Genomic DNA, 72,089 nt, shown 5'->3' with positions numbered 1-72,089 from the left:
AACATGAATGAAGATAGGTCAACAATCGACAAATAACCAAACTCAAATATAAATTTCATAACAACTTTCAAAGAATTAGATACATAGGATTATTTCGATTATATTCAAATATAAAAAAAATACAAGAAGAAGAAATTAAAGAAAACAAAATGCAGCTTGCGATACTTATCTTCTCGAATGTAGGTGGATTTGAGGTATGAAGGCTAGGGTGAGGGCGGTGCCATGATGTCTTAACTGAATCTCGTTGGTGTTGATGAATGGAAGGAGAAAAATGATTTTTAAGATTCATTTTAATTTGTGAAAATCGGTTGTAAAACGTGATGATTTATAATTCAAAGTTAATTTTTTTTTATGATAAATGAAAGTCCTGAATTAGTGCTAAAGCTTGCGAAACTTTATGAAATTTTTTATGTAAAATAAAAGTTTCCCTTTTGGCAGAGCGCTATGAAAAACTTTAGAGATTATTGTCAAATAAATGACTCATTTTTATAGAAATAATATAATAGTCTAATGGGCTTGGAACTTGTTTGAAACAAAAGATTTTTTTAACATTGGAAAAATATTATATAAAATAATAATAATAATGGTAATGGTAATAATAATTAGAGTGACGATAATAATAATAGCATTAATAATAGTGATGATGATGATAGTAAACCATTTGATTTGACTTAGAGTTTTTTTGAAGAAAATCAACTTGATTAAATACTTGTTAATTAGCTATTTAAAATAATCAAGGATTTAAAATTATAAATGTAAGGTGTTCAAGAAAAAAAATAATAAATTCGGAGAAACATGCATGGTTTTAAAAAAATAGGTATGTTTGACGACTATGAAGCAACTAAGTATTGATGCAAGGCTACGAGTGAGCTTCAAATGGCAAGGGAATGTGGTTTAGGGTATTACATGGTAGAAACAAGTTAGGCCTTCCTAAGAATAGTTCGTGTGTTTGGGTCACTACAATGATAATAGGCTCGTAACATGAGCATATGGTAGAACATAAGGTATGGTAAATGGTTGAGTAATGGGTCGTGAGAAGCATTTCGATATTGTGAGGCGATTGAGTGGTGACGCATAAACGAGCCAAATAAAGGTTGTGTTTCTATGTGAGGTTTTTTTTTTTAATGGTTAGGTTGGCTGTGGGGTATCTTGGTTTGTGTTGGGTTTTAGATTAGTTAGCGCATAGATTTGGTGTTTGTGATTGTTGTTATGGTTGGTGTTGATGAGTGTTGATGCATTTGGGTCAGCATGCTCGGGATCACGATGACCTATTGTTTGAAAATCTGAGTTGTCACTTTGCGGGTTGAGTTTTGAGGGCGACGTCGAGGAAAACGAGAAGACATGCTGTGAAGCAAAAATGATTTGCGTGGCATGGGACGTAAATATGAAAATTCGAATTAGCAAGCAATAGAAACACTACGTGAAACATTCCTAAAAGCAGAATTACTCTATATAAATAATTAAATAAAATCACACTAAGCAAAATTTTAATTCGAGATTCAAGTGTCCATGACCCACCATGGGTTTTCGGATTTCAATAATAATTTCATAACTAATCAAATGAAAACTATATCAAATTTGAAATCAGAATATCCATGAACCACCATGGATTTTCGTATCCCAATACAAACTTAATATAAACAGTGAAATCAAATTGAAAATCGAGTGCTCATGTATCACCATGACTTTTTGAATTTTCAAAACCAAAATAATAATCAAATATCTGAATAAGGAAAACGAACTGAAACTTGACTATTCATGTATTACCATGAATTTTCGAATTTCTAATTAAATCCATAATAATAAATGAATATAAAACTAAAGAAAATGAATTGAAAACTCGACTATTCATGTATCACCATGATTTTTCGAATTTTCAATTAAAACCATAATAATAAATAAATATATAACTATAGAAAACGAACTGAAAACTCGACTATGCATGTATCACCATGACCTTTCGAATTTTCAATTAAAACCATAATAATAAATGAATATATAACTAAAGAAAATGAATTGAAAACTCGACTATTCATGTATTACCATGACTATTCGAATTTTCAATTAAAACCATAATAATAAATGAATACATAACTAAATAAAACGAACTGAAAACTCGACTATGCATGTATCACCATGACCTTTCGAATTTTCAGTTAAAACCATAATAATAAATGAATACATAACTAAAGAAAACGGATTGAAAACTCGACTATACATGTATCACCATGACTTTTCGAATTTTCAATTAAAACCATAATAGTAAGTGACTATATAACTAAAAAAACGAATTGAAAGCTCGACTATTCATTTATCACTATGACTTTTGAAATTTTCAATTAAAATCATAATAATAAATGAATATATAACTAAAAAGAAAACGAATTGAAAACTTCACTATTCATGTATCACAATGACTTTTCGAATTTTCAATTAAAACCATAGTATAAACAATTGATTCTTTGGAATCACACGTTGTGTGAATTATCATAACTTGTATGCTCCAACAAAAATAAAAATGCGTAATCAAAACGAGCCAAAAGTTGGGTATTCGTGTATCATCACGACTTGACAGACTTTCAGTTAAAACACACAAATCAAAATCAAATCGAACCAAAAGCTGGTTATTTGTGTATCACCACGACTTGTCAGATTTTTAATTAAAACACATTGTAAAGCATTAAGGGTCGGAGTCACACGTCACATGAACCACCATGACTTGTGTGACATCCTTATGAGTGTAACCATATTCTTTTCACAAAGAGAACATGGTCACGTTTGAAAGCATATAGGTGTGATTCGTATGGCGTTTGGTGTGGTATGCTTTGGCTCAATAGGTTTCATGCCCTTTCTGAATTCTCCAGGTAAGCAACCAGGTCCTGCATTTGATTAGGATTTATACGCATTGCTTATCCTTAGATTTCAATAATCTTGGTGTCAAGAGTTCGAAAAACAAGCACATCCTACATACCCGCCACGTAGAACCATCTTTAAGAAGAGGAAATATCAAAACCGAATAATATCAATTGAAAATGATTGAAAATATTCGTTTTAGGCATAAGCCTTGGAGTTGGTGTGTAAGTATGTGCGCATGGATGCTATAAAATATTATAAATATATTTGAAGCATACGAACAATCTTAAAAGATGCGAGCACATAGCACATAGAGTATACATGCAGCCGGGGCCCTAAAAATAAACTATAACTATACTAGGTCGTTACGTCTAACCACCTATCTTATAGTCATGGCTCTAATACCAATCTGTAACACCCTGCTTTAAGTGGAATACGCCCGGGTGCAACATACAGATCACTCATAAGCTCGTAACACTATTAATATTGACAATATATTTATTTTATTCCATAATTTCGAAAGTACACAAATAGTTTGATAATGAGACAAACAGCATTACATCTAAATGAAACAAATATTATTCATTGAAATAATCCTAAGGTATAACTAGTTTTCTTGTCCTGGCACTTCATCGTATCAACCTGCAACACGTTTAAAATAATATATTTTGTCAACAACACATGTAGGTGAGTATTCATAAGTTTTTGCGTATATAAATATATATAAAAGGTGTGATTCAACGATCGTTATGCAATAAATATTCAAACATAATGTAAATGAAATCAAATAGTGTCGTCCTCCCGTTCATTTAGCCGAAGCCATAGAAGTCGGGGAAATGAGAACCACCTTACGTAAACAATCGAAGTCGTAATGTTAGACGGCGCAGGTACGTCCCGTCGGACCCTCCCACTATGTGTATGTGTTTGCGTTTGCGTAACTTCCACCATAAAAACAGTAAACACGTTGCACATAATTCACGTATAATCATAAACAATATGCAAGAATAATATTAACATTACGATAAATGTGAATCGGTTTGTAAACAAGCACATAACTAACGAAATAAAAACTTGTGACATGCTACACCCCAAAAATATTAAAAGCGTTAAAAAGGGGTTATGAAAAACTCACTTGTTAAGTTAAGCGAGTAAAGCGAACTAACCGGACGAATTTGGTTTGACGAGTGACCCTAGAAAACATTTCTAGGTTCAAAATAGGATTTAAGAAAAACAAAATAAAACACAAGATTTAGACAAATTTGGTTGTCGGTTTAATATTTATGCTTTTGAAAGAAATATATATATATATATATATTACCTTTATAATTGCTTATTTTTAGTCTTTTCGTCGAAAATATATAAGTGAGTTTATTTTAAATTATTTATAAAAAATTGGGTTATATTAATTATTAGTCGAGTTATTAAGCCGGGCTCGTTTAAAAAAAATCCTAAAAGGGTCCAAAATGAGTTTAAGCAAGTATTTGGTTTTCGTTCGGACCCTAGCTCAACTTTTTGGTTGGGTTCGTGTCTAACATGACTAAAAAATATTATTTTCAAATTATGTGAAGAATAGCATTTTGTTTTAAACGTTTAAGTAAAATATATAACTAAAACGAACCAAATAAGTGCAAACACGAGTTGTGTTTGTTTTTTATGAACAACCACTTATGACAAGTTGTATTCAACAAAGTATTTTATTTTAAACAAGCCAAACACGTTGGAAAGCAACGTATGACATACCCGGATTAGATGACAAAAAGAAAGAAAGGAAAAGAAAACTTGGGTTCTTCACGGTTTAACTTTCAAAGTCAAACTTGAGAATAAAAACAATTCTTCATAATGAATTTGGAAGATTGAGAATGGCAAGTGAAAGTAAAAGAATGAGTGATTATTTATAGGAGAACAAAGACAAGAAAGATGTAAAATAATTTGAATTTGGTCACCATTGACTCAATTAATAGAATTGAAAACAAGGTTTGAATGTTTGAATATGTTTATTACATTATTAAAAGTTTTTGATCAAAATTTAAATTGTGTAGGATGATATTTTTCATCTTTTAATAAAAACTAACTTTAGGTAAAAAAAGATATGATATAACTAAATTAAAAGGATGTACTTTGGTTATGCATTAATAAGGTTATTTATGTGATATTTGAATAAAGAAAAATCAAGAGTGTTATAATTTATATTTATATATATATATATATATATATATGTTATTAACGATTAATATTATTAAATAATTTTAGGAAAGAAAACTATTACATACGAAATGTGTAACATATAGTTATATGTATAACTAAACGAATTACATCGAGTAATAAAATGGGTCAGTTTCGGGTTTTAAAAAACATAAAACTTAACGAATGTTACAATGGAGATTTTGTCGTATACTTTAGCTCCACCGCCTACCGATCGTGAAGGGCCCACAATAGAAACTCAAGCTTGGTCCACGTGGAAAAATCTAATCTACTCAACAACAAAAATAAAATTTAGCATATGCTCAATGTATCCTTGTCATTGTAAGTAACTAAGTGTGTTTGGTTCTATTCCCAAGACTTGTATCATCTTTCAACAGTTTGAATTCATGCGTTGTTGGGAATTTACTTACCTTAAGAGAATTAATCTTTAAACTTTGTGAAGATGGATTTTGTGTAGGAGCATCTGCATGCTGTACATCTTCTATACACAACAAAACTTTATGTGCTAAACTTTCTAACATTCTAGCTTGAATGCCCATCAAGAATGGTGTGTCCAACATCCTAAAAAATCAAGAAAATAACAAAAATATTAACTTTAAGAATCTTTTATGATTCCCAGCTTCGGTTTGTTTAAAACTGAAACCGATTTGGGTTTTCGTTTTACATGATTTGGAATTCAGTTTCGTTTTGATTTTTAGCAAACTAATTGCTAAATTAAGTGTTCTAACCTTTGTAATCGATAACGAAATCCGATATGATTGCAAGTATGATTCCGCAAGCCATTCCTTCTCTGATGAGGTTGGTATTTCTACCCATAGTGTTATCTGAACTTCCTTATATCTGTAGAAAATTGTGATTGTTAGAAATTAACTTTTTGCATAGACCGTGCTGAAAGTAATATATGAATTAACCTATCACCCCTTTTGTCTATCTTCTTTAGCCTTTTGACTGTTTTGGTGGACGTTTGTGAGAGACCTTTAACTCAACCAATGTAATATGCGAATGCTAATAGAAATTTTAAGATACATTATTATCAGTTCTTACGGTGTGCGCATACCTCTAATTTTTGTCCCTTCATTAAGCATTCAAGTTCATCATAAGAGGCAAAGAAGAGGTATTAGGTCAGTATGTTAGTCTTGGGAAGTGATACAAATGTAGCTATTTGTCCAATCTTGAGGGCTGCATCAAGTCACAATAATGGGCAGAAACTTCTTGATGCATTACATATGTAACATATATAGATTAGATGGAGACTGTGTGACATGAACGTGTCTCAATGATGGAGTCTAACTTATATTATCAATTTCGTATGCAGACATAGAAAGGTTTTTCATTGTCGTCATTCACACAACCCAAAAGATAAAATGTAAGAACATCATAATAGTGTTACAATTTAAGTTATATTATCAATTTCGTATTAAAACGTAAGAACATCATAAGATTGAGTTTAATATCATAAAATTTAATAATACTATGTTGATCATTTCTTCATGTTAGTAATAGAAAAACATGAAAATATAACAAATCTATAATTATATGCATACACGTTACAGCAGGGAGAGTAATAACCGCAACAGAGTATGACGTAGTCGACATGTTTGTCATCTTGATCGAGTTCCCCTTTAGGATGTATAGTTAAGGATGGTGTTAGGGTTTTTGAGAGGAACCCAGTTTAGGAGAAAGGGAGGCACACAAAATTGTTATGTGTGTGTGGTTAGGTTTTGATGTTAATTTATTCTCTCTATATATACACCCAAGGAGAAACCCTTTATTAACTAGTAAAGGTAATATGGCCCATCAACAATTACCAAACTAATATATATATATATAATAAGGCATAATTAACTATTTTGATCTATTATAATATAAATGATAATGATGGTCATATATATATATATATTACATTCTCACACTTGGTCGAGTAATCATTTATTATGAGTATTAAAGCCTGATCAGGAGTTAACACTTATTTTAGCTTTAAACTCATTAATCATGCTACAGTCCTTATTTAAAACCTAAGTAGTTATAATCAAAATTTTCAAGTAAGCCCTTTAGAACGTTCGATTTGTATTATAATTTGTCTATATGTCATTATGCATGCAGAACAGATTAAGAGACATACAAAATCAAAACTGAGGAAAATTAATAATTAGTCATTCATAGTACGATAGGCAATTATACATTATCATTAGTAATCTCGTCTTAGTTATTAAGCGCTTAGAGCATTCTCTTCCCACCCCCTATCTCCAAACCCAAAATTACACTAAAACTCACTTTATTTTTCTCTCCTCATTTCAATTAAATAATACTTTTTATACATTTTCTCTTTCCTTCACTCACAACCACTTTCAAAATATATTAAAAAATTATAGGGGATGAACAGTAACTTTTCAAATATACAGAAAAATCACTACTTTTTCTAAAATATAAAAACGCTTCACTCACAACACCCTGAATCATTCTCTAAATTATAAAAACACCCCTCACATAATATAAGGGGTTGGATGAGAATGCTCTTACATAAAACTTATGGGTGATAGACTTTTAGTTATCGGATCCTTAAGCATATCATGAATGTATTCGATACGAAAATTTAGTTTCCTCATTTCGTTCATAAACGAATAATTGATTCATATCAAAATTTTAATGCAGCACTTCTCGAACTATTACTGTTTGTGAAAACATAGTAGCTAACTTATCACAGTAAGTCTTCAATATACAATTTATATGGAGCTAATAAACTTATAAGTCCGCTGATAAATATTCAACAGCATTTATTGATTAGGTTGTTGTTATCAGTTCATTATGACTCCTTCATGAGATAGATTTATCTGGTGACATAAGCATACATCCCAAAAATTACATTTTGTTATATTTGAGTATAACAAAATTTAGAGTAATCAACCGGTTTGAATTCTCACATCTTCTTCTTAATTATAGTCTTTCGTTTTCTTTAAAGATATTTTAATACTCTTTTAGATGTTTCACATCAATCTAGACATATCTAGTGTGTTGCAATTTTGAGTAATATCTGAACGAGTATATACTTGAACATGCATAAGGTTCTACTTAATGAAGCATAAGTAAATAATCTCATTGGTCCTATCATCCTCTAAAGGAGATCAATATTGATTGTTACATGCGTAAGGACCCATTTAAGGTAAACTTATGGAACAAAACTAACGTCCCTTTGAGGCTATCTCAGAATGCTATGATATCTGTCATGTAAGGGATATCTCTGAGATCTATCATATCAAAGTATGTGTAAACAATGCTTTGGCTTATGTAACATACTTTTCAAAAGAATGTCATCTGTATAAGGACAAGTTTGTTTTAGTTGCTCCCACTCGTCTTGAGGTATGTACATTAATCCACTTTGTTCTTGATGAAAATAATTGTATTAAGATTTCATCACAATATGATGTTTGCATTAACCCATGTATGGATTTTATTAACTTACAAACTGAATGCTCTTTGACCTTCAGTTTATAACTTTTAGGTTGTTTTATGAACATATAAATAGGTAAGTCGGTTGTTAGGGAAAGTTGTTTTAATGTTCATCTAATGATCATTAAAGAAATCTTTTGTATCATAGGTAAGAAGATTCTTTGATAATTAGTTTCTCCTTGGATATAACCTTTAACAATTAATCGTGCTTTTTATTGTCTTAACGTTTCGTATTGGAATTTAGTTTAGTTATGAACACTCTTAGGTGATTCTTCCTCCAAAACTACATCAAGATCTCTATGAATCTTCCGTTTAGGCCTTTTTGTTTTCGCATTTTTGATTAGTGATAGCAGGCATTTGTACCAGTCATTAGCATCCGGACCATTCTGGCAAGCAGGGCAATACCACTGCCTTGCTGACTCATTGATCTGTTCCAAATTCAAAGTATCCAAAGTCTCAAAAAAGGCAGCATACCACTGGTTTTTCTTTCGTTCCTTGTGCGTTTTAGGGATTTCATCTAAGTCATACTCATCATTCAGAATATCATCATCGATTTCCTCATTTTGATCGTCGTTATCAACAAAAGGTTGAGGGTTTGGAATAAAATTATTGTTGTTATTATTATTATTATTATTATTATTATTATTATTATTATTATTATTTCCCAACTGCCTCGAGTTCCAGTTCCATCCACTCAGTAGTGGTGGAGGGATTGCACCAGGACGGGTTGCCCACGCATTATATGGAGCCTTACTGGTGCATCAACCCGTGCACCTGTTCTTTAAGCACAAGGTGGGCCCCATGGGTTCTGTTTGGTAGAAGCAGCAGCGGCGGTTCCAGCTCTCTTGTTCTTTTTGGGCATCACCTCCCAACCACCACCATGGTTGGAACCCAAGTTCACATGTTGGACCGCTTGGTTCAACTGATTAACATCAAAGTTAGACGGCCCAACTATGTTTTTACCTTTGTTAGACTGACCAATGCCCCTCCTCTGTTGGAACACATCTGCAAATAATTCCACAAACATCAGTTCAGTTTTTGTACATAACCAAAACCAAACTTTGGCTAATATTTTAAACTTCACATAATGAGCCAGCCTTTTTGCTTAGAAATACATAAAATGAAGATATTAATACATGAAATGAAAGTATAAAGGCTATATACATGATAATGGAGGTACAAAAGCTTGAAATCTATAAAATTATGAATGGTTCGGTTTCATCGGTTTGAATCCTGTAAGATTATGTAGACAACATATAACTCTTGTTTAAACCCTAAGTATTTATGATTTCATTCATATCACGTCAACTCTTACCAACTCAATTCCACACACTTCTACACTATTCTGTGTGCATATTTATATACATTTATTAACCCTATCACGATATACATATCAAAATAACAGTATTACCACAGCAGTGGCGTTACGTAACATCGGAGGGATGGCCCATTCTCCTACATCAACAAAAACATGTGAACGGTTGAATGAACAATCAGTCTGCTCAAATTAAACAAATAGAGTAGAATAAGGTCATCAAAGTGGATATATAATAGGGCTGGCAATTGGGTACCTGTTAAATACATGATAAGACCTGTTAAGCAAAAAAGTGTGGTATGTGATTTTTTAATTTTCTTAAAATTGAAATTAGTAGGCTAGACTCCATTGTATTCCTTTATTGGTACATGAAACTTAAAACTGTCTTATAGTCATGACATATAAAGTCGTTAAACGAGTCATATTCATGTTTGATACTTGTGTTTAGCGCGCCGCTGCATACCTGTTAAACCTGTTAAGACACGAATTGCCAGCCCTAATATATAATAAAAAAGAAGATTAGATAAACGAACCGATTTGGATTATCTACAACATACCTGGATAATTGTTCTACAACACACACTTGACAATTTAGGTAAAAATCGAAGAACTAAATTATACAGCTAACAAACATAGCCTAACAAACTAAGGCAAGACAAAACGAATACTTGAAAATCTGAAAGTACCTTTAAAAACAAACTCTAGTCAAGAAAAAGTGTCATTTTATCAAAGAGGAAAGTGAATCAAAGCCAAAGAACGGTAATTTCTTCTACTTTTCACGACATGTTGACAACCAACACCTCCCCACAACAGTCTAATGCTACCACCATGTCAACGATACCTAAGGTTTCGAATCGGCACCCAACAACGATAGGCCATGATGGCAGCAAACAATAGACGAAGGAAGCTGATTGAATCGCCAGAAAGCATATGGACAGAAAGAATAAACAACGACGGTATTGCAAGAAGTTGTGAGAATATTCAAATATTAACCTCAAAACCAGATAAGATGAGGAAGTGAACTTGTAGGTCAAATGAAAAGACAATGCAACTGAAGCAACTTAAAGAACAAACTGCAGCTGCACAAATCTCCAATAAATATAGATATATAAATTATAGTTATGTAATTTGATTAATTGATATGTAATAAATATAAATAGTTATTAGGGTAATTTAAACCAACTTAAAATTGAAAAGAAGAGACATATATGGTAGTTTTGTGGTCTAGAACCACAAATTCAACCTTACCCAATTTTCAAAATACACTATTTTTACAAAACTTTTCAACTACTAACACCATTCCTCATATTATATAATGAGTTGTGATAATGCCTTACCCATTACACTTGCTTTCCTCTTATTAGGTAGCGCGTTTGCTCCCTTAACCAAAATAACCCGGGTCCTAACTAAATATGTTAAAATTAAAGAGTAAATTTTGTGAATAGTCTTTGTAGTTTTGTCCTTAATGTTTAAAAATTTGCATCTACAATACCTACTAATCTTCTTTTCTTTAATTTTTTTGGTAGAAAAAAGTAATTGGGTTTGATTTTTCTATTAAACTTCTGTAAATTTACTGTTCTACCCTTAACCTTAGAAAAAAAATAAGATATGAAAAGAATAAAGATACGGGACCCACTTGACCAATTATTATTATTATTATTGAAAAGCCAACGAATTTTTTAAATGAGCTAATGACTAAAGTCATTATATCGGAATATACTCGTTTTTTTATCCGGGGAAAACCTTGACCTAAGGCCAAAGCCCGTGAACATTCACTCATAGGCACGACAGTGCGGTGAAATAAAATCCGTTCGGTTCAAGGATCTAACTAGTGAACATTAACTACTCGCCTAGTCTCTCATCATCACATGGTGCTGTCGAAACTAAATTATGGAAGCAAGAATTGAATCTGGGTTACATGAAACACCAAGTCTCTTCCGTATTATTCCACCACCGGCTCATTGTTAGTGGACAAATATTATTAATTAGATAAAAATACACTTAAAGTGTGTGTTTTTTTTTCACCATTCCGACGATTGTCTGTTTTCTGGTCACCATTTCAGCAACTAAAAATTGCATATGTACGATGATGTGGGGTTAGTGTGGTGATGGATTGGTTGTGTTATATATAAATGATTTAGATAGAAGAGTAAAGTTTTAATTTTTCTTTTTTTACTTGTTTATTAATTAATTAATTTAACATTTTATTGTTTAAGTCTATTTTCTAAAAATAGGGGTGAAAGGAGGGTTTTTCATGAAAACCAAAATCCGAACCGAAACCAAAATAAATTGATCTGAATCCTTATTCGGATATTTGGATCTGATCAACCTGAATAACTAATTCAAATTCAGATGTGAAATTAAGAAAAAAAATGAATTCTTTTGATTATTCGGATATCCGTTTAATCTGAATAAATAACATTTTAGTGGTATTTTTCAGTTTTGTGTGTTTAGCTAGACTATCGTTTGAAGTTTGAACTTTAAATTTATGTTCAAAACTAATTTCTATTTTTCAGTTTTGTATGATTATTGTGATTCTAAACGTGTAAAAAAATGTTAGGGACCAAAAACTAAGTTCTTAGGTTATTGTCGGATTTTTTCCTAATCCAATCCTAATTGAATTCGGATAAATTCGAGGCGGATAGGAATATCCTTAATTCGGATCGGATCGGATCGGATTTCGGATACTAACCCAGTTATCCGATCCGACGAACACCCCTCCATGACGGGGTAAATTCATATTAACTTAAACATCAAATCTAGATGGCAGGTAGTGATTGTTGATGCAATTTTTTTAGCATTTAGGTTGACATCCAAAATTTGGTCCAAACCACAAGAAGCATCCAAGAAATCTACTCAAAATTGAACGTCACATTATAACAAATAAAGTCAAAGGTAGTCGATACCTTTGCTCTTCTAAACTCCAAGTGGTCGATATTCCAGTTAAGGGACCCTTTTGGATGCTACAATTGTTTTGTCGTACATACTACGCATTTGCAATCCGTAATCCAATTAAGTGTCCCTTTTAGAGTTAGCTAAGAAGCAGCCTCATTATGAATATAATTTGATGCATCGTGTGCGTTTGTTAATGATCATATAATACTAAAATCATATCCAAATTAACCTGGCATTTTGTATACTAATAGGAATTATAGCTACAAAAATTCCACCTCAATATTCATCTCATGTACAACAACTACAAGTTTCTCCTCTCCTACAAACCGAAAATTACATTCATACCCTTTTGTGTTAGGCATCATTTTCAAGGTAATAGTCGACCTTCCCGTCATGAAAAAGACATGCGGAGGCATATTGTGCCTCAAAAAAGCCACTTGTACTTTCCTTGTTCCAAAATAGTGTTGTTGATGTTCAGCAGATAACGGAGGAAACGGAGAGAGGATAACGGAACGTGTTGGCGTATTGAAACGAGACGGTGTGGCCGTTAACTAAGGGTCCACCGTTATTGACGAGGCAGTCGTTGTAACGGAGGCGTTTAAAGAGGCGAGGGTTGATGAGTCTGGCGGAGCTGAACCAGCCGCAGGAGAGGTGGATGCCGGAGATGTCGCAGCCGGTGGTGCAGACGTTCATGATCTCGACGGTGTAAGTGGGGATGCCACTAGGTAGGGGGTCGGTGGGACCCTGGTTAATGACAATGTCGGACTTTGAACATGTGTCCCCCCATATTCGGTTTGGTTCCACTTGTGTCGCTGAACAAAGCAAATACAAGAGAGAATGAGAGAGGATAAAGCTTGCGTTGCTTTCATTTACACAAAAACGGCAAAAGCACAGAAAAGTCAACATTTATTATTAATTCATAGTAAATGTGTTAGTTTTCTTCTTTTTTAATTAAAGCATCAAATATTTTATAATCATTCAAAAAGAACATTTAAAGTTATGTAAGGTTTTCTATAGGCTTAGAATGCGCCTACACCACCTTGAATCTTCACACACCATTATATTTTCTATACGGCTTGTATAGGACTATACGGTCGTATAGCACCTGAGTCATATCATTTTGTGTCAGACTTTATCGTTCATTGTCTGTAGTGCCTCGTATAGCCCTATACGACCGTATAGACCTATACGGCCCCCGTATAGGGCTATACGGTCATATAGACAGCTTTTTAATTTTAAATATTAATATTTAATATGGCCGTATAGATTTATACGGGCCGTATAGGGTTATACGGCCGTATAGACAATTTTTTTGACACAATTTTAAATATTAATACGTTAGTATCTTACATTTTAATGTATTAAGTATATCATGCTTGGTTAAATATGATATTTTAAAATATAATAAATTGTCTATTAGCATTTACATAATATACTCGGCTAAATAATTTGTAGTTATACCCCGAGAACATTCGTTTAAAATTACTTCATGCTTTAAGCTTTGAGACTTGAAAATCTGTATATACGGGTAGTATAGCACTATATGACTCGTACAGGCTCGTATAGTCGTTTTCCGGGAGCGATTAACAGTGGTCAAAGGTAGGCTGACTTTTTCTACAAAGTTTTCTATACGACCGTATAGGTTTTATAGTGTGTCAGATAGCAATACGAGCCATTTAACATCTATACGGCTCGTATAGGTCTATACGGTCGTATAGGTTGAAAAAAGCTGTTTTTTCTGTCCACCTGTCAGTAATACGTAACCTATACGACCGTATAGGCATATACGAGCTGTATAGGCATATGAGGATGGTGTAGGAGGATCACATCCCTTTCTATATATTTTATTATATTTAAAATAATGGACATTCAGCGTATGTATGGACAATTGTATGTTTATGACAATCCATTATTTAAATATGATAATTATGAACGCAAATGAAAGTACAAAGCAGGCTTTTCTTAATGTTGTAAGATATCTAAATCAATCAGAAAACCATCATTAAACATGGATAATAATTCTTTTAACATTTCCTATAAACCAATGACAGATCATGGACGCGTCTAGCCTAGCTACCTATCACAAAATTACCTTAATTTATAATTTTTTACCACAAATTACCTTAATTTATAATTTTTCACCAAACTAGTGTTGGTGAAAAAAGTATTTACCATTTTGGTATTCTATGAAAACTATTTACCAAACTAGTGTTTTCCTTTATTTTCTATTCACCTTTTATTATTAAATCATCATATTAGAGCTTCTTTTTTATTATTTTTATATTAGTTAACCTTTTTTTGTGTTTTATCAACAAAACTTTTCTTATCTTTTTTTTATCTTGTTGCTATTCTTTTTATTTCTTTTTTTTAATTGTTTTCAAATGTATTTATTTTTTGCTTTTATTTAAATATATTCATTTTACGAATTTTATTTTTTAGGTTTAGTTTCGAGACTTTAACGAACCTAACCGATACCGATTAAATCTACGTCGAATAATCACTGCAACGTCTGGGTTTTACTAAATTATGTTATTTTTTTGTTTTAAATATTTCATTTACAAATTTATTTTTGGGTTAAGTTACAGTACGGTAACGAACCTAACCGGTACTAATGTTCTGGATTTTTTTTGTTTTAAATATGTTCAGTGTAGCATATTCATTTTATTTTACACATTTTTTTTTAAATTTGTTTATAGTTGTAGAGATCGGTAGCGACTCAACTTCATTTGGCATTTTTGCCTTTTTGTTTGTGTTCTTTGAATTTCATATTTTTGTTTATATTTGATATTGAGACTCGTGGCTCGTAGCAGGTTAAGTTTTAATATTTGGTTATCTTTTTATGTTTCTTATTTCATTTTGAATTTATTTAGATGATTTATTTGTTTTTATATTTGACAATAGTAGATAAAAAATAAAAGAAGAAGAAAAGAATTATAACAATTAGTGAAAATACTAAAAAAAATAGAAAGAAAGAAAAGAAAAGCTGACTGATAAGAAAATATATATAAAAAAAGAAGATACTGGATTGATGGATAAAATATACATAAGCATTATGCTATAAAAAATAAATAATCGATTAACTAAATAAAAAAATTAAAAGATTCCAATAAAAGAATTTAAAAGTAAAGACGAATAAAAAATAAAGGAAAACACTAGTTTGGTAAATAGTTTTTATGAAACACTAAAATGGTAAATACTTTTTTCACCAACACCAGTTTGGTAAAAAATTCCCTTAATTTACATGCATTATATAAATAGAAATTTACAAAAGTATGTTAAAAAATGTAGATAAACCATACATTATTTAATTGTCATGCATCTACGTTATACTCACGGTTTTAAAAAAAATATAAGCAATAAATAATAAGGAAAAAAAATCTATTTTCGTAGAAGAGTGAATTATTTGCAAATACCATATAAAACGCGAATCATCTATTTAGTCTACATTTTACTCGTTTATCATATTTTTAGTATAACAGCGACAATGAAAAATTCATTTGTCATCTTTTTAGTCTAACCGTAGTGAAATGAAAAACAAATCAACAATAAATAATACACTAATCAGAATAGTGAATTATTTGCAAATATAATTTCAAGCACCTTGAGTCATATTGATATATGTATATTTTCTTTTACAAATGACAACTCCAAACCTTTTAAACCATCCTAAATCAGATGTTATATGTACAATATCTATAATGTTTGTAACTTATATAAAACTATTTTAAATAACCATAAAATAGAAAAATTAACTGTAGACAATTTGAAATAAACAACGACCACAATTAACATTTTACAACAAACCGTTTATTAATCACAATTAACTTGGTACCTATATTTCACCCACCCACACACACTTCCCCATGCCCACCCATGTGTGTGATAGTCATAGATATCTAAAATGATTATATTACGATTTGTAAAGGAAAAGGTCCAAATCGTATGCATGGGGTGTCCTAATAAGACCCAGCGTGTAATAGAATTGACCAGTGGAATGCAACATACGTGCACCACCACCACCATCAATTGCAACACTGAAATAGTACTGCTAATTCTAGCGCCAACATATCTGTGCAAGAGGCTCTGCATCAGTGGTGCAGTGCAGTGTTGCAGCGTTTAAGCAAGAAAAAAGATCACCGGAAAACACGAACACAGCCACAGATACCAAATTAATTCATTTCACACTTTCTAAAAGCTATTAAATGGTAATTATTAATTGATGATGATAAAGTAAATTATTATTATTACCAAATTAAAGGATCTAAGAGTTAGGTTACCATGATTGTGAAGAAGCTTGCGATGCAGACTCGTATTTATCGTGCTGTTGTGTGTTGTACTTTCCGCATCAGCGATAGTACTCATATGATTCACTAACTTGGGACCGAATTGAAGCGTGCCTTATTAATAATTGTTCATGCAAGTTATTAAGACAAAAATATGATTCTCAACACAATAATGAAAAGCTTACACAAATTAAGCTGATTAGCACACCTGTAACGAACGCAACCACCACTAACAGCAATAATATTTTCGTCGTGAAACTGTGAACGGAGGTCAAAGTCATCGGAAACTATGCTTTCGCCGGAAAATTGAGAGGCTAAAGTGAATCGAAGCTGAACTCCGGCGATGAGTATTATCGTAGCTATAATCAAGGCTAATACATATATAGGTAGTACGAAGAAATCGTGAGGATCAGATCTTTGACTCTATAGATAACAACAGCAGCAATGGAGGTAATGAAATGGCGACTGGTACTTGACTACTTGTACTAGCTTCATCAACACACGAGAGAATAAATTAAAATTTTAAAATAATAATAATAATGAGTACGCACAGTATAGTGTAGGCGTAAACATCGAATCAATCAAATTCCTAAAAATTCTACCGCCGAATCATGGAGGACATTGACTACAGAGTATCCGCTTTATTCAATGGAAATAACAAAGCTTGCTCATCAAGCTAATAAATTAATAACCTCGATTACAGAGCCAACCGATAACACAATCGGAAAGTTTTCCCGGTGAATTTTGACCTAATTTTGCTTGTTATAATAATACTACTAAAGCAAATGAATAGAGTAGTGAAGGCTGAAATTAAATTGGAGAGACAAAAGTGGCAGAGAGGATCGTTTACAGACAAAATCGATGCAAAATGAAGGTAAAGATGCGGATCGAACCTTTGACTCTGTGGCTGAGAGAGAGTGTCAATTATCAGCTCTGAGAAGTGTGCATGTAAGCATAAGTCTGTACAGAGAGAGAGAGAGAATTAGGGTTTCGGAAAGGGTGTCCGCTTGTGGACGTGGGTTTTATTCTCTGTGTATGGAAGGGGGGTGGGTGTGAAGAGCGCGTGAGGGTTAACCATGGTTAAGTTTGGGATGGCGAACGGGAAGGTGTTCTCACGTGTGGTGAAAGTTTATTGATTGATTGGTTAGTTTGAAATTTTTGGATAGAGTGATCATTGATGTGATGTGGTTGAAAAATAATTATAGCATTTGATTAATTTAACAATCCATCAAAAAAGAGATATACTCGCCTGTGAGATAAAACGCGTTCATTTTAAGTATCCAACTAGTAAATGTTATATATTCGTCTAATATCTCATCATCATCTGGTGTCGTTAAAATTAAATATGACAGTATAAATCAAACATAGGTCATATGAAACACCGAGTTTGTTCTTCACCAATTCACTACAAGCTCAATGAATTACTTTTTATTTAAAATTGACTAGGGCTTTTAACTTATTAGTTTGTAAATTATTTAAAATTGATATTTTAGAATTAGATCAGTTATTGAATCGGTTTTTCACATTAATTGATCACTAGAGAGATAAAGCCTCCAATCAGTTCAGGATTGGCTGGTACAAGAAACATGATGGTATTCTAATGCACCTGATTATGGTTTGATTTAGAGAACTGTCATATTGATCCATGTAATAGGACCATGTATCACGTCATTATAACCGATCAGTAATCCCTACACTCTAAATAAGTCTCCAGTTAACTCAAGGGAGATTAATTGCGTATCACTTACCACTTCATTTCTCTAATTAATGTTTATTCTCACGTCTAAGAAACGTCACACATACACCATCTTCTCCATGGAGAAACTACCCGATGTTGCGCATTAGAAAAATTCTTGAAACTACAATCGGTTTAGCTTGTATGAACCAGACCAAAGATGTGCAATTCAATTTATGTATAATAATTAAAAACAAATCACTAATGTAGTAATGTATCTTGGATCGAATGGCAAGCGTCTCAGGGCGTTTACCCGACTAGTAAGTTTGAAAATTGTGTGCGCAATAATTTCTCTTATTTTAAACTAAAAGTATGCATAATAATTACAAACAAATCACTAATATAGTAATGTATCTTGGATCGAATGGCAAACGTCTCAGGGCTTTTACCCGACATAGTAAGTTTGAAAATTGTGCGTGCAATAATTTCTCTTACTTTAAACTAAGGCGGGGGGTGTGGGGCTTCAAAGGGGGCGCTAGAGCCCCTCCGCTCGCGCCCCCAGGCGCTAACACCACACCACCGGGGCGCTAACGGGGGCGCTAACGGAGCGCTAACGCGAAAAACAATGCAGGCGTGAGCTGGTTAGCGGGAGAAGAGAGAGAGGAGCACACCTTTTGAGGTATTTTGGACCGTTGGGAGCCGAAAAAAACAAAAAAAAATATATTTTCTATATAGGTTTACGGAAAAGAGCCGTTGAGCTCATATTAAATTAAAAAAAAATATTTTCTTAAACTATAAATATATACCTTTATAAAATATACTTCATTTCACAATTATACACCTTTCCTCCTAAAATCCTCTCAAAACTAACACAAAAAAATGTCGTTGTTTGAATATATTTATAAAAAAAATCATCATCATCATCGTACTCAGTATATCCCACCAATAGCAATGTTATGGTAGGGTCTGAGGAGGGTAAGATGTAGACAGCCTTACCTCTATCCCATAGGGATAGAGAGGCTGCTTCCGGTGAGACCCCCGGCTCGATAGTAGTTTTGAATCAAGCCTTGGACATAAGACACATAACACTCAATCATCGGGACACCGGCTGATTGGTGCATGTGCCATTGTCTTTCGGCTATCAACGCCACCACATGATGCCTGATTAACCTTCCGCCACTTTTAACGTTATTTTCACGTGATTAGTAAAATAACGTCAAAATTAGTGCAATTTTACTTTTGCCCACCCAAGGGTTCACACATATATACATTATATGTGCGCACCGCAAGGGTTCACACATAATATTATGACGTGTGGCAGAGAGAGAAACTGGATAAGGGGGTTGTTGGAGCCCCCGCCCCTGGTGTGGAGGGGCTCCAGCGAATTTTTATTTTTTTTTTATATTTATAAAAAAATAAAAAAAAATTTCGCTGGAGCCCCTCCACACCAGGGGCGGGGGCTCCAACAACCCCCTTATCCAGTTTCTCTCTCTGCCACACGTCATAATATTATTGGTTGGAGCCCCCATTAAAGCCCCCCACACCCCTCAGCCTAAAAGCAAGCATGCCTCCTCACTAGGTAGCGATAAAACTTTTAAATTTGAGTTACCACTAATATTGTGCATTTAAATTTGACATAAACGAAATTGCATATTTATATATAAACAAAATAGCAAAAGACGTCCTTTATGTTTGAACGTTTTTTCAATGGAAGTTATTTAGCCAAAGAAATACCAGAAGACATACTTCATGTTTCAAATCCTTTTCACGTTAAGTCCTTTGATCATAACCTATTTAATTTTTTTTCGTTAAATGTAATCATGTGCAAGGCCCATGATCAAAGGACTTTACGTGAAAAGGATTTGAAACACGAAGTATGTTTTCTGCTATTTCTTTAGCTAAATGACGTCCATTGAAAAAACAGTCAAGCATAAAGGACGCATTTTGCTATTTTGTCTTATATATAACATAAAAATCAGTTTTAAGAGCATTCACAGCTCGTTTCCCATCTCCATTTCTATAATTACATTACAAAACATAACATTTCTCTCTCCTGTTCATATAATTAATACTTTTTAATACCTTTATCATTACAGTTTTCTCCCTCCACCCTATAATTTACAAAAAAATCACAACCTTTTCCCCAAATTTACATAAAATTACTACCTTTTCTCTCTTTACCCTATAATTTATACTCACAACCCCACCCTATAATTTACAAACTCTTCTCACATAATTTTAAAGGATAGGTTGGGAATGCTCTAATATATTGATTGGCAACAAACAATAACCATGTATTAATCTATCTTTAATTAATTAATAATTCTTATGAAACAACGGCCTAATAGCAACCAAAATTACATAGTACATAAGAACATAATAGAGAAAGAGAGTATATAATAGTGAATGGGAGAACTCATCTTATTATGTATATCATAACAAATACAAGAAGCCTTTAATTATAGGGCCATAATATGGATACAAAGAAAATGCTAAAATGGGAGTTTGAATGTGGATGGTCACCACAATATAAAAGTTAATAACACCCCCCCTTGACTATCCACACTATAAAAGAAATTAATCGTACTCCTTTAATACGCTTGGTGATGTTGCCTCGTTAAAAACCTGCTAGGAAAACCCATCGGGACAAAACCATAGCTAAGGGAAAAAGAGTGCAACGCGTATTATACTCCCCCTAATTTATACATCCTTGTGATAGGTTTCGATCTTGTGAGAAAGTTTGTTTAAGACTTTTGTAGTTTAACAATCTACCACTTGATCTTGTAGTGTACACTTCGTTATTTGAAGGAATGATGTGCAGTCTTCATCTATGACTTGTAGTGCCTCATATTGTAAACAAATGACTTGTAGCGCCTCATCTTGTAAATAAGTACCATAAGATCCATGACTTTGCTATTACATTCCCTGCATCAATGTGACTAATCAAACCCTTTTTACGGATTAGTAAAATATAATAAATTTATATGTTTCATACCTTGCATGTATCAAATATTTATGTTTAGCTTATTTTATTGTCTCTTCACTTGAAACAAATTATATCTTACCAATAAATAAATAAATAATATATCTAGTTATGCAATGCTAGCAAGAAATATTGCATCATTAACTATGATACCTCCAGTCGAGTAACTTTCATTTCTTTAATAGAAGATGACAATCGTAACTTGTTCTATACCAAATGATTTTAAAACTTTAATTTTATAGAGATGAACTTTCTCTATATTTGAATGTTTCAACATCTTCTTGATGTATTTTGATTGATGTATACAAATATCATTATATAAATGCTCGACCCGCATACCATCTTTTCAGAAGATGCAATGCCATCATCAGCATATCTTATCTTACTAATATATTAAAGCAAGATGATTCTCTCCACATGTCCTTATTCTAACCTATCCACATATGATTCCATGTAATCACATTTCTATATCAATAATTTCCACATATTCACAATTATTTTTAATCCACTAAATTAAAAATAAGCATTCCAATTTAATTCAATTAATTCTATAATTAAATCTATTTATTTAAATTAATGCAATTAACTCCATGATTAAGTATATTTATTCCAATTAATAACCACCTTGTCAATGATTTAATTTACTCTTGAGGAAAGAAGAAGAGCCGGTGAATGGTGATCAAACCTAATCTTCTTTAAGTTTTATTTATTTATTTATTAAGAAATGACATGAAAAATGCTATAAAAATATAGATATCTCTGAAAATTATTTATAAAAAACACTCTAAAAGAAAAAAGAAAAAAATGTTCTTTAGAACTATTAGGAACATTTAAAAAAATTAAATAAAGCTGCTTACAAAGAGATTTTCGAAAAACTTAATGTGATACAGTTTAAATTTGGTATGTATTTGTAGACTTAGTTTTCAATTAATATTACAAAATCTTTTACTAATATGTGTTTTTTTATTTTTTTCAGGTCTAATGGTTCATTTATGTTATATTATTTCTTATTCATTGCATTGTTTATTTATAAAGTATTTTCTTTTTATGTTATAGATATAGTTTAACATCTTTTGTAACATCTGAGAGTAAGTCAAATATTTGTGTTGACTGAATGCATAGTTTATATTTTATATTGTTTGTTGATATGTTTTTCACCCGTGTGTAACACGGGTTATTATCCTAGTATAATAATATTTCTAAACATGATATTGTTGACTTATTATATTTCTCAAGCATTTAATAATAATGCTTCATGCATTTACAATCCGTTATGGAGTTCCTTCCATGTTGACGAATCCTTAACTATTCTAAAGCTCATACAATTCGCCATGATCTTTTTCATGTTAAACAATCACGTATACAATTTTACTCTTCAAGAGTTTGGCACATAAGCTTCATCTGATTATCATATTCTTCTCTATGTCATATTTAAAGACGTCATCAAAAATTATTTTAATTTCATTCAATATTGTACCATTTTTGTCATAATTTATTCAATATTACCATGTGCTTATTAATGCACAGGACTTACATCATAAAATGCTTACTTTTGACCAATAAATCGTGTTAGGAAACTCACTAGCAGTGCCATATCTATATATATTCCATTAATCAATGTTACAACAATATGAATTTATACATTGCAATCATATCTTTCTTGAGAACTTATTATATATGATTTTGACAATTTAAATCCTTGGTAGATTTCATATGATATCATTATCATAATATGTGTTAAACACATATAAAATCTCTCTAGTATTACCAGATAAAAAAAATTAGTTGCATCCACCATAAAAAAATAAGTCTCATATATAATTATGAGGTTTTGCGTAAATACTTGTGCCACATATTATGTCTTATATTGCATAATGCCACATTTCTCATTACGCTTCTTCACAAAAGCTCACTTGTAGCTAACATATTTTACAACTTTTAGTTGTAAGAACCAATATTGCCCGAACTTCTATATTCGTAAGAGATTCCAAATTCTGCCTCACTTGTGTCTTTTCTTTTTGGCCAATCATTTCAAATTTCATTTATCGGCAAAACTTAATTCATGATCCTCAATGTTTTCATTATTTCAAGCACTATACTAAATTATCAACGACGTTAATTTTTTCGATTCCATATATATCTAGACATGATTTAGCTTATTGAGATCTCTTTTAATTTCAGATACCTAAGATTCTTCTAGAACCATCATGTTTATCGTCTCTTAAAGAGAATCTTACATTATACCTCAACCTGACCATTTTCATTACTTTCTCCATTTTCGAGGATTTTATTCTTTGAACCAGATAGTCTATAACGCTTCAAGCGTGCCATAGAAATTACCAATGTATGGTTGTCCTTTGAATAACTTTAATTGGAGCACTAGCAGTTGTTATATGTGACTTAGCTAGTCACTCTATTTAGCTCAGCGAATGCATCTGGTAGTTAATTCGCTAATTATTGTAAATAAATTATCTTTTGAACTTTTGGTTTTACACCTTTTAACTTGAGGATCAATATGACATAAACATAATGATAATTCATTACAACTTTTTAATTTTCTAACTACTTCTTATCTCCCCCTCATGTTGAGAGTGCTGATTAATCCATATGAAAAACCAATAACCTGAGCCGTAAGAAAATTTCTCATCAATTACTCAAATTTCTTAATTATAGATGGTTGGTCATACCCAACAAAATTTCATCCTTATTTGGGGTCCCATCTTTGTGTGTTCTGGTGGAGAAATTACAACATATATCACACAATAATAAAAAAACTTAGATGGGAAATACTTGGTTCTTGACCAAAAACCATTTGTAACGGGGAAAAAACATAATAAATTGTAGGCTTTGATGTGAATTACTATTGAAACTTGTTCACAATACGGTCACATACATAAACGCGAACCTTTACTCTCATGATCATTTTTTGCAATCAATTGTAGATATTTGGTAATTGTCTCAACAAAAGAAAACTTGTGTATGAACATAAATTAGGGAATGCTATTACCAAACTCAACATGTCAACCTGGAATAAAAATATGCTTGCTATATTATTAGCTAAGTCACAAATCACGCAAACGTAAGTTGCAAACTTGATAACCATTTAGACGATGCATCGATTATAACACTAAATGGTATCATGACGGGATATTCATATTATACAATCATTTCTAGAATATTTAGGGATTTACAACCAACTTTATTGGATAATAGTTATCTTCCTCTTGAGAGCAAGCGTTGTATGTTTAATTACCATGAAGAATCTTCTTGCTCTTCAATATTTTCACATCATCCATGACTCAGAATGGTCTAACCGGTCAAGCCAATATAATAAATAGTCATGATTTATAATTTCTAGCTTATGATCATATATGCTTTAGTTTCACTCTTGTTTGTTTAATACACGAAAAATATACGAGATGATAATGTATTATCATTTCAAGCATTCGTGTTAAAACACGTAACATGTATTTTATTCTCGACTTCTCGTATAATCACTCCCTTAGTGTGCGACTTCTTATGGTCAATTATAATTTTAATATGGTTGATCTCATTTTCAATGCGAGGGTCATTAAAATTTGCCCATTTACCCTGATCATGACCATTTTAACGATCATTATATAATCATCACATTATTAACATAATCAATCTCATTACTTACATGGGCAACATAACAATTTCTTTAATTTCCATGATCATGGACTTTACGGTGATCATTATATCGCATTGCATTCCCTTCAAGGAATGATAACAATTCCTCAATTAATTACGTGATCACAACTTTAACAATGCTCATTATATCATCAAATTCACTTTAAGTAATTAGAAACAATTTTCTTATAAATAATTCTCAACACATAAATATCAATGAGAAGTAATTAGATGCCTGAGTCATGTAAATGTTTATTGGTCATAAAAACATACGACCTTTTATGAAATGATAATAATATTTAGAGTATATGACACATATATGAGCATATAGTTAATACTCTTTCATCAGAGTGATGTAATCTATAAAATACAAAGCGTGCCAAAACAAGTTATAACATAACTTTATGAAATAAGATTATTTTCATCACTTATAAACAAATATGTATAAAGTATGTATTAACCTATCACATACAAATATTTGCCACTCAAGTTTGAAATACAAACAAATATTCCTGTCAAGTTCTCATGATAATATACAACAAATAACACTTAAGTAGACAAAATTACTAAGACTTTACCCAACCCCAACCCCCAACCCCCCCCCCCCCCCCCACAAAACAATCCCCGTCTTTCAAGATTTTAATCTTCACTAAGACTTTACCGGCCATCGATCCTATCGTCGTCCTCCAATCATGCGAAACGGGGTTTTCTTTATAACTGCGCGCCAAGTGTTCGATGAAATGTCTTTTTAAGTTTTAGTATCGTTTTGTCATATTTTATGACAACTCATTCCTCTACTTTGAACGGCTCATGGCCGTGTCCGTTCCGTGAGTTTCATTGTTGTTCGAATGGTGGAGCGGGAAATAAGGGGATTTCTCGTTTGATCTCTCATATCAAGAGTGTGCACCTTACTAAAGAAGAACGTAAAAGTGTGTTGCGGGAGGCGATCTCTACAGACCATGTCTTGTTTTTGAAAGTGAATGAAACATTGAAGGTGTTGGATCAATGGTTGTGTGGGGATTACATGAACCTTCAGAGCTTGAAACGTGCTTGTCATCACCCTGATGGCATTGTGAAGTTTAATGATCATGCAATTGACTCGGATACACACATTATTGGGATTTCAAAACCTTTTATCAAGGGCCCCGAGACAACTGTTCATGAGTCCTTCGTGTTGGATGTCTCCCTCCTTGATCGTGTACTTAAGGCACCTATCGTTACCGTCAAGAGTATCCCTCATAGTTGTCGGATGGCCTTTTCGCAAGCTTTGAAAACAACACTCTATAAAGTGGTTGCTCAACCAGATTCTGTTGATGCGTGGGTTAGGCTGTTACTTCTTCCTCGTTGCACTTTACAGGTGCTCAGACCCAAAAATAGGCACGAAAGCAAGTCCGGGAATAGGAAAGCCATTCAACATCATTCAATAATGAGTTCTTTAGCCACATGGGGGAAAGTTGACGGTATTACCATGTTAATTAAAAATCTGTTAAATGGTTATGGTTTGAGGTCCTTAGGCTAAGGTGACATGGATATTCAAAAGGAGGGGGATCTTGTCAACAATAACGTTAAACAGTGTCTTCGAAAAGTTGCGGATGGTCACTTTACTGCTGCAGTAAAGGTGTTATGCTCATCTGGTGTTGCACCTTACAATTCTGATACCACAAAGGCTTTAGAAGCTAAACACCCGTACAAGAAGCCGCCGGCTATGCCGAGCATGACTTATTCCGAGCCTCCTCTTGTGGCAGAGGTTGATAGTGTCCTTGGTTGCATTAAATCGTTTCCCAAAGGAACTTCGTGTGGGAGGGACGGTTTGAGAGCGCAACATATTTTGGATGCTCTTTGTGGAGAAGGGTCGGCTATTGCCACTGACCTCATATGTGCTATCACTGCAGTGGTTAATTTATGGTTAGGAGGGAGATGTCTGTCTACTTTGGCAGAGTTTGTCGCGTCTGCTCCTCTTACACCGCTTTTAAAACCCGACAACGGGATTCGACCTATTGCAGTGGGTACTATATGGAGGCGTTTGGTTTCTAAGGTGGCTATGAAAGGGGTTGGCAAAGAAATGACCAAATACCTTAATGATTTCCAGTTTGGGGTTGGTGTGTCGGGTGGTGCGGAGGCCATATTACATAGCGCCAACAGGGTATTGAGTGAGCGCCACACTGATGGGTCTCTTGCAATGCTTACAGTTGATTTTTCTAATGCATTTAATATGGTGGATAGATCAGCTTTACTTCATGAGGTAAGGATCAGATGCCCTTCTATTTCCATGTGGGTGGAATTTTTATATGGGCAGCCATCAAGACTATATCTTGGGGATGATAATATTTGGTCCACCACAGGGGTTCAACAAGGAGACCCATTGGGACCACTCCTTTTTTCCTTGGTTTTACACCCCCTTGTGCATCAGATTCGAGACAATTGCAAGCTTCTTCTTCATGCATGGTATCTTGATGATGGGACAATCATTGGAGATTCAATGGAGGTGGCTGAAGTGCTGGATATCATTAAGGTGACGGGTCCAACTTTAGGTCTTAAACTGAATAATAAGAAAACTGAGCTATTTTGGCCTTCTTGTGATGGTACGAAGTCTCGTGACGGTTTATTCCCTGCTGACATCGGGAGACCATTATTAGGGGTGAAGCTTCTTGGGGGAGCTGTTAGTAAAGACACCGGGTTTATTAAGGGTTTGGCAAAGAAGAGAGCTACTAATGCTGTTGATTTGATGCGTCTTCTCCCAAAACTTGGTGACCCGCAGAGTGAGTTACTTTTGCTTCGATCATGTATGGGTATTGCTAAACTTTTCTTCGGTTTGAGAACATGCCAACCTGTACACATGATGGAGGCAGCGGTGTTTTTTGACAAGGGATTGCGTGAGGCGATCGAGGACATTGTAGTTTGTGGAGGTCCTTTCTTTGGAGACCTCCAATGGCGACTTGCTTCCTTACCCATTAAGAATGGGGGTTTGGGGTTGTATTCGGCAGTAGAGGCTTCCTCTTATGCGTTTGTGGCCTCGAGAGCCCAATCGTGGGTGCTTCAGGATCACATTTTGCGAGACAGTGGTATATGTGGGATGGATTCTGATTATTCTTGTGCTCTGGCTTGTCTTCGTGATATGATTCCAAGCTTCGATTTTAGCAGTTTCTCTAACAAAGAGACCGCCCCCTCTAAAGCCAGCATGCATTGGCGAGCACTCTTTTTAGTAAAATTGTTCACGACATGGAGTCATACTTTAACATGACAAGCAGACAAAAAGCCATTTTTGAGTGTCTACAAGCACCACATGCTCAATATTTTCTTCTTGCTATCCTTATAGATGGGTTAGGCCAGCATATGTCTCCAGTGGAGTATCGTAGTATCCTTAAGTATCGCCTTATGATTCCTCTATTTCCGGTTGATGAGATATGTCCTGTTTGTCGTAAAGCGTGTTTAGACTCATATGGGGAGCACGCGGTGCATTGTAAAGAGCTCCCGGGGTTCAAGTACCGACACGATCTGGTTAGGGATGTGCTCTTTGATATATTCAGGCGAGCTGGAATTTCTGTTAAGAAAGAAGCACCTGTGAATTTCCTGACTGACCCGTCGGAGGGAAGATCATCTCTTCGACCGGCTGACATTTTGGTGTTTGGATGGATAGGAGGGAAACACGTGTGTGTGGATTTAACAGGGGTTTCTCCTTTGGTGGGCTTAGGGAGTAGTGGTTTCGCGGTAGGTCAAGCCGCATTAAAAGCTGCTTCAGGTAAGGTGGCAAAACATGAAAAGGCGTGTCTTGACAACCAACATGTATTTATTCCTTTTGCTTTTGACACTTTTGGTTTCCTCGCGCCTGAAGCTGTGGAGCTACTTACCCGTGTTCAGCGGGTCATGTATAGTAATGTTATGACTCCAAGATCAGCAAATATAGTTTTTAAAAGATTGGATTTTGCGATTCAAAAAGAGATAGCGAGACAGCTTGTTGCCCGTTTGCCTTCTGTTTCGATGTAATCCAATAAACAATTAATACGGCAATTATTAAGAGTAGGTATGTAAATATATCTTATGTTATACAAAGATCTCAAATATTTAAATCTTATGTAATTCATAAAGTATTAATGAAGCACAAATATGATAGCATCTACAAATATCATGGCAAATATTAAGCAATTTTCAGTATTGTAATATATCATCATATAAAACCATTAGTTCTAGCCATATTTTTTTAAATCATAAATAATAATAATATAACTGTGATAGTTGTGAATAAGATGACGTCCTGCGGTGTGCTGCTTGTTTTACATCAGTAAGAATCATGTGAACTTAAAATTATTTTAAGTTTAATAAACTCTTCTTCTCAATTCAACATAAAAGAAACATATATTTAAAATGAATTGATGATATTCTATTAACAAAAAAAACTTAAAAGAAAAACTATGATAATCATGAGAAGGTTATTAATTCCACGATCAATAACATTCAATTCACTCTCGTAAGTTATAAACTGAAATCTTAATAGAATATAAGTTACATTAGTTAAAACTAAATAAATTGCCTTTACCCAAAAAAAAAAACTAAATAAATTGCAAAAGAGAAATACAGGACGTGCTTGCATTGCATTAAACTATGGGTCATGAACAGAAACGAGTTACAAAACAACCATTTTTTTTATATATAATTGTAATTTAGACTATATTCGTAATTATATATTACAATTGCAAACTTTGCATTACATGTTTGTACATCTTGCTTTCGAATTAGTACACCACTCACTGCTTTTCCTTCCAATCATTTTCTTCCATACCTCCGAAGTCCAGTTCTGTCTCTCTCTCTCTCTATTTAGGGTTAACAACCGCCGTTTCTCCACATACAGACCACTCTCTCTCTCTCTTATTTCTCTCAGGCGGTGGCCATGGTGATTCTTAGTTTCAATCATATTGTGTTTTACAAGCACAGTTAGCACACGGTTATAAAGCAAAACAATAATTGAAGTTGCTTTATTAGTTTCAATCTAATATCAGTATATAGTTACTTATAGTCGGCATGAATTGCAGATAGTTTTTCGTCTTATCATATCATTATTTCCTTCTCATTTAAATGCTGTGACATGATCATCAATAATGGTGACCTACACTAATTTTGAATTACAATACCAGCAAAAATAATAATGGTATATATTCATATTTGGGCAGCCTGGTCAAACTAAGCTCACAGCAAATGGATACGGTAGGGGTGCTCACGGTTCGGTTTAAAATCGTGGAACCGCCCAAACCGGGCATCGGTTTGATTTCACGGCCGGTGTTATTTTCTTACTTTTGGTCGGTCATTGTCAAAGGATTAAAACCATAGTGAACGGTTTACTAGCCTAACTTTAGTAAATTAGTATTTTTTGGATTACTATTTGGAATGATCATTGGCTCGCAATTTGTATGCTGCTATCTGGTTCGAACCTAAAAAGTGTCATCTATATTTATGCTAACTGAATGTTTAGAAACATTAGAAACTACTAAGGTGGTTTTGTTAGTATAATTAGGATATGGTTATAGGCATGTGTTTTATAAGTGTGTGTTGCTTGATTTTGTTACATTACCAGCTGCGTGTTATTTTTTAGCCGTCTTGCACCTTTACTTTTCACTATTTAGATAGTAGATACTAGTTAGCAACTGTCGATTAATTGCCTAAAATTGCGCCTGCTTTTATGGAAAGTGTCGCAATTGCGTTTCTACTAAAAAAACACCTAGGCGCAAAAAAGCAATGCTTTTAATAACTATGGTTTCAGCATAAGACATCAGCCTTCCATAGTCATCCTCTGTACATGAAAAATAATAAAACTTCAGATTCCTTCTAAGTATTGTAATTGGAATAATATTTACTAACCAATAGTAGTCATGTGATATTTCCCATAATGATTAGTATCTCTTATTCAAATGTGATCCTGACTCTATTACTAGAAACTGATCAGGTTTTGAAAGGATGTCGTAGGTGAAGAGAAAAATACCCATGATTCATGGATTTTCTTTATACTTAAGTATAAGTTGTAATGTTTGTTGTAATTATTCCAAACAATGAATGATCCCCATCTGGTAGGAATTCAAATCAAAAGAGTGATTGTTGCTTTACTGATTCATGTATTTTCTCTTCACCTCTGATCAACCGATGGTTGCTTTACTTCTCTATTCACTCAATTTTACCTATTTGCTGCTTATTTTATTGGGTCTTGCTTTGTGTTTTGCAGGTCGATATATATTATGAAGTTGCATGTTGGCTATGATGATTGCATTAACCTAATGATACATCAATTATCCGAATTTTGTCTTGGCGGGGAATTTTCAGATGGCACAATTAAGATCTATGCAATCGTGAACTTGTAGCCATCATGTAACCCAAATTCTTCTCTGTCTCAATCCCTGAGATACATGAGCCCCTAAAAATCGAGCAACTTCCACGGTTGATTAACAGGTAAACATTCATTTAATAAACCAACTTGCAGTAACGGTTGTATCCCAACGTAAGTGTTAAGCTGACTTTCAGGTACATGGAGCTGCACTATGATACTCTAGCGGATGTCATCCTGCAGCTAAAATTGAAGCAACATCGAAAATTGAAGAACTGACTGTGGTAAAACCTAAAACTGAGCTATATGTCAATGCCATTAGCAAATGTTCATCTTTACTTTGTCTATTTTTTAAGCAGATTTTAGTGATTTAACTTGCATTTTACAACCTTTATTTTGTGTTCTGTAAAATATATTCAGGTTCATGGTGCATCAGTGCATGGCTGCCATCTTGGCTTGTAGCTCATTTGGTTGGTTTTCAGGTAATTACTTTAGTATGACATTTATGTTCACTTATTAAAATAGATAATTCCCGCCATTCTTTAGTTGTAATGGATCAAAACTTGCGATTCTACACACCAACACCACAATTGCAATAAATTAGTATTACACTGCTACCATTCTTTAGATGCAAAGGCTGATATTAATTATATTTGTTTTGTTGACTTTTGCAGGCGCATATTTCATAAGAAAACAAGGCTAGAGGCCCGACACCCCGCTAGGCCCGAAATTATTTTTTTTTAATTTATATGTATTTTTATTAAAACAATATATATGTTTAGTGTTTAAACTTGTTTGCATAAACATTAACTTCGTCTAGTGGCAAAGATGTATTGCTCCCAACCAAAAGGTTATGGGTTCTAGTCTCATTTGTGATATTTTTAATCCTATTTTTATACAAAAGTTTTTTACACAACCTAAATTATAACCAATTAAGCCTATATCAAAATTAAATTGTTTAAACCCAACAAAATACTCTTTTTATTTAAGGCCCAAAAAAATTTCCGCCTTCGGCCTAAAATTTTTTTTGCTTTCTCGGAGCCGGGCCTGCATCAAAGCGACAGTATCCGACAGTATCCTTTGTCTTAATTGTTTATGGCTATTTTATTACTATTATGAACCTTAGTACACAAAGAAATACAAAAGATATTATACGATGCGGCGGGTCAAGCAACTAGTTCCAAACAATTCCAAATCAAATAAATAGAGATCAAGTTTGACTATATCACATTGAAGATCACAAATTTGTTACATTTATTTCATTTTATAGAGGTAATCACATTATATATATATCTAAAAGTACCATACATAAAATCCTACAAGATATTTACTCAAAAAAAAAATTACATGATTTCTCTTTTACTGGTCATTCAAAGACAAATGTAATAAATGCAATGTCTACATTAATTTATATTTATTAGTTGATTATTGATATGGTTGTTATGTATAAAACAACTTTAATTAATTAGAAGTGTAATGAATAAAAATGAAACATCAAATACGTACATAGAGTAACTGTTAATATACGTATTTTAGTTGTTTGTAATATTAATGATTATGAATATGAAACATCAAAAATCTAAAATAACAAAATAAAATGTCATGCATATATTTTTTTAACTTTACAGAGATCATGAATTTATAAAAATGCATAATATGATGTATGAGACGACATAAAATTATTTAATACTATAATATGATCATTGGTATCATGAAGTCCGAAAATGATATTGATTAATTTGCTTCTAAAATCAACATTTATATGTTCGTGGACTAACAAGCAAAATAACGTAAAATTACCAGCTCCCATTTTCATGACAGAATCAAACCATCAATCAAAGTTATATTAATAACACATGCATCAAAATAATTTAATTCATTTAACTCAAACAATATGCTTATAATAGATTGTATGAGAACAATAAAATCTCTCAACACATCCCAAGATCGTATGAATTACAGCATGGGTTATTTTGAGATATTGTATGTATACTCAGCGAATGATAATGTGGTTTAAAATTCCAAGAGTTTTACTGATAACATGTTATGAAACAACGGCCTAATAACAACCAAAATTACATAGTATATAAGAACATAATAGAGAAAGAGAGTATATAATAGTGAATGGAAGAACTCATCTTATTATGTATATTATTACAAATACAAGAAGCCTCTATTTATAGTGTCATAATATGGATACAAAGTAAATGCTAAAATGGGAGTTTGAATGTGGATGGTCACCACAATATAAATGTTCATAACATCAGTAAAATTCTTGTACTTTTTGGACCTTTTGCTTCTCGTAAATATTTATCCTCTTTTTTCGTTTAATGATATTTGCGTTTCAAAAAAAAAAATTTTAACAAAATCCAAACTTGCCCACTTCAGTCTTCACACACTTTACTTTAACCGGGTCAATCTCCTTTTTTAAAATCGCCCAAAGAAAATTAGCTAGTTAGCTACTATAATAACTTTACTTTAATAAACGCTATTAAATTTTATAAAGGGTGAAGGTTCTAATATTATAAAATATTAACACATTGTATTATTTAATACACATTTCGCTGCTGGCTAATTATTATGATTTTATAAAATAATATTAAAACGGTTGTAATAATGCGGCATGAATCCTTTATATATATATATATATACTATATCCCCCGTGTAGTAGAGGTAAGGCTCTCTAACCCCATGGGATAGAGGTAAGGCTGTCTACATCTTACCCTCCTCAGACCCTACCATAGCTTTGCTATTGGTGGGATATACTGAGTACGATGATGATGATATCCCCCGTATTTCGGGGGTTGTTTTACATTATTCGTTTTTAATATTTATATATTTATATTTGGATTTTAATTTTATTTATTGTGTTAATAATTAATATATTTGAAGTTTGAGAAAAAATGGTTTCACAAATAAATGATATGTTATAATCCGGTTTAAAAGCTATCTAGGTGATACCCATTACCCGTTTATTTTCTTTATTATAAAATTGTTTCTTAATTATAAATAATATCTTTTTTTAAAATAAAATAGGATATTAATTTTTAGTATATTCCTATTTAATAGGAATTTCATATCAAATATTTGATGAAATTATTTTTTAATATAATGAGATGTTATAACTCGTTTAAGAGCTATTTGGGTTTGGTGAGACCTTTACCCGTGAATTCGGGTCAAACGCGTGAGAAGCCTTCATTTACAAATAAAGTAATCTGATTGCTTGAGAGAATGGTTGTTTCACATTTTTCGTTTTTTAATATTATTTTTTGGATTTTAATTTTCTTTATTGTAAGAAAGTTAATAATATACTTAGAGTTTGATGATGAAATTGTTTTATAAATAAATGATATGTTATAACCCGTTTAAAAGCTATCTGGATTTGGTGATCCATGACCCGCTTATGTTTTTTACTATAAAATTGTTTATTAATTTTAAATAATATATTTTTCTTTTTAAATTGGATATTAAATTTTAGTATGTCCCTATTTTATATGATTTTTATATCAAATAAGTGGTAAGATTAATTTTTAATTTAATGATATGTTATAACCCGTTTAAGAGACCCATACCCATGAATTTGGGTTAAATCAATGAGAGGCCTTCATTTAAAAATCAAGAAATCTGGTGGCTTCTAAAAAAAGGGGGAGCGACCACATCGCAACACATAGGATTTTTGGGTTTTCTTTTATATATATTATAGATAAAAAGCAAAATTCCAAGTTTAAATTATGTTTGGAAGGATTTGAACCCGTAAACTCACATTCGCAAGAGAGACACCATATTACTAAGCACATCTATTATTTCCCAAGCCAAAGCAATATTCAACATTTTCCTTTCCATTTATTAAAGGGTTGTTAACAAACATCATCCCCATGGTGTGTGAATAAGGCTATACGGCTCGTATATGGCCAATACGAGTCGTATAGGCCTAACTTATTAACATGCGTACGGAGGTGACAATGTGGCAGCTTTTTGCAGTCTATACGAGCTGTATAGACCCTATACAATATAAAGAATATGATACTGATAGTTGTTTTTATTGATTTACAAAATGAACAATACAAGTATTTAAATACAAAACTAATTGCTAATTGTTGGCAATATAATTAAATGTGAAAATGAATACAAGAGCTAATTTTGTGGATGAGATTGACTGAGATGGGTTTCATGATCTCCTCCTTGATTTCCTCATTGTTATTATTGTTAATAATGTTATTATTGTTAATATGCTCCCGCAAGATGGACGGTCAGGTGAAGAGTCTAATCTTGGATGTTAGGTAGTTGAAACGTGCTCGTGGTAGAGGTTTGGTTAGAGCATCGACTAGTTGATCATCGCCTGAAATGTGTGTGACCTTTATAGATTGATCTCGAACTCATTCTCGAACAAAGTGGAAGTCAAGTACTAGATGTTTCATCCGAGAGTGAAATACGGGATTAACAGAGTACTGTGTTGCACTCATGTTGTCACAAAAAATAGTTGGCGTTGAAGTGAGTTTGTAGCCGAGTTCCTATAAAAGGGATGTTATCCAAAGGAATTCTATTGTGACTGAAGCGATAGCTCGAAATTCTGCTTTTGTTGAGGAGCGTGCTAATGTGCATTGTCTTTTTGAGCTCCATGCGATAGGATTAGAGCCAAGATAAAGAATGTATCCGGGGGTGCTACGGTAACTATCTTTGTCACCTGTCCAATCTGCATCAGAAAACCCGTGAAGCTGTAATGGTGAATTGCTTTTAATAAGAAGACCTTTGTGGATTGAACCGTGTAGATATCGAAGTAAGCGCTTCAAAGCATGCCAATGTGTAGAGGTTGGTGCATGCATGCATTGTGAAAGTTTGTTTACGGTGAAGGCTACATCCGGTCGTGTGAGGGAAAGATATTGTAAGGAGACAACGAGAGCACGCTATTCGGTGGCCGTTTCAAGTCATGTTCCGTCATGCAAGGTGATGGTGTCGGAGCATGTAATTGGTGTGGTTGTCGGTTTACATTGACTCATATTGGCACGTTATCATTGATGTATTTGGATTGGGATAAGAAGATTCCATGAGGATGTGGAAGGACTTTAATTCCAAAAAAGTAGGAGAGTTTGGCAAGATCTTTTAAAGAAAATTGAGATGCAAGAGAAGTAATTAGGTTAGTCATCTAGGGAAGTCAAAAATTGGAGTTTGCCAAGATGTTAATATTGTTGCATCTATGGAGTCAAAAATTGGTTTGGCCACATCTTCTTTCTTTATGTTGGTCATCTAGATGCATAGATGGAAATATATGAGAGTAAGAAATGATGCTACATTTGAGTTACACCTAGTTAGCATACTTGTGTTCTTCCCAAACTTAAATTCAAGCTGCAATTAACACACAAAGAATTCGTAAGAAGTGAGCATGTATATAATAGCGAAGCATATAAGTAAATCCATAGGATATGAGATGGTGGATAGAGAGTTTATCTAGGAGGAGTTTCAATGCAGAAGAAGCTCGTTAGCAAGAAGTGTACGTTGTTGTTTAAGATGAAGTATAGGTGAATGTAGATTCGATGAGAAGTGTTTGACGGGGTACTTATATTACCTTTCATATAAAGGTTTGAAGTATCTTTAAAATACTATTTACGAAAGTTTACATGTTGCCTTTTAGGTCCGACTCACCTCGGATAGAAGGAAGGTCTTTTTTGGTTTGTATGCACTCTAACCTAGGTTGTATGTTCCCTTCGGCCTAAACAAGTTTCTAGTTTTAGGTATATTTGTAAAGAATTCCATAAATATATATTTTAAACTAGTCGTGACGACTAGATTCTTACTGTCAATGAGTAGTTTACAAAATTAGTCACGACGACTATTATAGGCTAAGAAAATTTCAGAGACGAGTACAAATTTTGAAGCACTAAACTTGTCGTGACGACTACTTTAGGTAAAAAAAATAGTTTTGACGAGTTTTTTATAAAATTTTTTTGTACTTTTCTTAATATTATATATTTAATTTTACTCATAATTGGTTATCTTTTTTAACTTTTAAAATATAAAGTTTTAAGAAAATCCAAATACATTGTTAAGGCGTGTTTTTTTTATCTACGCGTCTACATAAATTTTTTTCAAAACTGAGTGGGTAAAAAAAATTTGACATAAATTTGACCAGCTCGATTTTGAATAAAATTCATGTCAATGCGTGGATAAAAAAACACGTATTAACAGTGTATTTAGATTTTAGTAAAACTTTATATTGTAAAAGTTATAAACGATAACTGATTATGAGTAAAATTTAATATAGTAATATAATATTAAGAAAGTACCAAATTTTTCATAAAAAACTCGTCTAAACTATTTTTTTACCTAAAGTAGTCGTCTCGACAAGTTTAGTGCTTCAAAATATATACTCGTCCCTGAAATTTTCTTAGCCTAAAATAGTCGTCGCGATCAGTTTTGTAAACAACTCGTTGACACAAAGAATCTAGTCGTCACGACTAGTTTAAAATAAATATTTATGGAATTCTTTTGCAAATGATACCTAAAACTATAAATTTGTTTATGAAAATACCTAATTTAGGAATTTTTCCTTTTCTTTTGAACAAGAATATAATCTATTTCTAATATTATTCCAATTTCCATGCCAGGAGTTGTGCCCCAAGGGCCCAACTTCTAAGGAAGGGCCACCACTTTACACAAATTTTGAATACCACTGGTGGATCTTTCTTCGGGTTGAACTGGGTCGCGACCCCATCACGTTTTTCGTTCAGTAGTATCCTTCTTCCGGAAAAATCAAGAAAATATATATAGGTATTGAGTGCGGCTCAACCAAGTTATTTGAGTCTGATCCATCCATATTATTTGAGTCAGGGTCATCCTTGAATTTTTATAAATGTAAAGTTTGTTTAAAGCCGAAGATGAAAAATCGTTTACGAAATAAACGTTAAAATAAAGAAAGGAAGGCTAAGAAATAAAACTCCATAAGACCAACCGCAAGCCCAAATAAGTTTTAAACAAAAAAAACCATAACATATGGTTGATGTTCCAACTCAAGCGGAAGTTCCGTTGTGTGATGGCCGTTGTGTGACTTACTGACTTATGAGGTTTGGCAAGAAGTCAAAACAGAAGATGAGAAGCAAGCAAGTGAATTGATGAAATTGTTTGGATGTGGAATCGATTGATTGATTGGGCAATGCCATTGTCTGCTGAGTCCTGAGGTTCGGAACTGACTCGTGTGGGAGTGAAATCGATTAATCGAAACAGTCAACAGAAATAAGCAGAGACAAGGTTCGGTGATTCGCATTTCGCCATTTTGTATTTCTTTAAATTTGGTAGGCTAGGGTTTGGAATTATTGTTTGACCCGACCCGAACCGGATTGCCGACCCAAAACTTAAAAGTAGAAAAAAAACCTTGGTTGTGACTTTTTGTCTATCCATACTAGATACTCAAGATTCGCCACTGCACTAGGCCAAAGGCTCTTTGGTAGCCCTAACACACCTACTATTCAAAGTTCATGCTCTCTTTTTCCTTAGGGAACTTACAGGGGAGTATGTTTATAGGTGAGGACACTTTATGTTATATTAGGTATGGTGAAGCTTGATAAGCTTAAGTAGCTACAGTGCTACACCTTATCTCATATAAGCTTGGGCAACACAACCTTTGTTAAGGAAAACTTGGGTCGTATGAACTTAAGTAACCTCAACTTTATGAGTTAAATAGAGTGCACCCTCTTAGCAAGTTTTGTGGAATTTTTAATTAATTCCCAGGTTTTAACCAACTTGGCCAGATGATAAAAAAAAAATTAACAAACAAAAATTCCAACCTTTTGTTAAACTTCGATATACTAAACTAAGCCTTCGCTTAAAACTATATATCTACATCCAGATAGACCCTCTTATTCTAAATCCAAAACTTGGCGCCACACCAAATCATAATCCTCTAATTATCTGAAAATACTTATATTTACGATCATATAACCAAATCTAACAACAAACACTCGATCTATTTTCTAGACTGCGCTCCAGTTGCGGCGTTTCACCTTCTCCAACTCTAAATGTTTCACTCGTTCAACCAAATCTTGGATCACAGTTGTTGCCTCCTGCAAATATATATATACAAAATAATTATAAATGTATAATTACATTACATTAATAATTAATACACGAGCCGAGCTTGAGCTAAAATATAAAGCTCGAAACAGTGCGCCTCGTAAGTTAAACGAGCCGAGCTTTAAAAGATAAAGCTCGAAACAGTGCGTCTTGTAAGTTAAACGAGCCGAGCTTGAGCTAGTCGAGCACTGTCGGCTTGTTTACACCTATATTTTCTATAAGCAACTTTGTGAAACATGAACCATTTAACTTGTTTTCTTTTTAGCTGACTTTCCTCATTTTACCTGTTTGAACCTCAACTACATGTCTTAATCAATTTGTTTATAAACCATACATAAACGAGTTGGTATAGCCACATCATCATTGCAGAAAAGCATACCTTCAACTTCTTTCTTAAAGCCTCTTCCTCGATATCGCGTCTCTCTCTTTGCGCTGCAAATGTGTCTATTGCAATTTCTTGTTCCTTGTTGAGTTTCTCACATTTTCCCTTTAATTCCTCAATCTGATTAAAAATCATAACTTAACTAAGTTTGATCGAAATATACATAGGTAAAGTAATTTGTGATGTCATATGATAAAAATGACCTTTTGTACAAAAATAAAGGAAGCATTTTGTAAAATGAAATTAAGATCTCATAGACTATGTTAATCAAAGGATAAATAGCCAAAATAGGTAAATTTATATTACTCCTATACTGTTATAAAAAGGTTATCTTTTAATGAAATACCTGAGCTTCAAGAGCCTTGCGACGATTTCTTTCTCTTTCTAAATCACGAAGAAGATCGCCTAAGATATCTTCATCCGACATTTCCAACCTAACAAGAATAAAAACAAGAACAAATTTATAAATTAGATTATAGATGCTTACAATATATTTTTCATATGTACATATGTATTAGAATAAAAGTGACATACTTCTCTTTTAATTGGCGGTTTTCTTCCAACAACTGATTTAAATCAGGTGTGCTTGCATCTTCAAAAACATTCTGAAACTACCAATAAAATAAAATTTTATAACGGTATAACCAATAGGCTTGTTTACACCCTACCCTCTGAAATGAAGTGACAAACTTACCTTTGACTGAGTGTGTGTGACAATTTGCATATTAGAAGAAAGATCATTTGGGGTAAAAGTATTAGCTGATTTCTCCTTATAAAAACTGTTATTTGTATGTCTCAAATTTGAGGTAGTTTGCGGGTCATCATCAAGGAGATTCCCAGTAAAAGGAGTTGACTTTTGTAAACTTGGTCCTGGTTTCTGATGCTTCTTAGAAAGAGAAACTGGTGGTGTTGACGCAGTTTTCTTCTTTCTAGAAGTTTCACGGGAAAAGTCGGGAGAAGTTTCTGTAATAACAAAAAAATATAAAGATCCAGCAACTGATTTTTAAAGATTGAAAATGAATTTAAATTATCATGTACCTTTATCATCCAAGTTGTTTCTATTGACTCGTGGAGCATAACCAATTTTATGGCAGTAAGTACGCCTGAATCAGAAAGTGATAATGTATAGTTGGTTGCATATGTTAAAGGAGATAATGTGTAGTTAGTTGCATATTGTTAAACGTGGCAAAAAAGGTGTTTTGACCCGGTAGAGAAAAAAGATTACAGATGTGCATAATAATATATAGCATACCAGTATGTCTTTTGCATCTGAATAAGGCGCATTTCAAGTCTTGAGAGAACAATGGTGCGTTCAAAGCCTTGTTTATCATGAGCTGGTTCTACAAAATTAGCCTCCAACACACCTAATAGCCAACATAAAAAAATTTAAAACACACACACACACACACAAGATGTTTCTTATACCATAAAGCGTCCTAATTAGAAAGAAATCTGACCTATTACTCCACGACCATCACTTCCTGTACTATTCCAGAGTCTCCAAAATGGCTGTAAAATAATAAGCATTGTAATGCAGTTTTAATATTTGTGGTCAGAGAACTTGTTTGAGCCATTAGAGGAAAAGCATTCAAACCTTAATGAGCCGATTTTTATGATAAACATTGTATCCTTGAACATCAATATGAGATTTAGCATCTTTGACGAATCCCATGGTAACAACTGCAACTATCTGTTAATTACAACACCAGACACTAATTATAAAAAATAAAATAATACATAAGCAACAAACTTGTTTATTAAACAAAAAGAAAACATTACACTTGAATCATTAGAAAGTTTATCAACACCGGGCTGGGGACGATATGTGACCTCGGTTGTCATCATCATATCATTTACTATATTGTGATGCTGAACGTCTTTTCCACGAAGAATCATCCGGAATCCAGGTGGAATTCTTAGATAAAGAATGGATGCGTAACTCTGTAAAGGAAAGTATAATGGGTTCATAATTAAACTAAAATCCAGATTCATAATAGTTGTAATCAAAAGATTACAAATATTTACTTTTATACTTAAATAATAAGCTCACTTTAGATGAGAACGGCGCAAATCTTTGGTGCATACATCAAAATTACTCTTACAGCCTCTTAAATCACTTTATCCAAAATAACTATACTAATAGTTAAGTAATACAGTTTTTACTGTGATATTTAATGCATTAATTAATAATTATTTGCAAAAACAAGAAAAAGAATTGAAAACTGTTCGCCGAATCAACTCAAACTGACCCATTTTAACTTCTTAACAATTGCATATTCAGACAAAACCCATTTTGATGCGTTACTCACAGCCTTGTGCATCGTTTGTTTAACTTTAACTGAATAAACAAACGGTCATGAACAATTAAATGAACAAGGTTTTCTTGCTGATGTTCATGTTTTAAAGAAATGAGTGTGTTTGTGTTCGTTATTTTAGTATAAGCAAACGGTTCACGAACGTAAACAAACATATATAAAAGAACATAACCAAGTGAACACCAATTAAAAGTAAACATAAACGTCAATATGTGGCAAAAACTATTATAAAACAAGACTAAATGTTAAGAGGTGATACTTTATTTCATAAAACTAACCAAACTGTGATGGGCCTAAATAGTATAAATGAATATATAAACAAATGTAAACAAAAGAACTAAAATAAACATAACCTAACGAACATAAACGACTGCTCACGAACAGACAAGACATGTGATCATGTTCGTACATTTAACATATGAACAAAAATATATGTTCATGTTTGTTTATTAAATAAACAAACTTCCCGCCAAACAGTTCACTAAACGTTTGGCTTGTTTACATAACCAAAAAATGCAAGTGGATTTATGAATATAATTATTAGCAGCTATAAAAACTTACTCTCAGTGAATGCCGGTATGTAAGAAAATGTCTAGAGTTTGGGTACTTCTGGGCCATTTGTATATTCTTCTCATCTCGATTAACACCTCTTATTTGAATATCCTGCATAAAAAATGCATTAAATGTAAATTAATATAACTAAAAAATAAATCATGTACTACGAGCAAAATATAGAAAGTCATACTTCTTCATCAGCATCAAAATCAAGTTCCAACTGTCCTTGATCATCTTCCCATAGATTGTAAATGATTATGCGTGTGCCCTGACCCTTCATATGATCAAACTACAAAAGAAAAGGTAAAAAAATTAGTAGCATATAAGATATTATTAACAATTTAAAATATTGACTGAAAAAAACAAAAAAAAAAAAACACACAGAAAACAAAGAATATTATTTACCTGTTTCAGAAGATCTGCTTCATTTACAAATGGAGACCAACAAGTGACTGCCTCAAGATTCATATTCCAGTCACCGGGTGATGACCGAATGATTTTCTTCCATTCACCGCCATCTTTTACATAATCAAGCTTTTAAATTGCAATCAACAGAAATAAGATGAGCCGATTGTTAAAAAGATGGATGATATATGTTCCAAAATTGTAGTTGAATAAGACTAACATCAAGGCCTGTAAACAAACCAAACACGAGCGGGGCATGTCCGTGTTCGTCCATACCAAACAAACAATCTTACACGATTACTAAATAAACGAACTTCCAGCCGAACGATTCACTTATTTTCACCGAACGTTTGGTTTGTTTACAGTCTTACAGCAACATCAAATTTCTAACCCTTATTTTAAGCTGCAACCGGTTTACCTTTCTTGATGCATCAATTTATACCAAGAATTAATAATCTCTGTATTTTTACAGTTTAGCTATTTAACAAAACAAATTTAGACTAGTTAAAAATTACCATGGGAACTACTATATCTTCCTTTCCTGTGCCTCTTAGAAATGTGTAAGACAAGAGTCCAATGCTCTGTGTAGACCTGCAAGACAAATAAAAACTGTTAAAAGAGTGTGTATCCAACTATCCATAGTTTTGGTAACTATAAATTAGCGATACTTAAAAGTATAAATATTCATTTATAATATAATATATGCCTTTTTCCATCTTTTGCAGCGCATTGTGAAAAAACAATAACATCAGCCCCAAGCCTCATAGAACTTGTCTTGAAACCATTACCATCTACAAAACATAAATAACAGATATGATGTATAAACTTAGACGCTAGCGTGCTTCTTTTAATCAAATTTAGGATAATATCACTTACATTGTCCTATAGTGTCGGCAACCTTGCTTTTCAAAGAATACCCGAGTGACATACATTGTCTCATCTTATCAGGATCCATCCCACCACCATTATCTATTGTAAATAGCAGCACAAACAGTTAACACCAAAGAAATCAAGTCAACCATAACATATAATCAAAACCAATACCTTCAATCAGCAACATTCTATTTCCATCCTTCTTGTTTCTGAGCATATCAATGTTTACATAAGTAGCACCATTACAACACTGAAAAGGATAACATACACGTAACATGTATCATCAATTCGATCGAGCTTGATTAATGAGTATAATAAACAGAAATACGAAACTCACCTCATCAAGAGAATTATCCAAAAGTTCCGCAAAAGCTACACGAACAATCCATAAGTCTAGAAACTATTAAAGTAAAAAAAATAAACAAAGTTGCTAACTTACCACCAAGAACCCATTTATGGCTAGTTGCATTAGAGTGTAGAAACCTAGGATGAACCCGAACATGATCCATACCACCTGTCATATACAAACTACAGATTTAGGGCATGAAAACTACAATTTCCCTTTTTGTTATGAAACCCTAAGAAAAACTCACAATTGAATAAAGTTCTGCTAAAACCGGAACTAGTTAAAAGGAAACGAATACTAGATCATCATATATTCACTTCTAACTTCTTTAAATTCTTATGATTGCCATGAATTATAACATGATTCCCAGTCATAACCTCTAAATGTAATATCAATCCACATTATCACTCACCAGACTAAAACTACAATGTGCAAAAGAAATTGGAGAAAATATGGAAATTAATATGAAAATTCAAGGTTTAATTTTTAAATTTTTTTCTTAAATCCCAGTTTTCATTGCTAAACTCAATAAAGTGGTGGCAGGTAAACAAACCGTGAAAACAATTGGGGAAAATATAAAAATTAAAGGGTTAAAGCAAAGCATCTTAAAAACCCTAGAAACACTCAAAATCAGAACTAGTTAAAAGAAATGGAAACTGTGATCATCAAATATTCACTTGTAACATGTTTAAATTCTAATGATTGCTATGAAGTATGACTTTAAATGTTCAATTGAAGCTACATTATGAGAATGAGACTCGCCAGGCGACGTATCCCAATTAGCATCGGAACCCTCATCGAAATCACCAGCCTTCCAAAAATTCCGACAGCTGGGCTTGGGCGGCAACGGATCGAGAAACCCAGCTGGCAGAACCAAATCATCGGAAACCCTAGACCTCTTTTGGTTGAAAGAGTCTTCTTCGTCAGAGGAACAATCGAGGTCAATGACCGGAGCCTCTGACCTGATCTTCTTCTTGCGTTTAGAGGATTCTTCAGCATTGTTGTTCTTGTTATTGAATTGTTGTTCTATGGTTTCTTGCTTGACTCGAAATGGTTCCATGACGGCAGATTTGTGGGTTTAATTGGACAGAAGGTGAGAGTGGGTAGTGAGGTGTAGGAAGGCGAAAATCACGGCGAATCACTCGCCTCTGCTTCCGTGCAATGTGGTGTTCCGCAAGAGTGTCAATTTTTGTAGAGAGTTACTTGTTGTGTTGTGTTGTGTTGTGTTGCTAAACCTACCCCTTTATGGTTATTTTATTGGTCTACTTACCGGGAAGGTTAATAATCGGGACAAAAACGAGTAATGCCATATATTGAATATTGTAACGGTTTCTCTGGTTTGGTACGGTTATCAATGAATTTTTCTGAAAAGTATAAAGCCGAATGGTACTGATACTTAAAACATGAAAAATTAGTACTGTGAGCGGTACTAATTGGTTTGAACGGTACTGATTCAATTGATATTGGAATGGTTGTAACATATCAAATTTGTTACCTTGGAATTTTAATAGAATTGGAAAATGCAAGAGGCCAAGTGAAAGAGTATTTAACGGATAGCCATAATTGTCACAAAACATTCCATTTCTTCACCCCTAAGCATTACCATTTTCGGCTAGGGAGCGAATAAATAGTTGAAGCCAAGAACCCAACTTTTTGATTTGTGGTTGAAAGATGTTGATAGTAAATTTTAGGTACTGAGGTATACTTTAATTCTCAGGGCGTTAAAGATGATTTAGCATAGGTTAATGAGTTGGAAACCATTTCGTTCATGGTTTAAGTGGCGTTAAAGACAAGATGAGTTAAAATGTTAACGGGCTTTAAAATTCTCTACACTCACACATAATAACTAATTTAAGAATTGTTTTTAAATTGAATAAAGGGGTGAAGTGGGGTTAAGCCATTTCATTTATGTGAGATGGAGTAAAGAGGAGGATAAAGTGAGTGATGTGACGCCTAAGTGGAATTAAAGGACATGAATATATACCCCATGGCCTTATAGTATCCCATCATGGGAAATGTTCGATTTTAAAGTTCAAAACATCAAAATTTAGTTCGAGTGCTTGGTTGGGCAAAAACGTATGTTTTCTCTGTAAAGGTTATGATTTTGTGTTTGGATTGCATGAAATGATAAGGGTATGATATTCAAACATCGGGGTGGCAAATGGATTAGGTTGTGTCGAAATGGGCCATGGGTCAGAACGAGTTTCGGATCGGTTATGTGTGTATTTGACAAGTAAACGATTTTGTCTAAGGCTATAGTGGTGTATAATTCCCTAAGTAAAGGCTCATCACTCTTACCTGGGAAGTCAACTTGCTGGAGGTAGGGGTGTTCAAAATCATATATTCGAAATTTCGGATATCCGAAACTTTCAGATAGTGGATTTCGCTATGCGAATCTAAAATTTCGGATATACGATCGGATAGTGAATCGGATATCCGAAAATCCATGAAAAAAAAACCTGTTCTAAAAATAAACTTACACCATCCAAGTTTTTCAATCCAAAAAACTATACACAAATTGCTCAAAATACAAACAAACAAAAGGTTCTTATCTAGTTGGAGAATGGAGTAACAGTGGTAAAGTCGTGGAAGTGGTGGTAACAGACGAGGGAAGCTGGAGGTAGTGACATATGAGGGCTGAAGCCGGAGGTGGTGACGACCGTGGAGTGGTTGATTCGTCACTTTGGTGTCAGTCGTGGTCCTTATGGAGAACTGAATGTGGTGACGGTCGTGAGTTGAGCCGATTTGAAATTGTGATTTGATTGAATAAGAAAGGCAAAGAGCATAGATAGATATCTATTTGAATGAATGGCCGCATGTATGAGTGAAATCAAGGTTACATGACTACATCTAATATTTTAGTTGGTATATATTAAAATTAAAAAATATTAAATTTAATATTTACATGAACTATCTGAAAAATGCTATCCGAATCCGGATCCGAATTTTCGAATATACGGGGTTCGGATATCCGATTGGATAGTTCGGATACGAATTCTTTTGAACACCCCTAGCTAGAGGTCATGCTCTTGGTTTAAAAGATTCTAGTATACAACACTCTTTATCTATTATACACATAATTAATTTAATTAATCACATAACTTAATCGAGGGAAACTCGCAACCAGCTCAACTACTTCTTACCCGTGTTCGTGTTCATCAAACGATCAAGATGATTTCATATAGCCCCTTTTAAATGCTTTTATTTATGTGGTGGAAAACATGCAATATTCGTTATTTTACGTGCAACGTGTTTAAATATATGCTTGATTATAAATCCTATGTACTTAGTGTTATTAAAGGTGTATACATAATCGTATTGACACATTAACTTTGCAACATGGTTGTATAAGATAGATCTATTGGTCCAACTAGTCCACTCAGGTTCCCAGGTAGGAGCTTGTGTGTTCAGGGCCCGATGAAATCATTAATCATAAGTCGTAATCAAAGGATTGACACCTCACAAATCGTGACAAGAGGGTTGGCTATGAAAATTCATAACTTCTTCATACGTTATTTTTTATAAGAAAAGAGTTACATCAATACAACGAGCATTTCATTTTCTTTAATTTAATAATAGCATTGCTATAGTTTTTTAAATTAAAAAATTAACATGCTACGTAATGTATGTGTTAATGATCGATGTCAAAAGGTCAATCAAAAATATTTATATATTACATTTACTAGCTAGGGCAAGTAAGGTGTCGAATTCATAGGGAATCAATGGAAAGTGCTACTATAGTTCGTTATTCACTAATTAATTAAACTAGGCGGACAGACAACGTCAAGCGGTTTGGAAAGTAATTTGGTTGTAAAGCAATTTAAGAAAATAGTGACTACACTTCAGGTTCGGGATATGCAATAAACTGATTGACGATAATTTATATCAAGTCGGGAAATCACATAAACATGATTTGTTCATTAGAATAGATAAATGATTACAAGACACAATAGTTTGGTTATGATGATTCACAGAACTTAATCTGAAGAATTGACACAACTGAACACGATCTATCTAATTACCAGTTCATTAATATAAAACTAAGCATCTATCAATGATTAATGGCAGACGGTTCAATGACGATAAGAACTCAATCCTAAATGTTGAAGAACACAAACCAAATAATTGATGATAAACGAAAGTCAAAGAAAAACAACTGTTTAATCGGTTCCAATAAACATATAGATTCAATCAACCATAAGATTAATCAAAACTAAATCCCAATACATGTAATGTTCATAAAATAATCAGTTCATATGCAAACCCTACACCTGAAGTGGTCACAAGTAATTTAGCCTTGCCTCTTCATCATGATTAGCTTGATTATAGATTGGAAGGATGAAACCATGGATGATTATGGTGATTGGTAGGTGTTAAGATGGTGAAGAATGGTCCCATAATCGCCCAAATATGTTAGGGTATGAAGCGTAGGCGTCCTAGGGTTGAACCGAGCTTAAAATATTCAACAAAAACCTAAAAATCGCGTTTTTCCGCCCAGACCACCGTAGCCTACGGTCTCCCCACCGTACGCAACGGTGTGACCTTAGCATACGGTCACCAGCCACTGCTTTACGGTGACAACCCCTCCGCACTGTTTTGCCCATAACTTCTTCATTATAGCTCCGTTTTACGCACCGTTTTTGGCCACGTCTTTGTCTTCAAATTATCTATCATTCCATATAATAAAATATTCATTTCCACTCCATCTCAAATACTCCAATTTAGCTCCTTTAAGTTCCACTTACCTGTAAACGTAAGACTACTTAAAGTAATCGTGTTTCCGGCTATAAACACACGATATAACTTACTTAACACACATTATTTCACCCACACATCACATTCCCACACTTATCCTTTTTCGTCTCGAAAAAGATGTACTATGAAATCAGAACCGGAAACTGTTTTTACTAAATACTCAATTTATTTTTATTATTAACAGATAACACAAAAACCGCGATTGTCGATATTGCTATCCACTTAAACCCATGCCCTAATACTTATCGGGACAAATAAGGTGTGAAAAATTCATGAGTTTATATGATTAAGTGGAACCCACACATCAAAGCCCTGAAGCCGCCTTACCATGCTTCATTATGGTTTTACCAAGCCAGGCCACCCCAACTTGACTTAAACCTTAAAGTCAGATGATCAAAACTATACACAACCAAGTGTACAATTTTAAGCCCATATGTAATAGCTAAAACAATCAAGGATATTATCGTCCGACCTAAACTTAAGCATTAAAGTTTACCAGAATGGTCATTAGATAAAATTAAGGCGCAATTAGATAACTATCTAGCAAATGGTCCCCACTACATGGCATACCCCTATTATCAAGCAACACCCCAAAGTCCATCTCCATAGGTGAGTATGCACGAATTCATCTGTAGGGCTTACATATGACGTGTCCCATGTGGTCCGTTTATTAACGGTAATGAGATGCGAGCACGAGGACCCCATATGACTAACAGCGTAGATGATCAAGTCTGTAGTGTAATTGTACTTTAAAAGCACGTAAGGATCATGTTTAATGACTTATATTTGGCAAATAAATTGCGGGTTTGCTCTTTGAGCTCTTTAATATTCATGAATCCATTTAGGAGATATGAATACCCAGATGATATACCGCATAAAGACCCATGGTCTTCGAACCCTAGAGCATCCCATCAATACAGGATTTAAGGTTATAAAACCATATACCTATGAAGCGTTAACCACTTAAACTAGAAGCATTTTCGTTATGTTTATATCACAAGCCATCTAGCATACTCTAACGTTAAGCCTATCCAAGCATCGTTCAATATCTATTCATATTTTAAAATTTTCTTTTGGTGATCAAATATAAAAAAATACTTGAGTATGGCCCGACCTTTCATCCCAGTCCTTACACAGGCTTAGCTAAACAAACAAAACCAGATAACGTTTCCCACTAAAAATCAAGCAATTAAGCGTTTAATTAAGCCAACAACCAAACCGTCCTTTCATTCTTAAAGGCTGAGACTACCGACACATCCCAAATTAAGTGTGTTATTGTTATTTTATTATTATTATTAATATTTTTATTTTATTATATTTTTTTATTTTTATTTTTTAACAGTTCCAGTTTTTCTATCATTTTCCATTGTTTTTTGCAAAAAATTTTAAATTCGGGACATTTTTAACAATTTTGACTTTTTCAAGTCCAATCCTGCATCCCCACACTTAAACTTTACATTGTCCCCAATGTAATTTACTGTTAAAAATTGAATGTAGTACCCGAAAACTAAAAATTTTAACAACCAAAGTAAAGGAAAGAGACACATGCACCTGATTCGAATCTCTCTTGTCAAACGGGTCCTGATGATAAGTACTATTGCAAACTTGACCCGAACTCCTTGAACTTTGATGTGACAATATATGCTCCATCGAATCATGACTAGACCACCATGAACTTCCCCACACTTAGGGTTTAGTATGACTGCTAAACACAAACAAAAAGTAAAATGCAAAAAGAAAAACAAAAATATAGAGAAAGAAAACAAAAGGTCGAGTTGCCTCCCAGCCAGCGCTAATTTTTTGTTAAGGTCTTCAGCCAGACCGTTACCTCATTTGGTGATTATGGTGGTCCAATGGAGTGTTTACCTTTCCCACTTCATTCTTCTTACTTCTCCGACAAAGTGGTAAATTGTTCATAGTATTCCACCTTGGCCCAAAACACGCTAACCTTCTTTGTTCATTTTCAAATCCAGGTAGATTCTTTACCTTCTCTTTCTTTGGCGGTTTCTTCTTACTCTTTCCACCCGTCTCATTAATTCCCACATTTTTCCTCGCAGTCTTGATATCATCACTTGAAGTAGCCAACTCCCCACTTTGAATCTCTATCGCGTTCAGCTCCTCTTTCTCTCTCTCCCGCTTCGACCTATCAAACACAAAACCCTCTTCTTTGGTGTCATCCTTGCTTACATGAGGAAGACACATGTTAGTAGCACCTGACCTAGAATATTTTTTTTCAAAAGAATAATCATATGAATTTGAATAAATATTTAGAACTAACTTACGGTTACCAAAGGTCATGCACACTGTTCCGTCTCGGCAATTGATTTGAGCATTGTTGCCAAAAACGGTCTCCCCAATATCAGTCGAGGTTCTTCTTCATTCCTTGCTGGTTCATAATCAAGAACAAAAAAGTCTTCAGGATAGTACAAATCACCAACCTGTATCGTGACACCAACCAACTTCCCTCGGGGTCGTCTTTGAGTGAAATCAGCTAACACTAAGGTGGTGTCAACTTCTTGTAAAGGTCCAAACTCAAAATGGTCATACACACTCCCAGGTAGAACACTTACACTTACACCATAATCAACAAGTGCCTTGGTGGTCTTGAACTCGCCAATCTGAATGGGGATGAGTGGTGCCCCTGTTTCAAATTCTTCAACCGCATTGTTCATCCCATTATCTTCAATTGTGATGGCACTAACGTACATGTTTTTACCATTTGATGAACTGCTACCCTGATGGCTGGGGTTCTTTAAAGTATCACTTGGTAGCTTCGAAGGTTTTCTCTTCAATGTGGCCAACTCTTCAGCTAATTGGCTCATCTGCTTGTCTCTTGCAGTGTTTGCCTTCTCTTCTCCATCCTTCGACTCAAATCTTTCAACAATGTCAGTATTTCAGAATCTTGCGAAGAACTTTGACCTTGAGTCGCCCCTTGACCTTGCTGATAATTCTTCTGATAGCCCTTGTTATATCCACCAAACTCTCGCTGATTATACCCGCCTTGACCGTTACCCGCATTGTTTCCATACCTCTGATTCGATTGATATCCCGTCTTCTGAGAGCTGTCTTGAAAGTTTGGGTTTTGTTGCGTGTTCGGGTTTCCATAACTGAAATTAGAGTGGTTTCTGAGTCCCGGGTGGTATGTGTTAGAGTTCATATTGCCATTATTATTGTACCTTTTCTCTCCTTGTACAAAATTTACCTCTTCTTCCTCTTCATCTTCCAACTCTTCCACAACTCCACAACTCGCTACATCGTGCCCCAACTCACCACATTGTTCACAAACTGGATATGCCTTTCCCGATTTCCCTTTTTCTTTTGTACAATCAACCATTAACTAATCCAGCTTCTTTTCTAACCTTGCCATCCGATCATCTGAACTTCCACTTTCTACTGCTTTCACCGCCGACCTCTTTATCATTCTGTTCGACTAGGCCTGTCTCGCAAGATGCCCCCTATCCACATGTTCATCATTAGTCAGAAAAGATCCATTAGTGGTGGATTGGAGGTCTCGTAAATCGTCAGTCATTAAACCATCATGGAATGCCTTTATCAATTCCCATAAAGCTATACCATGGTGAGGGCAAGTCCTTAACAACAACTTGAACCGCTGAAAAGCTTCATAAAAAAGTCTCTCCTATACGCTGTTGATAATTTCTTATAGATGTTCTAACTTCTGAGGTTCCCTGTGGCATATAATACTCATCTAAGAACTGTTGTGCCAAATCTTGCCACGATAAATACTGGATGACGGCAAAGAGAGGAACCACTGCTTTACCGCTGTAACATCCCGAAATTTCTAAAGTAATATTTAATATATTATTTTGTCGGGTGAAATAAACGAGTTAGTGGAACGATAATAATAATAGCAAAATATGAAGACTTAGTAGGATAGTTAGATGGGTTTAGATAGGGACCAAAAGGAAATATGGGCCTTCGGTCCATGGGCTTAAGGGAGTATAAATACCCCCTTAAACCCCAATCATTTCCATTCCATCCATTTATCCATCCTAATCTCTACACACCCCAAAACGCACAACCCGAACCAAGATCCAAAGGCGAGGACCCGAGCTCGTTGGTGCTAGATCGTCGTGACGAACCAAAGCAACAAAACCAGCTCGTGTTCGTAGTTCGACTCATTTACGTCAGCCGTGCACAACTGAAGAAAGAGATTACGATTAACGGTGAACGTAACCGTGTTCAGGTGAGTTTATAGCCCCATTTCCTTGTTATGTTTTCGGGGCTATGTGCATACTCGATGTGAAGTGTGAATACACTTACCTTAAGTGGTAAGTGTATGCTATAGATGTTATACGAGGTAGCTATTATATAATACTTGTTGGTGCGTGAACGATCTTCGGATATTGCACGCATCGCCAATGATAGTGATTGCCAAGTGGTTATTAGTGTGTATACATGCTATGATGTGACTTGCTTATTATGTAAATGATATGAAGCATGTTGTAGACAAGTAGAGGTAGAGCGTGTTAGAAGTGGCAAGAGTGTAGTAAGAGTGTTAGTGGCACGACGATAGTACGTGGTAGGGTAAGCCTATACGTGACTACGTTATTAAAGCGGCAAAGTGGCAAAGTGGCATAACGTTATACGTTATTAAAGTGGCAAAGTGGCATAACGTTATACGTTATTAAAGTGGCAAAGTGGCATAACGTTATACGTTATTAAAGTGGCAAAGTGGCAAGGTGGTAGGTATAAATAAGAGGCTAAGTGGTAAGGTAAGCAGGTTAGATAGTGGACTACGTGTCTGCGGATACATATATGGTGCATGTAGTGGTTGTGTGATAAGTTGCTTGATTAACTAGAACTCACTCAGCGTAGCTGACTTTTAGTATGCACGCAGGTGATCAAACTAAAGAACTAGCATGAGGATGGCATATGGCATGGATTGAACGGCTGGCATCTTAAGATGGAAGAAAAGATGTTTTAAATATAATGATTTGTTTTATAGTATCAGAGAAGAGATTGAATGTTTTGTAGCGAATGCTTCAAGTAAACGTTTCCGCGAAAGTTTTAATTAACTCTGATTGCAAGTACTGTGTTTATGAGTAAATCCGACGCTCAAGTAAGGCTACCGGTTTGGGGCCTTACAACCGCATCTTTCAAACTGAATTGAAAGACTACCATCTTTACCTCATCTGCAGTAAACCATTGACTGGAGATTGTTGCACAGATTGAGTTAAAGTTACTCAAGTGTAAATACGGCTCTTCTGTGGCTTTTCCATGAAATGTGGGTACTCCGGTTAGACTGCTCTGCCTGACTGAAAATGTTCTTCTATTTCTCATCGGAATAATGATTGGCAAGGGATTTGTAGCCACCTGTGGAATAAAATGGCTCTGAACCCCTCGGACTGGTGGTGGAACGAAAGCTCTCGGGACCCCGTCATCAAACTCATAGACGGGAACCTGTGGTTCTCTAACGACTGGACGTATCTGTGCATGCCGATACCTCGGTTCCTGATTCGGTTGACGATTTCTGTTAGGTACCCGAGCATCTTGAGGGTATTGTTGTTGATTCCTCTCGTAGTACCGACCCCTATTGTAATCCTCATACTCTTCTTCATCTTCCTGCTCAGGATCCCACTCTTCCATCTCATCCTCATTTCCAATCCTTTCGTTACCCAAATCGAATCCGATATCGTCTTACACAAATTAAAACGGCCCTTGACGGTTCCTTGTTTCAGAATGAATTGATTGATTATCGTCAAGGTTTTGTTGTCTTCGATTTTGGTTGCCACCCCCACGGTTCACTTGATGTCTGTTATGGTTCATGTTCGGATTTTGGTTGAATACGGGCTCGTTTTGTGGTATTGGTTGATCTTGGTTCAATGGTTGGTTTTGGGGTTCGGGTGGGTGTACCAATGGTTCTTGATTGTTTTGTGTACTCATGTTCTCCTCTTTCAGTTTTCTGTTGAAAGTTGCTTTCTGAGATGCTCGATTCCTTTTTGCTGTCTTTTCAATCTCAGGATCAAACTAAAGTTGTTCTTTCTCACGAGAATATCTTGTTTGCATTAACCTAGAGAATTCTCTGCATACACTAAAACACCAAACCCCGCGTAAAATGAACGAAGAAAAAAAAATAAAAACTGAAATTAAAATTAAACTTAACTAGACTAACTAACTAAACTATCACTTTGCGCGTTGATTCCCCGGCAACGGTGCCATTTTGATCGATGTTGAAAGGTCAATCAAAAACATTTATAAATTACCTTTACTAGCTAGGGCAAGTAAGGTGTCGAATCCATAGGGAATCAATGGAAAGTGCTACTATAGTTCGTTATTCACTAATTAATTAAACTAGGCGGACAGACAACGTCAAGCGGTTTGGAAAGTAATTTGGTTGTAAAGCAATTTAAGAAAATAGTGACTACACTTCAGGTTCGGGATATGCAATAAACTGATTGACGATAATTTATATCAAGTCGGGAAATCACATAAACATGATTTGTTCATTAGAATAGATAAATGATTACAAGACACAATAGTTTGGTTATGATGATTCACAGAACTTAATCTGAAGAATTGACACAACTGAACACGATCTATCTAATTACCAGTTCATTAATATAAAATTAAGCATCTATCAATGATTAATGGCAGACGGTTCAATGACGATAAGAACTCAATCCTAAATGTTGAAGAACACAAACCAAATAATTGATGATAAACGAAAGTCAAAGAAAAACAACTGTTTAATCGGTTCCAATAAACATATAGATTCAATCAACCATAAGATTAATCAAAACTAAATCTCAATACATGTAATGTTCATAAAATAATCAGTTCATATGCAAACCCTACACGTGAAGTTGTCACAAGTGGTTTAGCCTTGCCTCTTCATCATGATTAGCTTGATTATGGATTGGAAGGATGAAACCATGGATGATTATGATGATTGGTAGCTGTTAAGATGGTGAAGAATGGTCCCAAAATCGCCTAAATATGTTAGGGTATGAAGCATAGGCGGCCTAGGGTTGAACCGGGCTTAAAATATTCAACAAGAACCTAAAATTCGCGTTTTTCCGCCCCGACCACCGTAGCCTACGGTCTCCCCACCGTAAGCTACGGTGGGACCTTAGCCTTCGGTCACCAGCCACTGCTTTACGGTGACAGCCCCTCTGCACTGTTTTGCCCATAACTTCTTCATTATAGCTCCGTTTCACGCACCGTTTTCGGCCACGTCTTCGTCTTCAAATTCTCTATCATTCCATATAATAAAATCTTCATTTCCACTCTATCTCAATTACTCCAATTTAGCTCCTTTAAGCTTCACTTACCTGTAAACGTAAAACTACTCAAAGTAATCGTGTTTCTGGCATATAAACACACAAAACACACGATATAATTTACTTAACACACATTATTTCACCCATACATCAGTTAACCATCAAATCACATTACCTCTCAAATAATACATAATATTTATTGAACTTTTCAGAATTTACGAATATTTAAGTTTCATGATTGAATTTCAAAAGGTTCACAAACAAAACAAAAAAAATCACTTTTCTTCAATCACACACTTATCTGTCCAAATTCAAACCCTTATTTGACAACATAATAGCTTAAAATAGGAACATTAATAACCCACTCAAGCATACCCATCGTGTCCAGTTATCCACAAAAGAGAGTAACAAAATTCTTCTTTAATCACACAAACCCTAAAATATATACCCATATCAAATTTTCATCAATCTCCTTAAACACCATATATATTAGTCAATCATATATACTTTTATGGACTCACCAGTTAAGTTTCGATCAGGAAAGAAAAACTTTCTAATCAGGACATGGGATCAGTATCGATCCTCTTCCAACCCCGGCAGGAAAATGCTAGCACCGGAAGGGTTTTTTCCGGTGTATGTTGGACCGGAGAAACAGTGGTTTGCGGTCAAGGCGAATTATGCTAATCATCCGTTGTTTCAGATTCTTTCACAAGATGCTGAAATCGAATACGGGTTTAATACACCTAGCCCTATATTGCTTCCATGTGAAGTGGATCTTTTTTTATAAGGTATTGGAAGAGATGGAAGCTAATGAAATGGAGCCCCATGTGTTCAGGTTCAGATAGGGGTAGTGTAGCCCGTTTAATCCTAGTTGGCGGTTGGCGGACGCGGGCGAAAGTCGGATGGGCAAAGGGTATGGTGGTTATGGAGTTCTTACACCGTCACGGTTGGTTAAGATGAATTAAGTTTGTACATGCATGGTGTCCAAATCTTTTTAGCTTTGTTCATAATCCAGATCTATATAATAATTTTGCTCAAATATTATTTCTACGTATATGTATTTAATATTTTAATGTTTAAAATAATCTAACATTTTGATAGATTTAGTATTAGAGGAGTTTAAGTGAGCATTATGTAACTGTTTAAAAGAAAATTGCTGATGCCTATTTATATATGATTAAAATGCAGATGGAAGTTGTCTCACAACTGTACTGTAGCTCATTGGTACAAGTTTTCATGCTATGTATGCAACCCCATTAAGCATCCCACTATACATGTCTGTTATAACACGTGTGCTATACGTGTCTCTTTCTTTCTCATCACTATTTTTTCACCGCCTTCCATCTTTCTCTCTCTCTTTCCTTCCAATCACTATTTTTTTCCAGATCTTTGATGTTCTCGCTTTTGCGTTCTTAAAAGAAATCAGAATTTCATTTGGAATGATGCTTCGTTCGCGTCGTCTTTATCGTTCTTTTCAGTTGTCGTAGGTAAGCTGCTTAATTAATTTCCGAGGTTTCCGTTATCGGATTTTCCATCCTCTTTATCCACGGTAAGCGCTGACCCAAAATTTAAGGTTCTGGTTCTCGAATTGATGCTTTATTATGTCAAATTAAAACCTTATTATTTTGCTTCTGTTCACCTCTCTAAGTTTGCTCATGCATAAATTGAAGGTTTTGGTTGTTGAGTTGATGCTCAATTAGAATGCTCAAACTTTTGGTTCTACTTTTTATAGGTTCAGATATGTTGTATAATTACACAATCACTTACTGCCACAACCAAAACAATGCTTAAACCATTAATCTTAATCGAAAACTATTAATTTTGCAACCTAAAACTAAAACATAAATATTTCTTGTTTAAAGTCTAAAACACACTAATCTAGGAACGACAAGCTAGGAAGGGCTTCAAGTACTTCACCCATTTTGGTGGAATTGAAACATGTTCGCAAATGGTGATTTAAAAATCTGAATGCTGAGGAGTTCGTCCATGAATGTTAGAATGCCACTCATAGGATAAACCCGTTTAGTTAAATGAGCTAAATAGGTGAAACAGAACAATGCATGTTTAGAGAAACGAACTAAAAATGCTAATCCTAATGCAGCCAATTTAAGCAAACAGGTTAAACACAACAACAACAAATGATCCGTTAACTTAAACGGATTAAACGGCCAATCCTCACAGATGTTTAGTTAAATAGATCTAACATGTAAAACCCTACACAACCTGTTTAACTAAGCGGGCAAAAGAGGCAAACCCCTAAACAAGTAATGATTAAACCTAAGATGACCATTTAATTTAACATAGACAAAATGTCCAATCAGAAAGACGAAACGGGCCAACGAAACAAAACCTATTCAACCAAACAGGTCAAATAACTCAACGCACTACCTCATACATTATAAGTTAGCATGCAAAAAAAAATTGCCCAACAGATAGAATTAGCTGATGTTAATGACAAAGAATCCTCAACAACAACCACCAGTATGCCTCATTTTACTGAATGAAACACAAATATCACGCTAACACAAAACAAACATGCAAAACAATCAAAGGTGCAAGGAACACACATAGGATTTGAAAACATACACGAAATGGTTCTATGTCGCGTGCCCCGAATGCCTATAGACTATGCATCCGCAAAGGAAAAATCCAAACGGCTTCTAATGCGAGAACCAGAACACCAACAAACCTACAAAGTTCATGTAAGCCAATATATATATATATACACACACACACACACCCCTATATAGGATTAGGTTCATTTAAGAAGTCTTTTTAGTGCGAGAAGTGTGAGAAGTAATTATAACCAATCATAATTTTTCTTTTTATTTTACATTTAAATTATACATAAGGGTGTATTAGTAATCTATTTTAATCTTAAATTCAGTAACTATTAATTGTTTTGGAGGTTTCAAATATTTTTTATTTCTTTGATGAATATTTTATGTTAATCCGACATCCTCCATAACCCAAATATCATCCCTATTCACAATCACATATTTCTCTCACCACCATCGCTAATTCGATATCCAATAGAAGATTTATCTGAATCATCAGTAGTCGATTCCGCGTAATTTCATTATGCCCTAAATCGTACCTCGGTTTTGCCTAATTCAGTATGCCCTAACTTTCACAGCAGGATGATAAATCGAATTAAACACAACAAAATCAGGTTTTTCCAATGTAAGTAGTTGCTTTTCTGTTATGTTTGTAACACACCATTTTATGTAGGTATTTATGTTATTTGAGGTACATGTCTTTTTTTATATTGTGTAGTCTTTTTTTGCTAGCATGTATAACTTTTGTTGCTATTGATAATCATCATCATCTTATTAATGTACGTAGGTAGTTTGATTGTTATTTATCATGTAAATATATTTACTTTATGATATCTACAAAAAAGTATCAATTAATTGAGTCATGTGTATGAGTTTTTACTACTGCGTAGGAAATTTACTTAACATTCTGTGTAGCTTATTTTGCAAGTGTCATCTCTTAATAGATGTTGTTCCTAATTATATACACTTTCAAATAACAGTTATTTTATACCAATTTATTACATGCCAAGCTACTTGTAAAATGTTTGGGTGCTTCTATTACAGATGTAGGTTTATTAAAAAATGATGATATTTACATGCTTTCTAATTAATCGTGTTTTCCTCTTATATTATGCATCATTTAAGATTGTTATTTGAATACATTATCTATATTTGTTCATATACATGGTCGTGACTGTGCGTCTGAATACCTTGATTGCATAGAACAAAAAGATGATGTAAAGTCGGATTTGATTTTGGTTTGTTTTCCATACCATAAACCAATATGCCATAATTGTTGGATGAAAAGTGTATGAGATTTTGGTTTGTTTTCATGTTGCGTGGGACACATATTAAAAGTGTGTATGCTTCTGTTCTATTGTGATATGTGATTATTTGTAGTGATTAATATACGTATATCGTTAATGAAAATATAGTAATTGTGTATGACTTAATGAATTTCTGCTTGGTGATATTGGTCATATGGTGGAGGTGATAATGTACTTGAAAGGGGGGATATATAGTCTATTTGCTAGATTTTCTTTTGAACTTGTTGCTTTGGGTATGCTTTTATGTTGTCATGGCAAACTATGTGGGTTGGGCGAACAGCTGACATGTCAAACGGGTTGGGTTAAGTTGATGCCAAAACACCCTTTTTTTTCAAATTTTGGGTGGTTTTATACATTAGACATGCATTGTGAGATGTATAAAGTATTTTCTAGTCAGCTAATTATTTTGATTGACTTGCTTGACACGTTAGAAGATAGATAATAACCTAATTCGACCCCATAATTAGTTATTGAGTCGTGATTGCCACCTCATGTCTATTAATCACATTTTCTGAAATTTCAAATTTTTTCTTACCATAGTTTTTGTGGTGTGTAGGAAAATCTTGTGTAGTGTATTTGTTGTTTAGGAAAAAGTGTGCAGTTAGGAAAATTTGTGCACAGAATTGAGTCAAGATCCTATTAAATTCGAATCAAGATTCGGATCAATTATTCCTAGAGCACTAAAAACACAATTTGCACTTTAATAATCCGAATCAATGTTGGCCTATTAATATTTACTTGTTGATTTATTTTCTTTGTAGTGAATCCGCATGCGATTGGAGAGTAAGTTGCAGGTCATTGGTGTGTTTCTCATCATGCTGCTACTGGCAATGGCCCTCAAGAAATAGTATTTTTTTTGTTAACTTCATTACACTTTCTATGTGGCCATTGTGGTTTGTATGTAGGTATGTATGTATGTAGGGATGTATGTATGTATGTTTGTACGTAGGTATGTAAGCATGAATGTTTGTATGTAGGCACGTAGGTACGAATGCTTGTATGTATGTAGTCATGTAGGTATGCACTTATTAATACTTTTTTTTAAAACATATCTTCTATTTTTGTCTCTTTTACACCAAGTCAAATCATAGAAAATTATTAACCTTAAAAAATTAATAATATTATTAACTTAAAAAGTTCCTGTATTGGGTCTTCGTAGCATACTTTTTTTTTAATATTTGTTACATCATTATTATATAATTATATCATATAAGACATTGTTTTGTGTTTACGTGCACATAGTGTTTAAAACAAAAAGATATGATATATACATATATGTGAATGCTGTCTTACATGAGTTAAGAATCTACCTTTCTTCTTACCCACAAGAAACCAATCCTCAATAGATTTACTATAACATAATGCCTACTCATAAAAATCTATATCCATATCCATGTAGGTATTCACAAAAATAATTAATACCAGATAGATAAAAGAGTCTTAAACACTTAACCTAGATTCACGTAGGTATACTCAAAACACAAGGGTTCAACCCAATAGAATAACATTAAAAACGCCAAAACATGATGTCATTTAAGTTGATCTTTAGCCTTCATAAACCAAGTTGTCATTTTGAATTTATAGCATCCATAATGCTTGATCTTTTGATGTTTATTTCAAATAGCAAACTCTTCGTTGTGTATTAGTCCTTAAACTTATATGTATTGTTTTCTGTTTTCACAACTCCTCTCCTTGACCACAATCACAAATTATCTTCCCCGTGAGGATCTTATAGACCACAATCCCAATTTATCAATCCAGTCCGCATAATTATACATAATTATCTTCTGTTCCACATTTGATTTATAACGATTTTGATGTTAACAAACCCAACAATCTTTCGATCGTAACTCATAATTGTCCCTCTGCACAAAATTCAATTTTTATTTTCATATCAGTTATATAGCAAACAAAATAAACTGCTTACACGTATGTAAATTTAGGGGTATTACCTGTGCTGAAGCTGATGACGCGCAAGTAACAACCTACATCATCACCAACATATAAGTAAAATTCTCCAAGGTGAACAAAACGCACACATAACAATTCACCATTTCATAACAATATAGCAGCCTAACATTATACACCAAAACCAGCAAAAACCTTCAAATAAGTCCTACACAGACCACAGTAAAAATCTCTACAGCCTAACATCTAACACCAAAGCCAATAAAAGCCTACACAGACCACTAGCCCAGACAACAAGCCTGCACGGAATACAATCTAGGCATTACTTAAATAAGCATACACAAGAAATAAACCACATACACAAGAAGCTCGGTAAACCTACATAGTAAACAACCTGTATAGACAACAACTATAGTCACCCCTACACAGAATACAATCTACACATCACTTAAATAAGCAAACACTATAAACAAACCACACACACAAGAAGCTCAGCAAACCTACACAGTAAACAAACTGCATACACAGCAACTACAGTCATCCCTACACAATAAACAACTTACTTACACAACAGACCCATTAACTGTACACATAAAGCAAGAAACATATTAACTACTTCCGCATACACAGTGCGCTGCCAACATAATATAATTATTTCCTACATACTCTACATAATCCCTACACATTTCAAAAATATAATCTAGACGCCTAATTTATTCCATACACAAGTAAGTATAGCTATCTAAATGAACAGATAAGCTATCTACGCAGTTACATTATGCAAATCATACTTCAAGCATAACATCCTGCATAAACACCTTCGTTACATACACATTGTTAATTACTACTCAAAACCTTGTCCGAATCATACTAGAAAGGGTTAAATACACAAATTAAACTTTTATCATACACGATTAATAAGAATCCCTACACAAAATAACAACTACATATAGAATTTCATGGTAGATACACACATCAAAATAAGTCACTCATCATGGTATTAATGCCTATGCAATCCACATAATCTGCACCATATCCACGAGCATACATACAAACATAATATACACAATACACAATCCTCATCAGGTTATAAACACTAAAATTAATGAAAACCACAGTTAACTTATACACAAAAAAAATCCTAATTTTTTACCCAAATAGTAGAGGCATTGAATTGATTATGCAATTTTTTACCGTATAATTTAATCACATGTCTAACACTTAACATCTATTATAACACCTACACTACACAAAACCTCATACATATGTATTTTTAAGTTTCATCATAACGTCCAAACCAATGTAACTACATACATAATCTAACCATATACAACCATAAAAGGTACTAAGAACATACACGTCAACATGTTATTATTACATTAAATTTGTGCTAATATGATTATGTAATGTAGGTAACTTCACCATACTCCAACTCATTTTCTTTCAACAAAAAACAAGGCCTCGTTATACCTTACTGTGCTAGTATGATTATACGCCCTTGATTCTTTGCGTCTGATTAAAGGTTCGGTCATCATAGCAAATAGAAATCCCTAATTACGCTTGATAAGAACACGATGATTAGCAGAGCCGGGTGATTCTTTTATATACACTTCCAAACATGAAGAATCTCGTTCATCTCAATGATTTTGTGTATCAATTTCTTCTGGCGAGATGTGTTTCACCGGGAGAGAATGACGGGAGTTGATTAGGGCTTAATAGAGGATTTCATAACATTAGTATGTTTATTCTTCTAGGCCTACACATTTAAAGACACTTTTACCTTTTTCATAATAAAACCTTAAAGTAAAGTATCCAGATAATTACAAAGATGCCATTTTGAATTTTAAGCCATTGATTAGATGCAATCAATGGTTAAGATTTATTTCTCGCATTTCTCGCTGTAATATTACTTCTCGCATGAGCCATCCCCTATATATATATATATATATATATATATATATATATAGTGTTATGTGCCTTATGTCCAAGACTTGATGCAAAATTACTATCAAGCCGGGGGTCTCATCGGAAGCAGCCTCTCTATTCCTACGAGGTAAAGGTAAGGCTGTCTACATCTTACCCTCCTCAGACCCTACCTTAGCTTTGCTATTAGTAGGATTTACTGAGTACGATGATGATGATGATATATATGCATAGGTTTGAACATGTAACAGGAACAATTAACTTAAAGTACACATACCTTTATTCAAATTCAGTTTTTGTTGAATGTCATATTACAAAAAGGCCATTAATTTTCGCTGCCATAGAAAACTACTTTTCCTACTAGCGTGACTTGGTCTAATGTCAAAGTTAACTGTAAAGCTACTTACTTTTTTTTGGTTTTGAAGCTGGATCATACATAAGATAATATGTGTTTACCAATAATGGAAGTAGTTGATAAATGATAATATGAAACGTACTGTTATTAATTATCAGAGCCTACAAATTATTCTATTGATATAACAAATAAAAATTTGAAATTCTAGATACATAGATGGTTTCACTCTTTAAGGGTCTAGCATACACTCAGGTAGCAAGCTTGATTTTTGAGTAAACCCTTCACTCAAGCTTCTTAGATATGGTGCAGAATTGATAATTGTAATCTATTAAATTATGCAGTATATTGGTTCAATAATCCTATCTATTGAGTTATACTTTTTGCAAATTGTTTTAATTGGGAAACTTGGGCAATTCTTGTAGGTTAGGTTTCTTACGTTTGTTCATAATATTACAGAGTATATTGCCTCAATTAGGGTTCTATTTACTTAATAGTTATTACTAAATTGATTAATAGTGAAACTTAAATTCTGTGGTTTGTTAGGCGTATTATATTAGTCACTAACCAAAAATGCTTTCTGTGGTTTCGTTAGGCTTATTATAGTTAGTAACTAACCGAAAATGTTTACAGAACAGGTACTGCATGGTTTTCTTTAACAGAAAGGCAAGTCCGATATACTTGCGGTTTTCTATAACGATGCAACAGCATCCATCCTAAAACAAGAACAAAGTATGGCAAGAAACGCAGGCTATGAATCAGGCCACTCTTAACCCCTTTTGATCATGGATTGAAGAAGAAAACTCACTTTTGTAGAGTATAAACAACGAGCTGAACTGTGGAATGAAACAAGAATCGGCTTTATGAACAAAGCCAGCAAGAAAGAGCCTTCTAACCGTGGAATGAAGCACAAAGACTTGGTTTCTAAATATAAAAGAATCTAAGGTAACCATACGGATAATATGTATGTAAAGACCACTTCATATTTTGAACTTAAATATGTATGTACGAAACTAGGTTCTAATTTAATAACGATATGGCTATTGTATAATAAAAATGACCACACACACAAATAAAACAGGACGACTCAGCCCGCAGCAGCGCGTGTTTACAGCTACTAGTTATTTATACAAAACATAGAAAATAGATGGGTTAGAAAATGATATATATGTGCATGCAATGGTAAGTAGGTTAACTGAATTTTCAAACTATCACAATTCACAAATCGGTCTCCTTGGTGACACTTTAACCAATGTCAGTTATAATTTTCACTTCTTGTTACAATCTCAATATTACAGTTTCGTCTAAAATTTTCGGGTCTTAAAAAAATTTCGGTGCACAAGCCTAAATTTGATTTTAAAACTTAGTTTTTATTAAAATGGTGTATACAGGTCACATGTTCGAATGGACGGCCACTAAATCATGGGAATATATCAAAATGTCCATTTGACATTATAACAAACATTTTGTTCGTTTAAATGGAGTTTTCCTAAAATGGGCATTCCAAGTCAAGTCGACCTGTCTACTTAATGTCCATTTGACATTGTTACGGCCGAATTTTACGGAAAAAAAAAACCAAAGGGAAATTTTTAGGCATTTTGATGTGATTCTCTTTTCTTCCAACAATATGTTTTTGGCTTCTGTCGGGAATTTTTTTTTTACTTTTGACGAGTTTTATCTCGTCGTCTGGCTGAATTTTTTGTTGGCTTCTGCCGAAATTCTTTTTTACGCGTGACTAAACCATGTTGGTTAAAAATCTCATCGAATGATGACGACTAACTAGACGGGTCGACTGAATTTGAAATGAATATTTTAGAAAAAGGTTGGTCAAATGAATATTCTGTCTACTTTAATTTAAGGTCATTTTATCTAATTATTGTTAGCTGTGTATGCTTTATTTTTGTTTCAAATTTTGAGACTAATTTATATTGTTTCATATTTATTTCTAACAATGCATCATATCTAGCATCCTCTCAAGTACATCTAAAATTACACCATATCCGATCTAATCATCATGATCATCATCTTTATGGTTTTAACCCCTACCAAATTCAGCTTCAAGCCTTCTTTGCATGTTGATTTTAGCAATAAAATCCTCAACCAACTGGTTCAACTCCTCAACTACTTTTTCCTCTTGTTCCAAACAACCCAATTTGTCCTCATCGTTCCCACAAGATTCATCCATTTGAACAATACCAGATTCACAACTTTCCTCCTCGTTACATATTTCAAAAAACTACTCGTCTTCGTTTTCTTCACAAGCTTTCGATTCAAATCTCTCCACTAGCGTATTTTGTGATGGACTAACAACTTGAAGTTGATCTACGTGTTTGCATTTGCGTTTGTCATGACAAACGTCATTGTAAGCCTTAGACATAGAGGCAAAAATGTTTGATTCTCCCAATAGGAAGATGACAATGAGGTCGCCCATGATAAACAACACCTCACTAGTGAAGAGACACGAAGTTATTTTCGGGAGAGAGAAGAAATAAAGACATTGAAAGTTGCACAAAATGGCACTACTAGAAAATTGATCTTTAATGACAAACAATGAATAGTTGACATATAAAAGTGGGTGTCATAAAAAACATGTCATCTTTTAAAAAATATAAAGAAAAGATGACACACATCTTTAGGTGTCATTATTTTGATGTCATAAAAATGTAAAAAAAAAAACACGAGTGTCATTTTATAATTTACGCACGCCCCTTAAAAAGAACGCCGGATACGATTTTCTCATTTTCTGGCGATTACTCTAATCGAAGCGATTTATTTGAAGAAATCTGATTGAATCGATGTGTTTATCTGATCGAAGCGAAGAACTATTGGCAATTACGATTATGTAAGGCCCCGTTACCGGTAACCCTACTTTCGTGTTGGATTTACTCATAAACACAGTTCTAAATATCAGAGTTAATTAAAACATTTACGCGAAATATAAAATTTTCATAAAACATTAAAATATTTCATAACTTGTCTCAAAACGTCCTTTGTCTTTCACATTAAAACATTAAAATTAAAACATCGTAAGTCTTCAGATGCCAGGCTCTTATTCTTCTGCCATGTGTCCCCGCTCAAGCCAGCTGTCTCATCCTACTCACCTGCGTGCATACTAAAAGTCAGCTACGCTGAGTGAGTTCTAGTTAATCACATAATCATACAATACATTCTTTACACTTCATACTTAACCTCTTAACTTTCTTTCATACACACTTAAGTGCTTTTACTTTCATTTTTACCTTCATACTTTCTTTACATACATAATCATACGTTTTAAAGAGCCTTTCGCCCTATAACCTCACAGATATTATAAGGGTCTGGTCCCTAGTTTTCGAATATTAGAAGGGTTCGATTCCCTAACATCACAGATATTATAAGGGTCTGGTCCCTACCATCACAGATATTATAAGGGTCTGGTCCCTAGTTTCGAATATTAGAAGGGTTCGATTCCCTAACATCACAGATATTATAAGGGTCTGGTCCCTAACATCACAGATATTATAAGGGTCTGGTCCCTAGTTTTCGAATATTAGTAGGGTTCGATTCCCTCTTCGTTCCATACATTATACCCCGAGTATTTTTAGGGCTCGGTACCCTTTTCGTAACCATACAACCATACATCATACCTCGAGTATTATTAGGGCTCGGCACCCTTTTCGTAACCATACAACCATACATCATACCTCGAGTATTATTAGGGCTCGGTACCCCTTTTCGTAACCATACGACCATACATCATTATTTCCTTCTTTTATTATCTCTATCACGTTCATACGCATAAGCATTCATATTATACTTACCTTATACATAGCATTACAACCTGACAGTACGTGCAATATCCGAAGATCGTTCACGTACCATCAAGCAATCATTCTTACATAACACATATATCACATAGGGCATACACTTATCACTTAGGATAAATGTATTAACAACACATCAAGTATGCACACAGCCCCGAAAACATAACAAGGAATGGGGCTAGAAACTCACCTGAACACGGTTACGTTCACCGTTAATCATAATTCCTTTCTTCAGTTGTGCACGGCTGACTGTATAACAAGTATACGTATCAATTAACTATCACTTCTCATAATGTATGTCTATCTTTATATGACCCACAACGAACGGGGGTCCGGGGGCAGCGCCCCTGGCAGCGGGGTCTAGGGGCGGCAGCCCCTAGCAGGGTCCAAGGGGCAGAGCCCCTGGCTGGGGTCGAGCTGCCAGGTCAGCTTGGAAAAATTTTATTTCCATTAACTGTCTTAACACATTTTTCATTAGATTTTTAGTTTACTTCCTAATCGAACTTGGCTTTAGGCGAAGTTAAACCTTAGGCGAACTTAGCTTTAGGCGAAGTTAAACCTTAGGCGAACTTAGCTTTAGGCGAAGTTGTCATCAGGCGAACTTGGCCTCAGGCGAAGTTGTCATCAGGCGAACTTGGCCTCAGGCGAAGTTGTCATCAGGCGAACTTGGCCTCAGACGAAGTTGTCAATAGGCGAACTTAGCTTGCAGGCGAAGTTCATCAGGCGAACTTAGCTTGCAGGCGAAGTTCATCAGGCGAACTTAGCTTGCAGGCGAAGTTCATCGCTTTGAAGGCGAAGTTGCCCAGATGCAGGCGAAGTTGCCCAGACAGCCGCTGTTCGGTTTCTTTCCAGCATTTTGAGCGATTTTAACACCCTTGCTATGGTTCAATATCACCCACTACGCTTCCCGACCATTTTCGGTCGCTTATACACTAAAAAAAGCTTGGATCTTTAAACTTCAAAGATCAAGAACCATACCTTTTTGGGCTTGTTTGGATCTCGTTTACTTGCTAGCACACTAATCGCTCTCTCTCGGACCTGCCCGACTCTTCCCTTGGCTCGGCCGGCCGGCGGCGGTATGCGTGTGGTGTGTGTGTGTGTTTTGGGGTGTTAGGGAGTTTGGTGAAAATGAAGATATTTTGGGATTTTGGGTATTTTGGGATTTTGGGGGTATTTATATCCCTGAAATCCCATTCTCATTTAAACCATCTCAATTAATCCACGTCCAAGACCCGCTCCCTACCCGATATTAATTAATTACGCGAAATCACTAAACATAACTTCCTTTATTCATCATTAAAGTTTTTAGGATGTTACAAGTCTTCCCCCCTTAAAGAGGTTTCGTCCCGAAACCTAACTATTACATAAACAAACTAGGGTAAAACTTGCGCATCTCATCCTCGGCTTCCCAAGTAGCATCCGATCCTTTGCGGTGTTTCCATATCACTTTTACCAAAGGTATAGTCTTGTGACGAAGCTGCTTCTCCTTACGATCAACGATCTCTATCGGTTGCTCGATGTAGTTCAATTGTTCATCAACCTCGATGTCCATTAATGGCACGTGAGACGTGTCATCAGCTAGACACTTCCTCAGATGAGAAACATGGAAGGTTGAATGAATTCCTTCTAACTCATCGGGTAAATCCAGTTTATAAGCTACTTCACCCACACGATTTACAATCCTGAACGGTCCAATGTACCTCGGACTCAACTTTCCTCTTTTCCTAAAACGGATAATCCCCTTCCAAGGCAAGACCTTGAGCATCACATTGTCACCAACGTTAAACTCAATTGGTCGTCGCTGCTTATCTGCATAAGACTTTTGTCTGTCTTGCGCGGCTTTCATTCTTGCTTTGATCTGATCGAACTTTGAAGACGTTTCTTGAACCACTTCTGGACTTCCCATTTCTTTCTGATCAATCTCACCCCAACACACCGGGGTTCTACATCGTCTACCATAAAGCATCTCAAACGGTGGCATACCAATACTTGAATGGTAACTGTTGTTATAGGAGAACTCTGCCAGATGCAGATGATCATCCCAACTTCCACCAAAATCTAAGACACAAGCACGTAGCATATCCTCAAGGGTTTGGATCGTCCTTTCAGACTGTCCATCGGTTTGAGGATGATACTCCGTACCGATGTTCAACCTCGTCCCCATAGCTTCATGGAATTTCTTCCAGAACCTCGAAGTAAACCGTGTATCCCTATCAGACACGATTGATAACGGTACTCCATGCTTGGTTACAACTTCCTTGATGAACAAGCTTGCTAACGTTTCTGACGAGATGGCCTCTCGTATGGGCTGAAAGTGAGCACTCTTGGTCAAACGGTCCACAATCACCCAGATGGTATCATGTTGCTTAGCTGTACGAGGTAGCTTAGTTATGAAGTCCATGGTGATGTGTTCCCATTTCCACTCAGGTATCTCTAGCGGTTGCATTTTCCCATAAGGCTTTTGGTGTTCGGCTTTGACTTGTAAGCAAGTTAAGAACTTACCAACATAATCCACTACATCGTTCTTCATTCCTGGCCACCAGTAATCTCTTTTCAAGTCTTGGTACATCTTTGTAGCTCTAGGATGGATTGAGTACCTTGACTTATGAGCTTCATTTAAGATTCGACTTCTAAGATCACCATGGCGTGGGATCCACATACGGTCGAACCTAGTTTTAACTCCATGAGTGTTTTCCATCAACCCATCTTGCTGGCCATAAATCCTTTCTTTCTTTACTAACCCTTCGTCTACTAACACTTCTGACTGCACTTTGATGATTTCTTCAAAAAGACTTGAGTTCATGATCAACTTGTATGACTTCACTGCTGCAAGGACTTCCTCATTCTTACGACTTAGCGCATCAGCGACCACGTTAGCTTTACCGGGGTAATACTTAATCTCACAGTCGTAATCCTTTATCAATTCTAACCATCTTCTCTGCCTCATGTTCAACTCTTTCTGCTCGAAGAAGTACTTTAAACTCTTATGATCTGTATAGATAGTGCACTTAGTACCGTACAGATAATGCCTCCATATCTTAAGAGCATGCACTACAGCTGCTAACTCCAAATCGTGCGTCGGATAGGTACTTTCATGGACCTTCAACTGTCTAGACGCGTAAGCTATCACCTTCCCTCGTTGCATCAACACGCAACCTAATCCTTGATGCGAAGCATCAGCACAAACAACGAAATCCTCGTCACCATCGGGTAGAGTAAGGATTGGAGCTTGCGTGAGTCTCTTCTTCAATTTTTCAAAGGCTTCTTCCTGAAACTTTCCCCAACTGAATACTATCGACTTTCGAGTCATACCGGTCAGCGGTGCGGCTATCTTGGAGAAACCTTCGATGAATCTCCTATAGTAGCCAGCTAACCCTAGGAAGCTTCGTATATCAGTCGGGTTCTGCGGAGTCTTCCAATTCGTTATCGCTTCAATCTTAGCTGGGTCCACGGTAATCCCTTCCGGATTAATCACGTGACCTAAAAATTGCACTTCTCTTAACCAGAACGCGCACTTCGAAAACTTGGCATACAACTTCTCTTTCTTCAGAGTCTCCAATACCTCTCTCAGATGCTCAGCATGGTCAGACTCGTTCTTTGAATAAATCAATATATCGTCAATGAAGACGATAACCGACTTATCCAACATCGGCCGACACACCCTATTCATCATGTCCATAAATGTTGCAGG

The 72,089-nt window shown here is 34.5% G+C and overlaps 1 protein-coding gene and 1 pseudogene across 1 annotated transcript; both read right to left on the bottom strand.

Annotated features, from left to right (window-relative positions):
• Positions 1-13,150: 13,150 nt before the first annotated feature.
• LOC143620456 (TPD1 protein homolog 1 pseudogene) lies at positions 13,151-17,276 on the bottom strand (annotated as a pseudogene).
• A 22,299-nt stretch (positions 17,277-39,575) lies between these two features.
• LOC143620455 (protein MICRORCHIDIA 7-like) lies at positions 39,576-45,611 on the bottom strand. The gene is made up of 20 exons (XM_077092151.1): positions 45,314-45,611; positions 44,645-44,719; positions 44,543-44,577; positions 44,377-44,455; positions 44,209-44,301; positions 44,039-44,123; positions 43,848-43,923; positions 43,333-43,461; positions 43,118-43,216; positions 42,934-43,035; positions 41,837-41,998; positions 41,652-41,747; positions 41,515-41,566; positions 41,310-41,421; positions 41,096-41,160; positions 40,752-41,020; positions 40,592-40,668; positions 40,404-40,491; positions 40,055-40,177; positions 39,576-39,665 (listed from the first exon to the last, which is right to left on the bottom strand). The coding sequence occupies exons 1-20, from the start codon at positions 45,609-45,611 to the stop codon at positions 39,576-39,578; spliced, it is 2,205 nt and encodes a 734-aa protein (XP_076948266.1).
• Between the last annotated feature and the right edge of the window lie 26,478 nt (positions 45,612-72,089).

The sequence above is a fragment of the Bidens hawaiensis genome, unplaced genomic scaffold, assembly GCF_021521415.1.
Source record: "Bidens hawaiensis isolate Kalapana, Puna unplaced genomic scaffold, B.hawaiensis_p1.1 tig00002572_1, whole genome shotgun sequence".
In the NCBI taxonomy this organism is placed as follows: domain Eukaryota; kingdom Viridiplantae; phylum Streptophyta; class Magnoliopsida; order Asterales; family Asteraceae; genus Bidens; species Bidens hawaiensis.
This window is presented reverse-complemented; position numbering and strand designations above follow the sequence as displayed.

What these genes read in the sequence shown, in the direction of transcription:
- LOC143620455 (XM_077092151.1), bottom strand. Translation starts at nt 45,611, where the DNA reads ATGGAACCATTTCGAGTCAAGCAAGAAACCATAGAACAACAATTCAAT. An exon ending in TGGATAATTCTCTTGATGAG is followed by an intron (nt 44,456 to 44,542) that starts GTGAGTTTCGTA and finishes TATCCTTTTCAG; the next exon opens with TGTTGTAATGGTGCTACTTA. An exon ending in CATACCGGCATTCACTGAGA is followed by an intron (nt 41,999 to 42,933) that starts GTAAGTTTTTAT and finishes TTTCCTTTACAG; the next exon opens with AGTTACGCATCCATTCTTTA.